This window comes from Mustela erminea, chromosome 8, assembly GCF_009829155.1.
Source record: "Mustela erminea isolate mMusErm1 chromosome 8, mMusErm1.Pri, whole genome shotgun sequence".
Classification (NCBI taxonomy): domain Eukaryota; kingdom Metazoa; phylum Chordata; class Mammalia; order Carnivora; family Mustelidae; genus Mustela; species Mustela erminea.
Window position 1 is genome coordinate 5841960 of NC_045621.1, and position 72089 is coordinate 5914048.

The following is a 72089-nucleotide window of genomic DNA, read 5'->3' on the forward strand; positions in this document are numbered from 1 at the left end:
GAATCCGGAAACAGAAAAAAATATATTATTGGAAAAGTCCTGAAATATCAAAAAGTCTGTAATTAGTGTAACATAACAATGTTCATTACTTAGTTTTGATAAATATAACATGCTTCTATTGATATGAACATTAGAGAAAGCTTGGCGAAAGCCGGAAGGGATCATTCTACACTCCGTAACATTTCATTAAGCCTAAATGATTTAAGTGTGTATATATATATATTTTAAAGTGAATAATACCATAGCTACAATTGGATAGTCTCAGAATTATAGAGAATTAATTTTTTACTAAGTAGGAATGTAAAAAAGTTGAATTTAAAATATACATATAACAGGATTTGTGGTAGAATTTGGAAAGTTAGTCATAAAAATTTTATGGAATAATAAATTCTAAGACTTTGTTGAAAAAAGGATAAATATAAATTTATAAGCATATCTTAATCTACTCATATATAATATATCTTTTATAATAATATATATAATTCTTAATTATACATTTAATAATCATATATAATTACACATATATATAATAATTCATACAATAATTAAGACAGTAAAGCCTAGTTACAGGAAGGATTTATTGTATGGATTTGATCCCTGCTGACTAATACAACTTCAGCTTGTGCCACTGTCCTCTTGATTTACTACTCTCCTGACCCATTGAGCTTAGAACTGGTCAATGTCTTCCTCATCAACCCTGTTTCTTATTCCTGAAATAATTTCTACTTCACCTTGTTAAATTCAACTCACTCTTCTGGCTTAAAGAAAATACCAATTTTGGTGGTCTTTTTCTAATATCTGGCTGGATAAGAACTTATATTTTGCAAACCTAATACTTTTCTTTTGTAACACTTGCAAAAAACTGTAATTTTGTCCTTCTCCATATAAGTATCTCCTAATGATACAACTTCCCAAGTTACTTTGTGAGGACTGCCACAATAAAATACCACAGACTGGATGACTTAAATGGAAGTTCATTTTCTCATAGTACTGGAGGCTAGAAGTCCAAGATCAAGGTGCTGTCATGTTTGATCTCTCTGTGGCTTTTTGGGCGGCTGCCTTCTTGCTATGTGCTTACATTTTCTTTCCAGTGCACACATCCCTGGTATTTCTTTCTCTTCTTCTTATATTTGATTAAGGCTCACCTTAATAGACTTGTTTTAAATTAATCACTTCTTATAAATATTTTACCTCCCAATATGGTAATATTCTGGAATACTGAAGGCTGAAATTACAACATATAAATTTTGGAGGGATATAATTCAGCTCATAACATTCCCTGTTTTATTGGGCTTTATGAGATGTGGTACATGTCTGTCTTGTCCATGTCTTTAGGTAGTTTTTGAGTGAATGAATGAATGAATGAATGAATGAATGGAAAATGTACACATGACCATTGCCGGATAGGTGGTAGTAAGTTATGACTTTACTTTTACTTACAATATAGTCTAAATCAAGCTGACTGCCTCAATCTATAAGCAATTGAACAGTTTAATCAGGTAGAAATATATTTACAATCTAAGACAATGATAGTTATTTTGAAGATAACTATAATATTAACGTCACTAAGGTGACCATTTTCTCTGTCATTTCCAATTTTCTCTACTTAGAGATTTTAAAAAGGAATGTTATCAAATAGAAAAATTCAATGTTATTATATTATGCCAACCCATATGTTTTTGAACTAGGTTTCTGAAGTTGGCTTCTTAAGAGATTTCAGTTTATGCTCTTCTTGAGCTGTCTCTGTTAACAGGCAATCATCTTCCTGATTGAAATTTTCACAAAAGCTCTCATGTAAAAATTGGCTCTTCAAAGGTTTTTATATTTGTGTCTTATTTTAAGATACAGAAAAGGAATTATATTTTAATAGCATATAGTCATGCTTTAAAAAAATCAAAAAGCCCCAGTTAAGTAATATATAAATTACATGAAATGTTCATCTGTAAATGTATTTTTGGTAAACGTTTTGTTAAAGTATAACATTGATAAAGAAAAGCGTTCAAGTGTTAAGCGCACAGCTCAATGCATTTTAATTAAGTAAATCACCAATGTAACTGGCACCCAAATAAAAAATAGAACCAGCTCTTTCTAATGTCTTCCTCAAGTTGATAACCTCACGGTAACACCTATCATAACTTCTGTATCCATAGTGGTTTTGTTTTTGTTTTGTTTCTTTTTGACACAAAGAGAGAGAGACAGTGAGAGAGAGAATATAAGCAGGGGGAGTGGGAGAAGGGCAAGCAGGGTTCCCGCCAAGCAGGGAGCCCAGAGCAGGGCTCTCTATTCCAGGACCACCTGATCAGAAGGCAGACCATTAAGGACTGAGCCATGCAGACACTCCTCCATAGGGTTTTCTTTAGAGCTTTCAAATTTAATACAAATTAAATTAAACATTATGTACTCTTTTAGGTCCAGTTTCATGCAAACTTTCACTTGGGAATATGCTTATGAATGAACCCATATTATTGCTCATAGAAATAGCTTCTACAGCATTCTGTTCACAAAACATATTTTATTTATTTAGCAAATAAATAAATAAATAAAGGAAGGAAGGAAGAGAGTTTTAATCAAGCCCAAGTGAGGGCAACTGGGAAAATATATTTTAGTTCATCTATCTTAGTTTTTTTTTAAGATTTTATTTATTTGACAGAGAGAGATCACAAGTAGGCAGAGAGGCAGGCAGATAGAGGGAAAAAAGAAGACTCCTCACTCAACAGAGAGCCCGATGTGAGGCTCGATCCCAGGACCTTGAGATCATGACCTGAGCCGAAGGCAGAGGCTTAACTCACCGAGCCACCCAGGCACCCCCCCCCACCCCCCCGTCTATCTTATTTTTGATGAATATTTGTGTTGTTTCCATTTTTTATTTTTCCTTACTGGACACAAGTGCTTCTGTTATAATTCTTACATATTTGTTTGGCATAAATATATATCTATGTTAAACTTACACTTATTAGTAGAATTTCCAGGTTATAAAATTTACATATATTCATTGTTGTAAAGTCTGACAATCATTTCCAAAATATGACAATGCAATTTCCATTTGTTTCTCTCTCTTTTGAGATAGTCACCCTTGAATCCCAGCCACCATACTTTGAGGTAGTTAAGAAGCTACAAGTTTAGCTGAGGTCTCACCTGGCGGCATGCGTCTATTAAGATGAGTGAGAAAACCCTCAGATGACTCCAACTCCCAACCTTCATGCTAGCCCAACTCATGTCAGGTGGAAAAGAGAAGAATGATCCCCACTGAACACGCTCAAATTTTAGATTAGCAAGCAAAAATATATGTTGCCATTGGTTTGATCCACTAGGTTTTAGAAGGATTTTTTATGCAATAATTGATCTTTGGAAAGGGAGAATCTCTTAGATGATATGAAGATAATTATATGATGATATTGAAAGATATGATATTTTTATCATCTGGGGCATGTCTAGATAGTCATATATTTGGTAATTATGTAACTATGACATATTCATATGTGTGTGTGTGTATATATATATATATATATATATATATAAATAAATTTTAAGCTTTATCCTGATATAGCATTTGATGTCAAACAATTAATTTCTCAAAGTAGAGTACCTTTATCAATCATAATTTTTACCAACAGATTGAAGGGGACTATATAATTTGAACTTTTTACTTACAGCATAAAGAAACAGAGTGAACATTTATATATTTTATATTTTTTAATGTTTTAAAATAAGACAATGATTATACTAAGTATTCATGTATGAAAACTAGCAATTGGCTTAGTCAAATACTTTTTGTATTTGCAAGAAACTGCCATACTGGTTTTCCAACGTGGTTTTAATCTTAGCATCCCTACCGGAAACATTACTCTTGCTCTACTTCTTTGTCACCACTTGGTACTGTCAATCCTTTTAATATCAGCCATTATAGTAAGTGTAGGGTGGTATGTCTTTGTGGTTTTAGTTAACATTTGCCTGATTATGAATGTTCAGCAGAGTTCATGTCTTTGTTGGCTATTTGGACATCTTATTTCATGAAGTATTTCTTCAAATATTTTGCACCTTTTTATTGGGTTGGTTATCTTTTTATTATTGAAGTCTTAGAGTTTTAGGTATTTTTAGATGTAGTTTTTCAGATACATGTATTATGAATATTTTCACCCTTTCATTCTGCTCTGAAGGTGCAAATATCTGCTCTGAAAGGTGCAAAAAATATTTGCACGTTTCAGAGCAGAATGGTTTAGTACCAGTGAACTCCAATTTTTTTTTCTTTTATGTTTTTCTTTTTATGTTTTGCTTCTTTTATGGTTTGCTTTGCTTTGTTTTGTATTGTTTTATTATTTTGCTCATACCACAGTTATGAAGAAATGTTCCTATGTTTTCCTCTAGAAAGTTAATAGTTTCAGTTTCTAACCCTTCATTTTGTTTTATTTTGAGTTTTTGTTAGAATATCAGATTTTTATTACTACTTATTAAAAACACTAACTTTTCAATTGCCTAACCCCTTTCTAAAATATCAATTCACATTATGGGTCTATATCAGATTCTATTCTGCTCGATCAATCTATGTTTACATCCTTAATACAACCAAACTGTATTGATTATTATAGGTTGATAATAAAACATTCAGAAAGATTTTCACTATTTAATGCCCTTTGCATTCCTATATCAATTTTGCTATGGATTTATTTTCTACATTAAACCTGGTGAGACTTTGGCCAAGATAGCATTAAATCTATACTTCAACTTGTTGTTATCTTAACAATATAATTTTTTTTGTTATATTTATTTATGTCTTCATTAATTTCTCTCAATGATGTTTAGTAGTTTTCAAGTTTGGATCTTGCATGTATTTTGTTAAAATTTTCTGTATTTGATTTTTGATAGTATTATAACTGAAACCTTTATACATCTTTTTCTGATAGTTGCTAATATATAGAAATATAATTGATATTTTATATTTGACTTGTGTCCTGTGGTTTTCTCATTCATTAACTCATTTCTAAAACTCTATGATTAAGTCTGGCAGTTTTTGTTGTTGATGTTATCGGTTTTTAGGAGTTTCTTCATACCCATTTCTGTCCCTTGGCATGTTTGGAAACTTTTTATACTCAAAACGGTAACTATTATGTTTTTAAATGTTTAAAACATTTTGCTATGTTTTCCACTATAAAAGGAAATTTGGGGCTTTTAAGGCAATTAAATTATTTGCAAATCATTTTGATTCCTTTGGGATCCTTTGTAAAATGTTGCTAACACAGGGCACCTGGGTGGCTCAGTGGGTTAAAGCCTTGGCCTTCAACTCAGGTCATGATCTCAGGGTCCTGGGATCAAGCCCCACATTGGGCTTTCTGCTCAGTGGGGAGCCTGCTTCCCCCTCTCTTTCTGCCTGCCTCTCTGCCTACTTGTGATCTCTGTCAAATAAATAAATAAAATCTTTAAAAAAAAAATAAAATGTTGCTAACACATGACTAAAATAGATGTTACTCCAGGGAGAGATATCTTAGCCCTTAAACTAAAGTGTGCCTCCTTGAAGCCATTACTGAATATCCCAGCTTATGTCAAGACAATCCAAACTGGCCAGTCGGAGCTTGAAATTCTCTCAAACCTATGTGAGCTCTGGGAATGACTCAGCTGAAAGCCTCCTATTTTTTGTGTGTGTCCATGTTGTGGGGTGAAAGGGGGAATTGCACTTAATGTACATGCAGTACAATATATAGCAAAAATTATCCGCATATCTCTGGGGCTCTTTTTCTGCGTATCTTCTTTCTAGAACTCTGCTCTATAATTCCAGCTGCCTCAGCCTCCCCAAATGCCAGTTATCTCTTAACTTAGTGAGAACGCCAGGCTCTTTTTGAGTACTTGCTCCTTGTCCTTGAATTTCTGAAACTGCCTTCAGGCATAAAGCCAAAGCTATTGGAGAGCGTACTTCCTTTGTTTCCATCTCTTAGGAATCACAATCTGGTGCTTTCTCTATCCAAAGTCTGCTAACAGTTGTTTCCTATGGCTTTCTAATTGTGTATGGTGAGAGTTCAAGTTGTAAACATTCTATTCCAGCATGGCAGCATGGCCAGGAAGTCAAGTTCCCAAATGTAGTTCATAGTAAAAAAAAAAAAAAAATATATATATATATATATATATATATATATATATATATAATATATATATATAAAATATATATGTGCAAGTTGTCTAATTTAATTGAATTACATCAAACTAATAAATACAAATTAATATTTCAATATCAGAAAAACATCACTTTAACTGAATATGTTTCTAAATTTTAAAATATTTGGTTGACCGTGCTATGTATCTATAGGTCGATAAAGACAGAGAAAGTGTGGAGATAGATATATATATGTTGCAATGGAAGGAGAATTTGGTGTTTTCTTATTTTCACCAATTATTGCCTACAAAAAAAAAGTTTAACACCATGATGATGACAATGAATATATTTTGAAAAAGTGTGGCGATTATAAAAATACAAAATGAAGGACTAATAATCATTCATATTGAATTTTGGAAAGAGGTTAAAAACTCTTCTTGCATTGAAATGATACTGAAATAAACCATGATCAAAGCAGTTTTTTTTTTTTTTTTTCAGACAATAGGCTCTCCATTTGCTGGAATTTGCTCAACAAATTTATTTGCTGATTTTTTTTTCCCATTATCTTCCTGTGACTATCCTTACTGGTACATTTATAATCAATTAGTGCTTAACTCTCTTATTTTAAACCAAGAGCATATACTGATTGTTCTGTAAGTAGAAGTAAGAATGTTCATGGTAGAAAAAAAAATGGGGCCAAATGAGCTATATTCTAATTACGTATAATGATATAATATATCTATTTGTCTAGATCAATAACTGTGAATTAGGCTAATATAAAAAAAACTATCTTTCTTCAAAGTAAAATTGAAAAATTTTCCTCTTGTTTGTGTGTACAATCACCAGCTGTAGAATAGTCCCCAGACTAATTCTCTCCTTTCTACAGACTTCACAATTTTTTATCCAAGAGAACAATTTTCAATAATCTCTTCTGTTAGAATGCCAGGGAGTATTATTTACTGTATTCACAATAGCAGTTAAGCCAGCACATGCAGGAGCAACAGCAACAACAAAAATGTACATTTCAATAGTCAGATATGGTGACAAGGTATAATTCTGGAGTTTTGATCTGACACTAAGCATTTAAATACGCATTATGGTTTAATTGCTGTATTGATAGGACTATAGGGAAATTAAGATATGAAAGTGGGGCAGTATGAGAAATGAAATGGAAAATATGAATAGGAAAAACATGAATTGATATAATAAAATAGAAGCCTATTTATGATATATTCATGCCACATCTTAATTCATTATATATCATTCAATTTTGATCTAACCAAAAGTATCTGAAATATTTTGGGGAAGTTGTATGTTATATATGAAAAGGTGTGTGTGTGCGCAAAAACATTAATACAATATGCAAAAGAGATAAAGATAGTGTATGCAACAGTAAGCAAATAGCATTACTCATTCTGAAGACTCTTTTTTTAAAGTTTTATTTTTAAGTAATCTCTATACCCAACATGGGGTTCAAATTTATAACCCCAAGATCAAAGTTTGCATGCTCTACTGACTAAAAACCAGCCAGGTACTCCTGAAGATTATTTTATAAAAGTATTTTAGATATTTTCCCCAAATACATTAGATTTTTTCACAATAATAATGTCCAACTGTATCCATATTTTTAATTGCATAAGAAAAGCAATAGAGATAGATATAAAATATGCTAATGTAGGTCATTAGTGACTGAACTGTATCCTCCCTAAATCCATATGTTGAAGTCCTAACCTCCAATGTGATCTGTATTTTGGAGACAGAGCCTTTAGAAAGATAATTAAGCTTAAATGAGATAATAAGGATGGGGACCTAATCCCATGGGGCTCTTGTCCTTACAAGAAGAGGAAGAGATACCAGAGCCCTCTCTCCCTCTCTCTCTCTCTTTTCTTTATTTTCTCTCTCTCACCACACATGAAAAGAAGAAACATTTGATGATGTATAGAGAATACAATGGTGTACAATCCAGGAAGAGATCTCACCAGAAAACAAACGTGCTGACATCTTGACTTTGGTCTTCTAAAGTCCAGAGCTATGAGAAAATAAATTTCTTTCACTTAAGTTACCCAGCTTGTGATATTATTTTATGGCAGCCTGAGCAGACTAACACACAAGTCAATGCTATCCTTACATTCAAAGCATTGGTAAATAAATCATCAATATTAAATGGATTGTCAAATGATTCTAATCCATGCAAAAGGAAGTCTAGGATATTTTCAAATATAAACTATAATAGTTCATTTATCGTTTAATTATAAAACTTAAGCACTCTCTTTTCTTTTTCTTTATTTCTTTCTTTCATTTCTATCCCTTGTGTCTTTAAGATTATCTGTTTATAAAAAATTACATCTGAAACCAGATTTTGCCACTGATAATGATCAATTATTTGAGGTAAGAATTTGCCACAGTAACCATTAAATGATCATCAAATTTCTGTAACCCAGCATCTTTTCTTCCAGAAAAAAGATGGGCCACATTTCATGAGATAGCAAGCCACCTATTTTTATAATTCTTATATGTGTCTGTATTACTTTAAAAGCATCATTTTAAATATTAATGAGTTCTATTACTATGTATGGCAGGGGACTGATAGATAACTATGCTCAATGATAGCTGTATTAAAAATTAGAAGTATTAAAACAAATGAAGAGACTTATTTTTAAACATATTAAGTAATGAATTTTACTCCCTGAGCTTTGTGAATGTTGGTAGTAAGTTAACAATTTTTGAAATAATCTTATTGGCCACCAAAGATTCATCTTAAGATAGTAAGTTTCTCAAAATTACCATATTGTGCAAAGTATATCTTTTAAAGAAGAAGAAGAGGAATTAAACATGAAACTGTTTCTGTAAAACACTTTTTCCAAAGAAATTCTTAAAGCTACATTAGGATTAATTCAGAGTAAAACTTGCCAGTCCTGTTGACCACTCACAGGCATTCAAGGTCCCATGGCACTCTTTGAAAGAGCAGAGGTATTAACCCTGCAGTTCTGGCGTTACTCCAAATCTATTAATTAAATCCCGCCCTTATATTCCCCACATATTTCCAATTAGGAAAATTATTCTTCATTTCTCTTTGATATTGCTATTGGGAAATGTTCTGGCACAAATCTCCTGTATCTGTTCTCCCTTGGAATTTAACTTCAACACAGCTTGAAATTTGGGATGAATGACATCTTTATATTTAAGGTATTCTGCCATCTAATAAACTGCGGCAACATGCACCATTGGACATTTCATAGAACATGCTGCTTAGATAAAACATGGCACCTTGCTTATATATTTTTTAAATTTCTTAATCATAAAACATCATAAGAGAATAAAAGTAAATGGCAACTTCCAGGATATTTTAATGTACAGGGAGGAATTTCCTGACAAGAAAGCAGAAGTTATGCTAATCAAAACAGAGCTAGGAATTGCCAAGCATTTTCTTTTTTTCACTTTTAAACCTCTACAGCTGGCTATGTGGGGGAAAGAACAGATGGGATGAATTATATATTTAAACAGCCTTTGACATCACGTCAAACACCTTGGCTTTTGCTCTGTAAATGGAACTTAACTATTTTTCTACTTATTGCAGTCATATCATTCATTGAATTTTATTAAAATGTTATAGATTAGACAAGCAATAAAATATATATTAAAGATTTTAAGTTGTGCATTGCAATGACAAAGTGATATTTAAACATAAAGAAAATACTAAACATCTATTTTAAATTAATAAAAAGCAATTCATTTTTTACAGTCTCTGAAAAATGTGTTATCTTATTGCACTAGTTGAAAATTACCCCTTTTCATCAACACTAGGACTATTTCTAAGCCAATGCTTATTTCAGGATTTTATTCACTATTTGAGTTGTGAGCATGGCATAGAAGCTGCTTCCAGCAAGAATCCTGTTGGATTTCTGACAGACCTAAGTGATTTGCAAGTGGAGTTTGATTGTGTATTGTAAAGAAAAAACTTGAGATGGACTTATCCATTCATTTATTAGCCCAACAAATATGATTTGAGTACCAGCCATGTAATAGTTATAGATCTAGGAATAAAATAAAGTACATAACCCCAAGTTTCCCACATTTTACTAGGTAAGAAAGACCATGGGGGCATCGGGGTGGCTCAGTCAGTTAAGAGTGATCTTCGGGTCAGGTAATGATCCCAGGGTCCTGGGATTGAGGCCCTGATCAGGCTCTCTGCTCAGCAGCAACTCTGTTTCTCCCTCTACCTCTGTAATTTCTCTCACTTTGACTCTCTCTCAAATAAAAATAAAAATAATAATAATAAATAAAGTCTTTAAAAAAAAGAAAGACCATAAATGTCTAAACAAATAAATATGTAAGATTATATTTGCTTAAGGTGGTCAGAGATAATCTATTTGAAAAGTTGCTATTTGAACAAAACATGAAAAAAGTGGAAAAGTGAGCAATGTAGAACATATGGAGGAAATTTCCAAACACTGAAGCAGTAAGTACAAAATACCCGAGATAGAAGAACGCTTTCTGTGTTCAAGGAATCGTGTGGAAATCACTGCCCCTGCATTAAAGTGGAGAAGGAAAGAGAAGAAATGTCCTATCAGCCATTTTTAAGGCATTAGCCTTCCTCCGCGTGTGTTCACCACAGAGTACGGGGCAAGGTGGACAAGGAGTTCCGTTAGTAGGCTGTTGCAATGGTTCCGGTTTGAAATGATGGTGGTCGGGGCCACAGTGAAGGGGTGGCAATGGTAAACAATGGTTAGAATCTGGAGGTAATTTGAAGGTAAAAATCCTAAGTGGTCTGAGGGATCAAATGTGTTTATCAGAGAACAAGAAGAGTGAATGATCACTGTGAGGATTTTGTCCTTTGCACCCAAAGAATAAAATTATAATTTAATAAATGGGTAAAGGAGGGTAGAGTAGTTTGAATAATCCTCCCTCCAAATACATGTCTACCTGGAATCTCAAGATGTGACCTTATCTGGAAACAGGACCTTTGCAGATTCTTCAGATAAATATTGAAATGAGTTAACACTGAATTAGATGAGCCCTGAACTTAATGACAGTGTCCTTAAAGAGATAAAGTACTGAGACACAAAGAGATGCAGGGAATGTAGATGGAGGCAGAGATTGGAGTGGTGTGTCCACAAGCCAAGGGATATCAAAGATTGCTGGCAACCAACCAAAGTTAGGAGAAATGCATGGAACAGATTAACCCTTAGAGCTTCTAAAAAGAAAACAACCTTGCCAACACCTAGGATTCAAACTTCTTTCTCCAGAACTGTGAAAGAACAAATTTCTCTTGTTTTCAGCCATCAAGTTCATGGTGATTTCTTATGGCAGTCCTAGGAAACAGATTCAGATGAGTAGGAGAAATGAGGGGTTTGTGGGAAATTAGGAGTTTGATTTTTTGTATACAATTTGAGATATTTATCATAGATCTCAGCAAATATGTCAAATTGGTGAAGGTGGTCATAAAAGTATAGAGTGCAGAGGTGAAATCAAGCCAGATATAATTACTTATGAGTCATTAGGGCACAGTTGATATTAACAGTTGTCAGCAAATGAAACCACCTGTGGGATGACTGTACCTGTGAAGAAAACTGATAAAATGATTGAGTTGTTGGATCTTTCAACATTTACAATTTGAAGAACTAAGGAACCAGCAAAAGAAAGTGAGAGGGTATAAAAGACAAGTGAAGAGTTTGAAAAAGATTCTTTGCCAAATGTTAGCAGGTCAAGTGAGATGAATGATGGGAATTGGATATTGAGTCTAGCAATGTGAAGATTGCTATTGACCTTTTCAACAACTATTTTAATGATGTGCTGGCAGGAAAGACCCTAATTGCTTTGGGTCCTGAAGGGAAAGACCAAGAGTGAATTCAAATTCCCAGTTTTCAAGCTTGGCAAATTGGGGAGTTTGAGAAAGACAGAACAGATGCCTGAGGTGGATGCAGGTTCATATATTTAAGGGTTAGGTATCCCAGCTTGCAATAATACAAATGAACATTTGTTCTATTAAAACTTTGAAGCCACGCTAATATGTACAGTGAACCATAGATTTCTTGGGCAATTTAAATGCTAACATAATTGTGATGAGAAAAATCTGTCTCATAACAGATTTTGTTACAAATGAATAATAATAATAATAATAATAATAATATAAAATAAGTGATAAATTGGTTACAAATTCATAATAAGTAAATGAAAAATTGTACGTAAAAATGAAAGCTATGAGGCAAATATTATAATTTCTCTAGTAGTACTTTAAGAAAGAAAAAAAATCCTCAAGTGTCCAAAATTTAATACAGAATTGTTATGAGAGCTAATTTATTAGCTTAATATTTTCAAATAAATGGAGTGTTTATTTTGTGTCAATTTCATATAATATTTATTTAAATCATATTCACTTATTCATTATTAGATTCTATTCTTATTAATTTTTTCTAGAAAGTATAATTTTTCTCAGTTCAATTTATTTTCCTTTTTAATACCAGTAGAAGGACTTTTGTATTTTGTCATTTTATTTATGAAAAAATGCTCTGTAAAATTTTAGCCAATATCAACTGTATTGCATTTAGGCTGTTTTTGTGATAGGGAAAAGTGTGAATGGAATGAAAAACAGTGGTAAACTTGTTCCTTGGAAAATACATAAGAAAGTCATAGTCTATGCTCTAAAATATTTTTAGTGCTACACTACTATTCAAGAGTAGATCAGTGTATTTGCTAACCAACTGTTTCACATCTTTAGTATTTTATGTACCATATAATTTCTGTGCTTGTTTTGACAGGGTCAAGAACAAGTAGAATACAAAAAGCAATGCAGTAAAATTTGTTAAATAAAAGTAGAGGAGAAAAAAAAGGGCATATATCATTTTGATTTTGGTAAAATAGACTTTCTTCAATTCCATATAATTACATTGTACAAGAACTTGAAACACTGGTATAACATTTACTGTTGGCTGCCAAGTAATTGAATCTCTAATTTTAAAAAACCATTAGTATAAGAGAAAGAATTTACATTACTTATGAAAAGCACAACTTCTTCCACTTTTAATTAAAGCTTTATTATTAAAATTCACTTGTTAATTTTTAGGTGGAGGAAATAAATTTACTTTCCTTCGCTGCACTTAAGTAAAAGAGAACAAAACATAAACCCCAAAAAGCCACAGAAATAAAATTTTTGTTGGCACAGGTCCCCCCTCGTTACTAATACGGCCTACTTACTTAAACAGTAGATCTCCGCAAATCTGGTGTTTGTCGCTGTAATCCCTGAAATCCTCATTGCCTGCTGGGTTTCCTCCTCCTCTGCCAGAGTTGGAAAGTACCTCCGGAGAGAAAGTGGGACTATTTCAGCGCTCACCTTATCTTCTGTTACGAATCACCATTCTATAATGACTATGGTCCCAATCTCTTATTTTTTTAAGATTTATTTATTTATTTATTTATTTTAGAGAGACGTGGGGGCAGCAGTAGGGGAAGAGGGCGTGAGAGAATCCCTAGCAAACTCCCTGCAAGGTGAGGAGCTGGATGGGGGGTTTAGCCCACGACACTCAGGTCATGACCTGAGCTGAAATCAAGAGTCAAATGCTTACCTGACTGAGCCAGATGTCCCCCATTTTCTAAATAAATTTTAATGTAAAAGTATAGAAAATACCCAAATCAGCAGGAATTATATATTGATTAATCTTCTTTATGCTCAGATATATACATGCCCCACATACCCTCTTCATATCTGCATCAAGATCCACTTATCACTTATATTATCAAAAGATCATCCTTAAAATGAATAGGGAATCAAATTATTTTAGCTTCTTTAATTATCATGCAAATTACCTTCTATATATTTTCAGATAGATTTTTGTGATGTGTAGGAGTAATTCTATGCCCTTCAGTTTTAGATAACTTGCCCATTTGTTTACCTATAATAGACTTACCATTATCCTATAATGAGATATTTTACAGATAGTTTAAATCATAACCTGTCTTTAACCCAAAAAAGAGAGAAAGGGAAATAATAAATTACCAAGAAAAATATTAATTTTATTAAAAATTAAAGATTTGAGAAAGAAACCAAACAAAGCAAAGAAATTTAAAAACAATTCCTGCACAAATGATTGTGTTATACTTGTGTTTCTTTCTCTGTATTGACTTTGTAGTACCTTTCTTCCTGAAAAGCCCTGCCCCCCTCCCTTATATCAATCTAAATCCGGGACTTCCTTTATGGGGACCTTTATTTCTTTCTCTGTATGAATAGTTCCTGAAATCATCAGTCACTGCGATCTCCCTTTTCTCAATGCTTATAGATCTCGAAGTTGTAGCAAACCATCTACCACCAGACTACATGTTGCCTTGTATTGTTCTTTAGTTCTTTGTATTGATTTTCAGTTGTTTCTTGAATGTCTACTGTTAAATTGTAAGTGCCTTCAAGTGTTAGGTACACAACAGGTGCTTAAAAAATTCTCAGTGATTCCAGAAGAGTCAAACACATAGAAAATTTAAAGAATGGTTTCAATCAACTGAGATTTTGGTGAACAGAATAACAGTCAATTTACTGTACTATAATAACATTCTTGAATCAAAATCAAAGGCTCAGTGTGAAACATGGGTAAGACCCTAAGAAAGCAAAATATTTTCTCTCTGGCTATACGTATACATAGACCACTCCTCTCTTACTTACTCCTGCAACCATGCAGAATTCTAGTGAAGGCTGTCTTTTCCCCAAATGTCTCCCTATTGAAGTGCAATCACACCTTACTTTTCAAACCTTCAAACACTGAACTTCCTCAGTAGAGACAGATTATTTTAGTCTCAGAGAAGAAAGTAAACATATGAAGAGGTTAAATGAATTCAGATAACAGGAGTTGTTAGGTTGTGTTCCTTCTAGTTGTGCCACTTGGAAGTGACATTTGCAATGGTGTCGTGTCACAGCAGAGTCATCTCAGCTGCATGTGTCTTCTGAGTACTCTGTGCTCTGTCCTCACCCCGGCTATTTCTGCTTTCCGTTCTTAAGGATTCGAATACTCTCCTTCCTTTCACCAAAGTCTTTTGATCAAATGAATGCATCTCTCTTGTTCTTTCTCTCTACATGCGCGCGCACACACACACACACACACACACACGAATATATATTTATATATATTAGTATATAGAGATGATAGGTTTACATAATGGCAAAGTTTAAGGTTAATTCTTAAATTCTGTGTTTAATTCTAAAATTCTGTAATAAAATAGCTATACTGGGGTGACTGCTTGCCATATTTCAGGAATTCTAAGTATTTATTATAGGCAAGTATTATTACATCTGTATGATGAAGAGCCTGAAATTCAGAAAATTAACTAGTGTAATATCAAATAGTCCACGGCTTGTGAGTTATCTTTTCACTAGATTGCATTGAATCCTTTTATCTTTCATACCATTCATATCTATCATCCAATCAAATACACAAATCCTGCATTTCCTCAGTTTGACTACAGGTGTGCATGTGTGTTTACGTGTGTGTAGGAAAAAAAAAAAAAAAAAAAAGCCTGACTGGACTGTAGCTAGTTCTGCTTTGCAGAAGGGTGGCATAAATTTTCAAGTGGACAAAAGAATTTCCAAGGTGCTTCCTCTACTCAGACGAGAAAAGAAGAAAAATTAACTGAAATTCTAAAGGTACTGTCACACTGCCAATTCCTTTTTTTTAATAGGATAGAGGTCTGAGTTATGGCCTTATTTTATGTGTGTATGGTTGTTTTTCATAGCTGTACAAATTAAATCAGGATTTAATAACATAAAGATAGAAAGAACCCAGGAAGTGAAGTAGAAATGGGATTACTTTATTCCACACCATAAGAATGATAAAAATACTGAATCTTCAGGACCCTGAAGTTGGGAAGAACGAACGAAGTCTTAAGCAAGTAAGGACATGAAACAACATGATTAGAGTTGGAGTTTGTTATTAGACCCAGTGCAAGGTAAGTGAAAGAATTTCAAGAACAAGGATATATACTATTCTTAATGTAGTATGTGTCATTTTGGGCTTGGGTCATAAAAACCCAGATAGTGAATGAAGCATACCACACACTTAATTGGGAACACTTTAAGGGAATCAAAGAAAAGTGACTGGTTCCCATATCGCAGGTCATGAAAGAGAAGAAAAAAATGCAATAAGTTGAAAGAAGGGCAGAGGTTGCAAGAATAGGATTTTTTTTTTCCATAGGTTATAGAGATAATTGGATTGGAGCTGTCCGAACAAAACTGTCTCAGAAAATGATAGAAGGTATAAGGAAGTTGAGAGAGCATAGCCAGTATTTCCATCCTGAAACAACCATTCATACAGATGTAATTTCTGACTACTGTATATTTGTATATTTGGCAGGCTCTTCTCTTTATTTTATCCTTACCATTTTCTGTTGAAATAAGTTCAAATAGATATATTTAACTTTACATATGCATATCTATCTATCTATCTATGATATAACATTTTATATTTTATATATTAAACTTTATAAATATATATAATATATAATTTACCTACTTAACTTTATCCCAGAAATATGTGTGTGTGTGTGTGTATAATATCGTGTTAGACTTTGTATATATTCACTATTTATAATATGGTATATATACTACATATTATATGTCACATACATAGTCACACATCCATGCACATATACTCATATCCCAGTGGACAGAAAAACAAAGCAAATGATTTCATATTTTAGTTAATATAAGATTTATCTTGGAAGCTAGTCAAAAATTTATGTTCCACGACCACTGATTAAATTCTGATTAAGAAGGGAGGGGCAAGATGGTGGAGGAGTGGGGAACTCCATTTCAACCCTTCCCCTGAATTTAGCTGGAAATCTATCAAGCCAGTGTGAACACCAAGAAAATCAGCTTGAGGTGTAACATTACACATCTGGATCTCTACAGGAGCAGAGAATCTTCAGTCAAGAGGTACAAAGGACAGAATTGTGATTGAATGGACAGATAGCTGAGGATAAACAGAAGGAGAAGGTGGCCACCTGAAGCTACCCACTGGAAAGTAAAATAATACCCCAATGCAAAAGCGTCCTGTACCTGGGGACCAGTAATAGCTTGCAGCATGGTGGTGGTGGGATGAGAAGTGCCTGATAATGGCACTCAAACAGGATCCAGGAACTTAAGGGGCAAATGCCAGTAGCCAGGACTGGGGTGGCCACTGGTGTAGACCTATGTCTGTGTCTGTGGACCTGGGGGGCTGGCCCTGCAGCCACCACTGTCACCGCTGCCACCACCCACTGCCACTGCCCCACTGCCTTCTGTATCTGCCCAGCCTCGGATCCCTTGTGGTTTTGGAGGCACAGGGTGCAGAGATAAGTGAAGGCTTGGGTAGACCATTGAGAAGATTGCTGGGGGTATGCACTGCCTGTGGGAGGCTGTGGTTTTCAGCAGAGGTTACAGAAGGGGACTGTGTGTCCTGGAGGGTTCAGAGAGGAGCAGGTGTAGCTTCTCTCTTCTGAAGCAGAGGTCTGGGTGTGGACAGTTTACTTTGTTCTGACTCTTCAAAAAGGTGAGAAAAGCTACCAGAGAACAAAAGCCCCAAAACCAGTTTCCATGGAGCCCAGCCCCTTGATAGGGAACAGAGCAACTCCACCTAAGCAGGGCTGCCCAAAAAACAAGACGGCAGACCCGTAGCCCAGAAAAGAAGCTAGAAGAACAAGAGGATGGCAACCCAAGGGTCCCCATAAAACTGTAAAACTCCAATACCAGCAGGAAAATAGTATACGGAACTCCTGGTGTTACTTCACAGCCTGTGTATCTCTTAGATACAACTTTTTTTTTTAAATATTTCTTCTCTGTTTTATGTTTTCTACCTACTTAGCATTTTAAGTAGATGCTTAACACATTTTCCATAGTAACTTTTAACTTGAACTTTTTCACATATATACCTTTTTCTCTTTTATTTTTTATTTTATATAGATAGATAGATATCAAATAGATAGAGAGAGAGATAGAGAGACAGATAAATATAAGCTTCGGTATAGTCCTTTTTTTTCCCTATTCAATACTACCTTTATATATACACCAGTTTCAATTTCTCTGTAATTCCGGGAGTAGTGTTCTCTAACAAAGAGAACAAAATACATCTACGAAGAACTGAAACACCCTACCTTGCCCACATGAAGAGATTATGGCCTTCCCCTCACCTCAGCCCCCCTTTCATCTTTCTTTTCTTTTCTTTTCTTTTTTCAACTTTATAAATCTTTTTCTTTGGTTTCATGTTGGCTGGGTTTCCTTGGTGATGGCTTCCAATTGCTCCAAACTTTCCCAGGGTGTACCTTGCCTGGACTGTGATTGCTATTTTTGAATCTGTACATTCTCTCAATCATCCCTCAACAGAATGACTAGGAGGAGGAACTCCCAGCAAAGAAAATAACCAGAGACAATGGCCTCTCCTGTAGAACTAATGGATATGAATATAAGTAAGATGTCAGAAATAGACTTCATGGTAACAGTTATGAAGACAATAGCTAGACTAGAGAAAAGCATTAACAGCAACATAGATTCTTTAAAGGCATAATTGAGAGATAGTCAGGCTGAATTTAAAAATGCTATAAATTAGGGGTATTAAGGTGGCTTAGTTATTAACCATCTGCCTTTGGCTCAGGTCATGATCCCAGGTCCTGGGATTGAACCCCACATCAGGCTCCCTGCTGGGCAGGAAGCCTGTTTCTCCCTCTCCCGGTCTCCCTGCTTGTAGTCCCTCTCTTACTGTGTCTTGCTCTGATAAATAAATAAATAAATAAATATCCTTGAAAATAAGTAAATAAATTGATTGATTATTTTTTTAAAATGCCATAAATGAGATGCAATCTAAACTAGATACTCTAACAGCTAGGGTAAATGAGTCAAAAGAACAAATTAGTGATCTAGAAGACAAACCGATAGAAAAGAAAGAATAGGAGGAGACCTGGAACAAACACCTTAAAATCCATGAAAACAGAATTAGAGAATTAAATGATGTCATGAAATATTCCAATATCAGAATTATTGGGATCCCTGAGGGGGTGGAGAGAGAGGACTAGAAGATATATTTGAGTATATTATAGCTGAGAGCTTCCCTAGTCTGGGAACTGAAATAAGCATTCATATTCATGTTCAAGAAGAACAGACCAATGCCCCAGGATATAATAGTAAAACTCACAAATCTTAGAACCAAGGAAACCATCTTAAGGGCAGTTACAGGGAAGAAATTCCTTTCATACAGGGGGAGGAACATCAGAATAATGTCAGACCTGTCCACAGAGACCTGACAAGCCAGAAATGGCTGGAAAGACATATTCAGGGCATGAAATGAGAAGAACATGCAGCTAAGAATACTTTATCTTGAAAGACTTTCATTCAGAACAGATAGAGAGATAAAGAGCTTCCAGAATCACATAAACTGAAAGAATATGTGACCTCTAAGGGACCCAACCATATGCTGTCTACAAGAGACTCATTTTGAACCTAAAGCTACATCCAGACTGAAAGTGAAGGGATGGAGAACCTTTTTTTTTTTTTTTTATGCCAATGGACTTCAAAATAAAGATGGGGTAGTAATTCTTATATCAGACAAATTAGATATGAAGCTAAAGACTCTAGTTAGAGATATGGAAGGACACTATATCATTCTTAAAGGGTCTATCCAACAAGAGGATCTAATAATTGAAAATATTTATGTCCCCAACATGGGAGCAGCCAACTACATAAGCCAACTGTTAACCAAAATAGACATATTGATAATAATGTGTTAATAGTAGGAGACCTCAACACTCCATTCTCAACAATAGACAGATCATCTAAGCAGAAAATCAACAAAGAAACAAGAGCTTTGAATTTGGAGATGGACCTCATAGATATATACAGAAAAACATTTCACCCTAAAACAACAGAATACTCATTCTTCCTGAGTGCACATGGAAATTTCTCCAGAATAGACCACATATTGTATCACAAATCAGATCTCAACTGATACCAAAAGACAGATTATTCCCTGCATATTCTCAAATCACAATACTTAGAAACTGGAACTCAATCAGAAGGGGGGAAAAAAGGAATAAATTAAAACACTTGGAAACTAAAGACCATCCTGATTAACAACATTTGGGTCAACCAGGAAATCAAAGAAGAACTTAAACAATTCTTGGAAACCAATAAAATAAAAACACATTGAATAGGATAGAATAGAATAGAATAAATTCTATTCAAGGGCATTCTATTCTATTCTATTCTATTCTATTCTATTCTTCTATTCAATAGAATAAAAACACATTGGTCCAAAACCTATGGGATACTGCAAAGGCAGTTCTAAGGGAGAGATACATAGCCATCCAAGACTCACTCACTCAAAAAAACAAACAAAACAAAACAAAAACATCCAATAACAAAATCCAGAACTCACCAGTAAGCTTTATACCTTAAAGAATTGGAAAAAAAAAAAAAAAAACAACAAATGAAGCCCAAGCCATGCTCTAGAAAAGAAATAATTTAGACTAGAGCAGATCAACAAGAAATACAGTAGAGAAGATCAACAAAACTAGAAGCTGTTTCTTTGAAAGAATTAATAAGATCAATAAACCACTGGCCAGACTTGTCCAAAAGAAAAGAGAAAGAACCCACATTAATAAAATTATGAATGAAAGGGGAGAGATCACAACTAGTACCAACAAAATAGAAACAATTATCAGAAATTATTATCAACAACTATATGCCAATAAATTAAGCAACCTGGAAGAAATGTACGCCTTCCTGGAAACCTATAAACTACCAAGACTGAAAGAGGAAGAAATTGACAACCTGAATAGATCAATAAACAGTAATGATATTGAAAAGCAGTGGTCAAAAACTTGCCAAAAAACAAGAGCCCAGGACCTGATGGATTCTCTGGGGAATTCTACCAAACATCCAAAGAAGAAACAATACCTTTCTCCTGAAGCTGTTTCAGAAAATAGAAACAGAAGGAAAACTTCCAGACTCATTCTATGAGGCCAGCATAATCTTGATCCCAAAACCAGACAAAAACCCCATCAAAAAGGAGAATTTCAGACCAATATCCCTGATGAATACAGATGCCAAGATTCTCAAGAAGATCCTAACTAATAGGATCCAAGAGTACATTAAAAGGATTGCACATCATAGCCAGGTAGGATTTATCCCTGGGATGCAAGGGTGGTCCAACACTCACAAATCAATCAATGTGATGGAACGCATTAATAAGAGGAGAGAGAAGAACCATATGGTCCTCTTCATTGGTGCAGAAAAAAACATTTGACAAAATACAGCATCCTTTCCTGATTAAAACTCTTGGAGTGTAGGGACAGAGTAAACATTCCTCAATTTCATAAAAACCATCTTGAAAAGCCCACAGAAAATATTCTCAATGGGAAAATGCTGAGAGAATTTCCCTTAAGGTCAGGAACACAATAAGGATGCCCACTCTTGCCACTATTGTTCAACATAGCTAGAAGTCCTGGCAACAGCAATCAGACAACAAAAAGAAATAAAACGTATTCAAACTGACAAAGAAGAGGTGAAACTCTCTCTTCACAGATAACATGATACTTTATATGGAAAACCCAAAAGACTCCACCCCTGAACTAATAGAACTCACACAGCAATTCAGTAATGTGGCAAGATACAAAATCAATGCACAGAAATCAGTTGCTTTCCTATACACTAAAAATGTAACTATAGAAAGACAAATTACTGAATTGATTCCATTTATAGTAGCATCAAAAACTATAAGATACCTTGGAATAAACCTAACCAAAGAGGTGAAGGATCTATACTCAAGAAACTACAGAACACTTAAAGAAATTGAAGAAGACACAAAAAGATGGAAACACATTCCATTTTCAGGGATCAGAAGAATAAACATTGTTAAAATGTGCTGTCCAGAGAAATCCATACTTTCAATGCCATCCTTATCAAAATATCAATGCCATTTTTCAAAGTGCTGGAACAAACAATCCTAAAATTTGTATGGAATCAGAAAAGACCTGAATCACCAAGGAAGTGTTGATAAAGAAAAACACAGCTGGGGCATGATGTTGCTTGATTTCAGGTTATATTGCAAATCTGTGATCACCAAGACAGCATGGTATTGGCACAAAAACAGACACATAGATCAACAGAACAGAATAGAGAGCCCAGATATGGACTCTCAACTCTATGGTCAACTAATCTTCGATAAAGCAGGAAAAAATATTCAGTGAAAAAAAGTCTCTTCAATAAATGGGGCTGGAAAAAATGGATAGCTATGCACAGAAGAATGAAACTTGACCATTCACTTACACTATACACAAAGTTAAACTCTAAATGGATGAAAAACCTCAGTGTGAGACAGGAATCCATCAAAATCCTAGAGTCCTAAGAAGAACATAAGCAGTAACTTCTTAAATAATGGCCACAACAACTTCTCTCAAGACACTCTCCAAAGCCAAGGGAAACAAAAGCAAAAATAAACTTTTGGGACTTCATCAAAATAAAAAGCTTCTGCTCAGCAAAGGAAACAATCAACAAGCAAAGAGGCAACCCATGGAATGGGAGAAGATATTTGCAACTGACACTACAGATGATATCCAAGATCTATTAAAAACAAACAAACAACAACAACAACAAAACAACTTCTCAAACTTAATACCCATAAAACAAATAAGTCAAAAAATGAGCAGAAGACATGAACAGACACTTCTCCAAAGAAGATATATAAATGGCCAACAGACACATGAAAAAATGTTCCTCATCATTAGCCATCAGGGAAATTCAAATCAAACCACATTGAGATATCACCTTACACCAGTTAAAATGGCAAAAATTGACAAAGCAAGAAACAAGTGTTGGAGAAGTTGTGGAGAAAGGGGAACCCTCTCACACTGTTGGTGGGAAAGCAAGCTGGTATAGTCACTCTGGAAAACAGTGTTGAGTGTCCTCAAAAGTTTAAAAATAGAGCTACCCTATGACCTAGTAATTGCACTACCAGGTATTTACTCCAAAGATACAGATATAGAGAAAAGAAGCACTACATGCACTCCCGTGTTCATAACAGCAATGTCCACAATAGCCAAGCTATGGAAGAGCCAAGATGCCCTTCAAAAGATGAATGGATAAAGATGTGGTTCATATATACAATGGAATATTACTCAGTCTTCAGAAAGGATGAATACCTAACTTTTGTATCAACATGGATGGAACTGAAGGAGATTATGCTGAGTGAAATCAGACAAAAAGAGAAAGTCAATTATCATTTGGTTTCACTTATTTGTTGAGCATAAGGAGTAGGATGGAGCTCATTAGGAGAAGGAAAGGAAAAATAAAGGGTGGAATCAGAAGGGGAAAAGAATGATGAGAAACTATGGACTCTGGGATACAGAGGGTTTTAGAGGGGAGGATGGTAGGGGATAAGTTAACCCAGGGATTGGTATTAAGGAGGACACATATTGCATAGTGCACTGGGTGTCATATGCAAACAATGAATCATGGAACATTACATCCAAAACTAATGATGTACCTTACGGTGACTAACATAACATAATAGAAAAAACAAATAAATAAATTCTAAATTAATCTAAATTAAGTAAAGTCTGGACTGATTTTAGGTTCCAGAATCTGTGTTGGAAGAATAAACAGGTTTCAAGTAAAATTGGAAATAATGCTTCTTTACAATTATTAGAGACAAATATCCAACTAGAATCATATTTGCATGACTATTTTTCATAATTTTCTTAGTAACTTTTGTTTAATTTGTTTTATCTACTCTTTATTATATAATTGTGTTATTAACAAATAATCGCATTGACTCATGCTTTTCAATTTCTTAGTATCTTGAGAATTAAAGCAATTTTGATTCTGAGACTTAGATTTATTTATGTAATTTAGAACACCAGTTTGTTGGCAATTTATTGTACCTTTCAGAGAATGAGTTTAAAAATATTTCTGAATATTGTATTTCTCATTATTATCACTAGTATATTAAAACATTTATTATTTATTTATGCACATGGTGCTAAACACCATGTTAGAAACTTTATGCTATTTTTAAACTTTTCCCCAAATATTTTCCAAGATTCAGAATTCTGACTCTAAATTCATGCTTATTTTTTCTAGTCTTTTAAAAATTAGTTTTAGATATCCATCAACTATTTATATGATATGTCCTCTTATCTACTGGTTTTGTTATATAATTGTCTGATATTAAAGAACGCAGTTGGTAGAAAAAATAAATGATAAATATCAATAAAATTTAATTATAATCATGTTAAATTGTTTTTTTTTAAATGTTGAAAGCTCATTCTGTGAAAATAAACAGAATTATTTTGTGTTACACTTATAATTCACTACCTGGAATCACTTGACAAAACAGCTTTAATCTCTTGATAATCTCTTGATTTATTTATAATTAAGGTTTACATTTACTAATTATGAATGAATCTAAGTCCCCAAACTTTATAAGAGTTTGATGCCATTCCACAATGTTCCCATAAAGCTTTCCTGTTAAAGGCTACAAAGATATCAACTATTACAAGTATTATCTAAGTCAACCGAAATCATTTGCTTCAAAACCAGTAAATGTTAATAATGTATATTTTTAAATTAGTTTAAAAGCATTTATATGCCTCTCAGTTTATTCTACTTGTGTATAGTAACTGTCTGGGGTCTCTGTTGTACAATTATAGGCTGCAGCATATGTTTTGTCCTCTCCAGTCTTAAAAGTACAATAATTGGTAGTAAAAGACATCTTAATTCAATAGGATATACCATATGATCCTTGGGCAATTATTAAAAGACACCCGATATTGAAGTGTTTGAGTGTTGAAATAAGATAGTGTATATCTATTCTTTATCATAGTATACTGTTATAGAAAAGAAAGTTTCACTGTTGAAATAATATAGCATATCTCTATTCTGTTCCATACACTACTGTTAAATAGAAGCAAATTTTACTACACAGAATCCTGGAGGCATTAAAAGAGCTTTATACCTATGGAATAGCCAGGTATATTGCATTAATATTCTTCATCTTCTACGATTTGTTCTAAAAACAAGTTTGAGAGTAAGAGGAGAAAAAATATTATAAATTTATTATAATATCAAGTTATTTGGAATTGGCATAATGGTCTTTATAAGCAGCACCATATTTGTTTTTTCATAAAGGAAAACAAAGGAAAATAGAAAACAATGGGAAAGAAGGTACATATATCTTAGAGATGGAACAGTCTAGGGGACTCAGATGGGCAAAGCAGAAGTATTGTTTCATAAGGTGTTTTGTTGCTTGTTTTTTTTTAAGATTTTATTTATTTATTTGACAGAGATCACAAGTAGGCAGAGAGGCAAGCAAAGAGAGAGGAGGAAGCAGGCTCCCTGCTGAGCAGAGAGCCAGATACAGGGCTAGATCCCAAGACCCTGGGATCATGACCTGAGCTGAAGGCAGAGGCTTTAACCCACTGAGCCACCGCAGCACCCCTCAGGAGGTGGTTTTAAAAGTGTCCTATTCAGTTCACCTGAGGAATTCACAGCTAAATATGGGACACACTCTATAATCTAAAGTACCCTAAATACTAGTAATAATATGACGGCATTTAACATGCAACATTTTATTTATAAAATTTATTGAAGACAATGGTATTTTCAAATCAAAATTTAGATGGAAATCTTTTATCCAAATTTGAGTATTTCTATAATAGCTTACTCCCATATATCTATTTTACTTTTTTTCTAAAATAAAATCACTCTTTGCACTTAAAATAATAGGTTAGTTTATGTTTTTGTTTGTAATACAAGTTAATCTCACTTTGTTTTGGAAAAGAAGATACACAAGTATAAAGTAGAAAAGTTTGTTCCTGAGTTTTGGAAGTTCTACTTAAAGCTCTTTTTCCTTTTGTGAGTGACATGCCTATAACTCTTACTATCAAATAGTAATGTCAGTGTCACTCAGAATTGAGAGCTGATAGAAGGCATTTCTCAGGTGATATGAAATCATGGCTATAGTTCACACAATACTTGTTATAGCCACAGTTAAAAAGACTTTACGAGACTATCTGAAAATAGTTTAAAGATTAGAAAACTCTGATTTGGAGTGAGCTCTGATGTTGAATGTTTATATGACCAAAATAAAATGTGTCTTATACCACTGACATCAAATTTATGAATAAAAAAAGTAAATGGTATATACATGTTGAACATTCACATAAGTATTCAGATTTGAATGCTCTAGCCAAGAGTTTAAAATTTACATAGGCTTTGTACTTACTATACTGTTTTCCCCAAATGTATTATTGTCCTGAGTTTCAGGAACATTGTATACTGACTAGAGTTCATGGGCAGTTTTGGGCAGTCCCTCTTACACCCATGGAGTCCTTTAGAATTTTTCTGTTCTATTCTGATGTTTAAAAGGAGAAATATGTAAAAATGCTCCCAGTGTTGGAAATAAACTTAACAGGACAGCCTAAAATCTGACCCAAACCTCTCCGATAATTCAAAGCATCCAATAGCCTTCACATACTTAATACAATTGCAAACTATGATAAACTCAGCTCTTTTCAGTGAGATATTTTAGAGCCAAAAAGAATGGTCAACTGAACTGAAAAAAGAAAAAATAAATAAAAAACAAAAATAACCTCTTTTGAAACTACTGTCTTAATTTATTCTTTTCTATCAATTCAATTTCCTATTTGTCCTCGAAGGTATTATCTCTCTGTCAGAGAAAGGCATTTTCATTCTTTTAGTTTAATCTAACTTTTAATACATTTGAAAGCAATCTGCCTTTAGAAAGAATATATATGTGAATAGAGAAATAGAGACAGAGAAAGAGACTTCAGAGATGCTAAGAGCTTAAAGAAGCCTGACACTTTCAGTTAGAGACTATAGCAATAACTTTTTACTTTCTAAAGCCATGGTACTTGTGGTGGCATATAGTTTGCTTTCTGCAAAACAAGACAAAATAAAAAGAAAACAGATTCTAAATTATTTTAAAATGCTATTATGTGCATAAACATGTTTAAAAATATTTATGTGCAAAATTTGAAAACAATATGTTTTTATTTATGGACTGTAATTTCATTTTACAAATGAAATCTTCAAGCAGTAAAGGACTTCTCAGTATGGTTCCTCTGAATAATAAATTTCCCAGTTTATTTAAAATATCCTTTAAATACATGTACACATGTATACATTGGTAGATGTATATGTAGTGATGTAAAAAAACAAATATATATATATATTTTTTTTTAAAAATTTTATTTATTAATTTGACAGAGAGACACAGAGAGGGAGGGAACATAAGCAGGGGGAGTGGGAGAGGGAGAAGCAGGTTTCCCGCTGAGCAGGGAGCCCAATGTGGGGCTTGATGCCAGGACCCTGGGATCATGACCTGAGCTGAAGGCAGATGCCTAACAACAGAGCCACCCAGGCACCCAAAAAAAAAAAAACCCAAATATTTTTAAAGGATATTTTAAATGAGCTGTAAAAATTTATAGACATAGTGATATATATATATATATACATATATATATATATATATATACATACACACACACACACATTTGCTCACTATCTTATAATCACATCCAATCATCAATGCTGATTCTCATAATAGACAAAGAAGATAAAGAGATGAACAAAACAAAGACCCTTTTCTTGATTGGTTTACAATCTGTTGCTAGAAAGAATCACATATCCATATCATTTCAATGCAGTACACTGCAAATAAGCATCCAGAAAATAAATTAAGCCAGGAAAGAAGGGACTGTTTCTAGCAATATTTAGCCTTATTGAGTTTATATAGGAGGTGGAGTATATATGACTTTATAACTGTTCTAGTTTGGAAATGTTGTTACAAATGAATATTATAACCTGTAACAATTTTTCTTTATGTTTAACACTGTATTATGCTGACTCTACTTTGCCGTAGGCTAGTTTAAGCTGCTAGTTGTTCTTTGTAGTAGAATAATTTAAAATAATAGTACAGGGAAATGGAAATCATGAGAGAAAGGGAGGTAATGAGATTAATTTGTCAGACTGTGTGCTTGAGGTCATGGACTAGAACTTCAGCTTCTTACATACTGGATATAGAAAGTGTCAAAAATTCTTATTCTGATCTAAGAATGAGAACACTCATGTTAACTGCAAAAATAATGCTTTTAAGCCAATCAGAGAGCTACACATCAGCTACAAACTGATGAGGTCCTCCCAGGAGAGAAGGACCGTTAGGTTCCAGGCAGTTCAGCGGGGGAAAAGGAAAGATGGTACAGATCAAGGCAAGTAAATAAAACATTTCCACTTTTTAAAGAAAAATGTGAGCTGGTATGAAGTTTTGTCATACCTCAGAGCCCAGTTATCCCAGACACAGAGTCAAAATCCACACATGGATTCTCTCGCACAGGGAGTTCCTCTGGGTGCAGACACCGCCAGGCACATGATCTGTGCAGGAGAGCTGAGGAGGAGAACCTTTGGGTTGCCCCAGACATCATAATTTAAGACAATGCTTACTACAGACAGCGGAGGGCAGGAAAATACGAGAACTCACCGATATTAGTAAAATATCTAACATTCTAAATTGCAGAAAATACGAGAACTCACTGATATTAGTAAAATATCTAACATTCTAAATTGCAGAAAGCAAACATATACCTGCAATGTACATCAGTATAGACATATCTTATTACATCCAGGCTATAAATTATTGTGTGTTTTTTTAAATTTAATTTAGTTTTATTTTATTAAGATTTTATTTGTAGGGCTTGATCCCAGAACCCTGGGAACATGACCTGAGCCAAAGGCAGACATTTAAACAACTGAGCCACCCAGGTGCCTCATATTGTGTGCTTTTAAAAAGAAATTAAGAAGTTCTGTATGTTTGACCTGGACAATCTCCCATGCTGTATTGTTGCCATAGCTAGAACTGATTGTATGCATTTCCTGCCAATTCTGAATTCTGTGACATTACCTTGGAAGCTTGCAATTAACTATTTTAGGAGTATTTACACTAGAAAAATCAACAGTCATTATAATTGGCTATGACATACCCCTACACTCCACCTGAGGAGTCAGTGATTATTGTAGCATATTATATATGAAACAAGACTACATTTTTGTTTAAAACTACAAGATATTTATATTTTTCTATTTAGTTTAATTGACAACAACAAAAATACTGAAGAGAGCAAGACAAGAGCATTAACAGGGACAACATCAGATGTGGTGTTGGAAAATACTGAATACTTTTTGGATAAATTATTCTGATAAACAATTTAGTCTTGTTTAATTATAAGACTGAGAACATTTTATTTTGTAATTTCAGCAAGATTTTTAAATGTTCCTTATTATATAAAACATTTGTGTATTTCAAAAGAATGTATCAATTTCTAACTCATGTAATTATATACATATTTATATTTAAATATTTATATAGATGTGTTCAGTACAATGAACATATGGTGACCCACTAGACATTATCAGTAACTTGCATCCTCCTACATACTCTCCTTTATTCCATTTTCCTTTACCTATACAGTAGGCATTGTTCAGAATTCTAATTATGTATTATGTAATACATTGTTTAATTATGCATTATGAAATATAATATTATATCATACATTGTTGTTTAAATTTTAATTTAAAAACTAAATTTAATTTTTAATTTATTAAAATTTAATTAAGAATTAATTTTAATAAATTAAAAATTAAATTTTTAATTTAAATTTTAATTTAAAATTTTTAATTCCAGTGTTATATAGTTTCAGGTATACAATATAGTGATTCAACTCTTCTGGACATCATCCAGCGCTCATCACAACAAGCAGAACCCTTACTCCGCCGTCACCTATTTAATCCATCCCACCTCCTCCCCTCTAGTAACCATCAGTTTGTTCTCTATAGTTATAAGTCTCTTTCTTCATTCTGTTTTCTTGACTATTAATGAAACTAAGAATCTTTTAAAAAGCATATTGGCCATATGTACCTCTTCCATTGTTAAGTGTCTTTCTGAATTTTCCCATTTTAATTTGATTTTTGTCTTAATGATCTGTAGGAGTTCTTTTAGATTTTATACTAAAACTTTGTCATCTCCATTAAAACTTTCATCTCTATTTTGAAAATCATAGTTTCATTTTTTTTAAAGATTTTATTTATTTATTTGACAGAGATCACAAGTAGGCAGAGAGGCAGGCAGAGAGAGAGAGAGGGAAGCAGGCTCCCCACTGAGCAGAGAGCCTGACTTGGGGCTCAATCCCAGGACCCTGGGATCATGACCTGAACTGAAGGCAGAGGCTTAACCCACTGAGTCACCCAGGCACCCCCATAGTTGCATTTTTTATTTTTATTATCTTTGTTTCTAATATCTCTATTTAAATAAAGCTCTTAATTTTAATGTAGTAAAATTTATTGACACTTTGTTGTAAGGTCAACATTTTTTATTTCATGTAGGAAATCTACCTGCCACAATATCAGAAAATTATTTTCATGGTTTCTATATTTTCTTCTAAAATTTGAAAGTTTTTTTTTTTTTAATTTAATAATGCATCTGGAATTCCTATTTATATATGGGCTACAATAGGTAATTATAGTAGGTAAGTGACATAGTAGGGAATTGCCTAGCCTCATTTTGGTGAATAATCTTTACCTTGCCTGCCACTTTGTTTTAGTCAAACAATCCCATATAATCATATCCTAGTTTTGTGTTTTCTATTCCATCCAGTTGGTTAATTTGTCCCTCTCAGTTTCAGTACCATAATTTTATTTATCATAACTCCATTTAAAAGCCCTCAATTTTTTTCAGAAATTTTTTGCCTTTTTTTTTGTAAATTGATTTTCCATGTAAGTTTAAAAACCATTTGCCTATGTTTCATAAAAAAAAAACCCTCCTGCATCTTCATTAAAATTGCATTTAATTGGGTGGAACTAAGTGGGGATGTATGCTTTCTAATTAAAGAAAGCATAAGTCACAAGAATAAGAGGGATAACATAAGAAATATGTTATTTCTTATGAATAATATTATAATAGTGATATATCAACTATACCCAAATTTTTAAAAAATGCATTGAATCTTTTGCTCAGTCTAAAAAGAATTGACCCATATACAATGCTAATCTTCTTTCCCAAGAATGTGTACTAAGTTTCTCATTTTTAAGGCTCTCTAAAGATCTTTAATATTTAATAATATTTATTAGTTATATTTATTTTTATATTACTGATATCTAATAGTGTATGTAGTTTTAAATATTACATTTAAAATTTTTCTCACTTTTATTGCTTCAATACAAAAATGCAACTCTTTATACAATACTGCTATAAATAGTCACATAAACAAATTTTCATTATTCAAATAATGAGCATGCATCTTTTCAATTTTTCTTTTAGAATTATAGGTTTATTTCTCCCCCTATGATGCTTTGCTTTTGATTTGTTTTTGTTGTCATGTTCCTTTGGCTAGAACTTGAGTATAATGTGGAATAGCACCTGTGATGTTACCTGAATCATATTCATTGTTTTATTTTTTTTTTTAAGATTTTATTTATTTGACAGAGAGAAACACAGCAAGAGAGGAAACACAGGTGGGGAGTGGGAGAGGAAGAAGCAGACTTCCCACTGAGCAGGGAGCCTGATGCAGGGCTCCCTCCCAGGACTCTGGGATCCTGACCTGAGACAAAGGCAGACATTTAAACATCTGAGCCACCCAGGTGCCCCATATTCCTTGTTTTAAAATGAATTCTTTCCATCAGTTTTCAATGAATAATGATGTTCACTATCAGTGTTTAGTAATTACTATTTATCACATTCCCCAAAGGTTTACTTTATTATCATGAAATGAGTTGAATTTTAACAACCAATTTCCTGTGTCTTTGAAGGGATCATATTTTTTTTTTCTCCTAAAATTACTGCAGTGAATGACATTTGTAAATTTCTGTTACAGCACTCTTGCATTTTTTTAATAATTTGAATTACTAATTTTGTAGTCACCATTTAAAAATATTTAAAATTTTGTTTTGAAAATATTGCTAGATTCTGGTTATTAATATTTTTTGAGGATCATGGATTTTGCAATTATTATTATTACTGAGGTAGAGTTGAAATTTTCCTTCAACAAAACTGACCAAATTTATACTAAATCCTATCAGTTTCTTTCATGAGGTTAAAATGACTTCCTTAGATGAATTTGATAATATACATCTTTTTATCAGTTGCATAGACGAGTTGATATAACAATAGAATTGGCTATTCCTTGAAATTTTGTAGTATATAGTCATCTATATACTACATCTATCTATGTAGTATACTACTATGTATATACTATGTATATACTACTATCATCTATGTAGTATATAGTATTTCATTTAGTATCTCTTAACTATTGCTTTAATTTCTTTAATTTCTTTTTTCATGAGCCCATTTTAGATTTTATTAGTCTAGGCATTGAAGAGTTCATTTATACTTTCATGTGTTTGGTATAAAAGTTTCCATGAGATTCTTTTATGCTTTTATCACTGCTCTTTTTATAAATATTTTCATTTATATTTAAAATTTTTATCTTTTCTCATTCCTCCTAATCTTGTTAAGAATTTATTATTTTACTTACATTTTTCAGATAAGCAACAATTAGCTCTGTTTAACATCTCTATTGTGTTCTTTCTTGTCCATTCCACTGGTGTCTGTTCTTATTCATGACCTTTATCCATCTGTTGCCTCTCAACTCCCAGTCCACTCTTCACTGTGCTGCTTGTGATACTGGACTTTCTTCTTCCAGCTGGCTCAGTGTTAAGCTCTGTGAGCAGAAGATACAGGATGGACACTTCAGATGGAAAAGAGCCCTCCTGCAGATTCTCTGGGATTTTCTTTCTTCTGGTTTTTGTAGGTTGCTTGGTTGGTGTACAGGATGCCCAGTTAGTCTCATAGTCAGCAGCACCCTTCTGGGTGGTTTCAGTACAAGTTCCATGGGTGTCCCAGTTGGCTTCCCAGGGAGTTCATCTGCACTCTCCCTACTGACCTCATCCCACCTCTTGCCTTACACTGGTGGATTTCCAACAATTTCAAAAACATTCTTTTTAAAAAAATATATTTTACTTACTTATTTGACAGAGAGAAATCACAAGTAGGCAGAGAGGGGGAAGCAGGCTCACTGCTGAGCAGAGAGCCCAATGCGGGACTCGATCCCAGGACCCTGAGATCATGACCTGAGCCAAAGGCAGTGGCTTAACCCACTGAGCCACCCAGACACTCATCAAAAACATCCTTTACCTCCAGTTTCCTGATGGGTTTCACTTATACCCAGTGAGAAGCCGCAGCCCATTGCACCCTGACTGCAAGTATAGGTCCATAGTCAGTAGGCCAATTCTGGCTGGGGACAACCTGTCAAACTTCTCTGCCCTTCATGGATGGCTCCAACCACACGTTCTCCAACAAAAGTCTGAATTCTAATTCAGAGGGATAATTTTTCAAGAATGTTCTTTCCTTGGGTATACCCCCACAGTCTTAGAGTTTCCTCATTGTTTTTTTTCTTCCTAAGATTATCTAATTTCTTATAAATAGTTAATAACTCACTATAGTATAACTTATAATACTTTCTGTGTGTTTCCCATCTCCTAATAATTATCTTTACTATGTACTTACTGTTTTCTCTGGGTTTTTGTAAGTACCTTTTTAACCTCTAAATTTGGATATTTAACTCATTAATATTTAGTGTTTTTGTCCTTTGTACTCATTTAACATTACAACAGTCCCTTTAAATATCAGTTCACTATTTATCAAATATTTTGAAAACAAATGTATGTGTATCTAATGTAAACAGACTAGATGATTTCAGTTACTGATAAGGGCTGAGATGGAATTAAAACTATCTAATACTTTAGACAGTTATGGAGAGGGATTTTAGCATGGGTGGTCAAGGAGGGTGTCTCTTATGTGTTGATATTTGAACTTGTCAAGGATATATTGAATTTTGACTCCAGTGTTAGTGGAAGAAGGCTGAATTGCTGGGTGTCATGAACTGGTTAATCTGCTTAAACTTCAATCTTTGAACATGTTGTGGAGGCTGAGAAAAATTAAGGCCATCCCGCCTCAGGTTTAGTCTTAGCATAAGTACGGCCATCTTAGCTCCGGCAGACATCTCAGACCCCTGGGCCCAAGGACTGAACTTTCCCCTACTTTGCTTTAGTTCCAGAGACCCCCACCCTGCTTTAGTAATAGGAAGCCCCACCCTGCTTTAGTAACAGGAACCCATAAATACCCTTGCCTTAACTAAGTTTGGGGTCCAAGTCCCTACTCCGCTGTGTTGGGTATACTTGGGCCCAAGCTTAAGCTTGTTGAATAAACCCTCGTGTGATTGAATCGGTGTTGGCTCCTTGGTGGTCTCTCAGATGCAAAAACTCAGGTACAACATTTGGAGGTTCCACCAAGATCTGGGATCCCAACCTGGAGGGTCTTGCACCGACTGGTGAGTGCACTCGTTGTCATCTGTTTGTGCGCATACTTTGGGAGCTCCACTCTGCACTTTTATCTGTAGAAATTCCAATCTGAGTATCTGAGTATCTGAAATCGACATTGGCTCAAGCGGATGCATGGTGGGCTGTCAACTGGGGGTCTTGGGAGATGTCCCTTCGCCCCCATCTAGAGGCTCGGCTGCTGTTGCGGTTGGGCCTGGAGGAGGAGATCGTCATCTGTGAGGAGAGCCGACTGCCGTTATGGCCAGATTCTCCCTTAACTTCCTTCCAGTTTTGTCTTCACAGCTACGCCAGATCATTTGTCTTTGTATGTTCTTGTTAATTGTCATAAGTGTATTTGTCTTGTGGACTGCGGATGTGATGAGACGGATGCAGACAACTCCTCTGTCTCTGATGACTGACCACTTCTTGGATGTTAGGGAAAGAGCTCATAACCTCAGCACGGATGTATGAAAGGGAAAGTTTCGGACTTTCTGCATGTCTGAATGGCTATCCTTTAATGTTGGATGGCCCCAGGAAGGTCGCTGGGTCTGCGGTTGTCTTTGTCTATCTTTTTGTTGTCTGTTGCATTGTTATTGTGTTTGAAGAAATGGGGCAAGCAGAGAGTAAGGGAACTCTGACTTTCGTCTCTCTGTTCCTCCTAATAGATGTGGGGTTTCTCCCTTACTCATTTTTTGTGTTAATGGCTGGCTATAACTGGAGACAACTGTGGTTGGTCTAACTCAAGACAGAGACTTTAGGGAATAATCCCAAGCAGCTGCTGAAACTCCCCTTTGTTTTGGGGAAATTCCCTGTTTTGTCTGGCCTGACATGGACTACCTAACCCCTTCCCCCTTGCTGGTGGGAAAGCATGGCATCTGCTCCTCTGTTGGAGTTGATGAGCTCTAAAACTGGGAATCCTTTCTCTGCCTTCTGGTAACACTTTGTTTCTTCTGTCTCCCCTTCTCATGTTTCTGTACCAACATGTGTGCAGCCTGCATGACTGGCCTCTAGATTATGCACCACAGCTCCTTCCCTCTTCACTCTCAAGGAACAAGAAGAGCAGCCCCTGGACCTAACACCCCCCACTACGGACTTCCCCTCCCATGTCTCAGGTAAACATTCAAAGTGGAGTGGGCCCAGGTGGAACATAAATCAGTACTTGAACTAAGTTAAGTTTGTTGGTTTAATTAAAATATACATGTCTTTTAAGCTATTAGCAGTAAACATGAAAATTCAATCAAAGTTTACTGAAGGTCAGTTAAGCTCCTGTTATTTGTAAAAATCTGTGTTAAAATCTGTTGAAATCTTTTAGCAAAGAGATAACTAAACTGATGGTTAGTTGTCTGTCTCAAAGTTTTAATGGGTAATTATTAAATTAGCTTTCAAAGTCTTTGGTAACCTGAAACTTTAAAGTTTTGGTTGGGTGACAAATGGAATTAAATTATGGACATCTAGGTCTTAACCAAATGGGGTAAAATGCTAAGTCATTAATCACTGGATATAGGTTTGTGCTTTTGACTTCTTACAGCAAAGAAAATAAGAATATTTAAATCTGTTGGTAAGCATGGTTTGTGCCTAACTGATTCATAAATTGGCATCTAAAGAATTCTATTATAACCATTCACAATTGGTTAAGCCTGAAATTCTCTCTGTTCAAAAGGACAAAGTTTTCTTAGATTAATTGATCTGCTGTTAAGAAAATGTAAATGGTTTTCTCTTTGCCCACCCAAAATTGTAAATGAGATCTCTTTGACTCATAAGGCTTTTCCTTGTTATGCTAAGTTACTCAGGGGGAGTACTGCTAAACGAATGAATGATAAACCTTGGGTCACATTTGGGTAAATGCTATAACTACTCTAGAGGTTCTATACATTTCCTAAAGTTTTAATGTTTTGATAAGGGTCATCACTTGATATTTAACCATATCTATTCTGAGTTTTTGTCATTTGTAATTGTTTTAATTCTCTTGTAAGATGAATTCCGCCCTAAAGGAAACTCATATGGGAGACTTTCAGGACAAATACAGGTCTTTTATATGTTAAAATCCTGGAAATGAAATGGGTAAGAATTTCCAGAAGTAAAGATTGCATTTGGACTAGACTAGAATTAGCAACATGGGACTAGATGAACTGAAGGAAATTTTAATGTTGTGTCTCTTAATGTTTTGTCTTATTTTAAATATGACTGGTTTGTAGTGTTTGCTCTTCCAGACTAGAGAAACTTTTTCTTAAGTTATCTGTAACTTACAGAACTGTAAAAGTATTCATTTGTAAATGAATCAAGGCATTCAACTTTTCTCTCTATCTGAACCTTTGAAACCAAAAGATCTCAGCAAGTATTCCTCCTTTCATGGCAATCAGTCATTTGCATAAATTCAATAAGAATCTGTTCTCCTTGTAACAGGACACCATTGGAAATACTTGTTATTTTACCAAGGCTTTGACTGGAATGTCATATTTGAAAAGACCCAGATATGACCAGACAGCTTAAAAGAACTAAGGTTGACTTTATAAAACCTGGAGTCATAAAGCCCTTTGGAACTGTTGGCCTGATACCTTGCTTACAGAGTTCCCAGCAGCCTCACCAGGTGAGTAAAGAATGTCACTTTCTGACAGGATACTTTGGGAACCTCAGGAAGAGGAATTCAACCAAATTGACAGTATTGCAGGCATGTCTGATGGCAAGTACGTGGCTTGGCTTCTGGCCTGGAGAGGCTACTGAAAGTTCAACCTAGAGATTCCTTATAAGCAGAGCAGATTCTAAAAGATCTATTTGATCAGACTCACTGTTCTTGCTGAGCTTATGTAAATAATTAGGCCAAGTTTGTTAAAACTGGGCTTGTTTATCAGATAAATTAGTCCTGATTTGACTATCTCTGAAAATGAGGGTTATTCTAGAGAGAAAAATTATGTTTTAATAAAACACTTTTATGGATGTTAAATTCTAGATTTAATTGTTTTTAAATACTTGTTTACCTAAACTAGACAACTTGAGGTAAACTTCAGAGAAGTTGCATGATAGCTCGCTTAGACGATCTTGCTTTTGCCAGTCAGACAGCCCCAGATATAAGGAGCATTTTGGGAATTACAAACAGCCTTACTGAGTGCCCCAGCACTGGCCATCCCAGATGTTACCAAGCCCTTCCTCTTGTTTGTGGATAAAGAGGCAGGGGTGGCCAAAGGAGTTGTGACTCAGACTCTGGGACCTTGGCAAAGGCCAGTAGCCTATCTTAGCAAGAAACTAGATCCAGTAGTGGCTGGGTTCCCCCTTGTCTCCACATAATTGCTGCCACAGCCTTCCTGGTCAAGGGTGCGAGTAAATTGACTTTGGGTCAAAATCTCATCTTGACCATCACTCATGCTATCAAGGGCCTTCTCTGGACTCCACCAGACTGGTGGGTGACAAACATAGAGTGACGGGGTATCAGGCCCTCCTCCTCAACAATGACTGATTAGTCTGTACTCCAGTCACTGTGGCATTACAGTCTCTCTAGCCCACACAGGGATCCTAACTGCCCACACTGAGACTGAGATGGGGCTGGAACCACATCCTTACCAACCTGGGGACTTGGTTTGGATGGGCTTCCACTGAGTGGAAAACTTGGAGCCTCGCTGGAAGGGACCCTACATTGTGATCCTGACCACTCCCACCACTCTCAAGGTCGACAGGATTACCCCCTGGGTCCACTATACTTATGTCCAGCCAGCTGACCCACACGCCATTCTCAAGGACTTTGTTCCAGAGTGAAAGAGCCAGCTGGACAAGGACAATCCCCTAAAGCTAACACTGTGCCGTTCTCACTTACCCTACTTATGTTGTTTACTTTTGTCAAAGACAGAGTCAGTACAGCTCAGCTCATGGTACTCAGACAGCAATACCAACCAATGGACCTTATTGCTGAGACCAGCCTGGACCCATGATTGGGTCCTTCCTTAGGTTCCTCTGAGAGGGGGAAATGTGGAGGCTGAGAAAAATTAAGGCCATCCTGCCTCAGGTTTAGTCTTAGCATAAGTACAGCCATCTTAGCTCCGGCAGCCCTCTGAGACCCCTGTGCCCAAGGGCTGAACTTTCCCCTACTTTGCTTTAGTTCCAGAAACCCCAACCCAGCTTTAGTAACAGGAAGCCCCACCCTGCTTTGGTTCCAGGAACCCATAAATACCCCTGCCTTAACTAAGCTTGGGGTCCAAGTCCCTCCTCCGCTGTGTTGGGTATACTTGGGCCCAAGCTTAAGCTTGTTGAATAAACCCTCGTGTGTGATTGCATCAGTTTCGGTTCCTTGGTAGTCTCTCGGACGTGAAAACTCGCGCATAACAATGTCTTTTCTCCTCTTGGAGCACCATCATCCTCATTCTGTAGTTGCCCATTTTCCTGTTGCTTAGCGTCCCTCCCTCCTTGGTTATAGCCATATGCTTATTTTTGCATTTCAACTGCCATACTCATGGCCTCATCTGGAGAAGAGAAAGGTCTCTTTGTTCTGTATTACCCATGTGGAACAGATATGATGAGTAAAAATAAGTAAAATGATCAGAAAGATATGATAGATGTAAAAATGTGAAATCATAACAAATTCTTTTTTTAAAATGATGTCCAGTTAGCCAGCATATAGTACATCATTAGTTTTTAACATAGTGCTCAACGATTCATTAGCTGTGTATAACATCCAGTATTTATCACCATATGTGCCTTCCTAAATACCCAACACGTGATGACCCCATCCTCCCAACAACGCCCCTCTGAAATCCTCATTTTGTTTCCCAGTTGTCCATAGTCTCTCATTGTTTGTCTCTCTCTCTGATTTCTTCCCCTTCTGTTTTCCTTCCCTTCCCCTGTGGCCCTCTATGCTTTTCCCTATATTCCACAAATTCTCATTAACACTCCTTTTATCAATCAGTACCTGTCACCTACCTCTGTGACCCTAGATTATGCCTTTTTTTTTCTCAAATCTTTCATCCATGTCTGTACACATTTAAGGCTCTGATTTATTCTTAATCTATTCTTAATCTTTTCTGACTGCCATCTTTCATGGAATAACCATAGTTTTTTTAACCAAGAGTGGAGGGAATTTTTTGAGCATTCTGTTTTTTCAGGTCTTTAAAATGGAAGTTGTTGGGGAGCAGCTGCATGTGTTCAGTGTGCCCTATCTACTTACTCTTTCTTTAAATGTACATTTTAGTCCTTTAAACTAATATTAATTTAATTCATTTTCTGGTCAAGAGATGACCCCAATAGAAAATAGACTCTAAATAAGTTTTGTTTTACTTTGAATTACAGGACCAAGTTTATTCAGATTTTTGTGGGTTTTTTTAAATTTTTTAAAGATTTTACTTATTTGTCAGAGAAAGAGCACAACCAGGGGAACAGCAGGCAAAGGGAGAAACAGCCTCCCTGCTGAGCAAGGAGCCTGATGCAGGACTTGATCCCAGGATGGTGGGATCATGACCTGAGCTAAATGAAGGCAGACACTTAACCAAATAAGCCACCCAGGCATCCAGGATTTTTGTGTTTTTAGTCACCTTAATAGACTCTTCACTGAACTCATGATGTATTTCTTTCCTTTTGGAAACCAACGACTTTCCTTCTTGATTTTAGTAGATTGTTTCTTCTCCACAAGTGTTATTGAAATGAGCTTTACCCTGTTAGTTATATCTTCCTTCTTTATACTTTGAATTCTAATGATCTTATCCAAGGTGAAAACTGGCCTCCCTAATGTAGTATGGTCTACAAAGAGAATTTTTATACTTTCCATTCCATCATTTTGGACAGTGATGAAATCATAAAACCCTGAGTTTAAGATTAATCCTGTAGGACACAAGTTGTTATATCCCCTGCCTCCAATCTGACCCCTGTTTATTGCTTTCTGATTATAATTTAGTCAGTTGCCTGCTGACATAATAGCTATATAATCTAAACTATATTTTCCAAGTACATTGATAAGGATATTAAGCTCAATATACTACGCACTAAGGACTCCAAATCTTGCTAATGCTACATTAATGTGAGTGCATCACAACCACTGTAAATACCAATTTATGAATATCCCAAATCCCTTGGAGTTATACTTGGCAGTAACTCAAGGTATAATGGTAAGGATGTTACCAACCATCTGTCAGTACAGCTGGGTAAGGGTAACAAGTTCATATCAATGGGAAAACAAATTTAAAGCAATGGGTCATCATTGGTGACATTTCAAGAAAGGGTTTGGTTATAATGTACCATTTTAAAAAACCTAAACATTTGTTCTGCAGTACTCAGAAATATCCATTTTTTCTCTGTTGCCAGTTAATGGTCTCAGGGAATAACCCTAGATTATTACTATTGTGGCAAATGTTTTGCTTTCCTTACCTTTTCAAGGCAAAAGAAAAATCTTAATATTCAGTAGGCATTCTGGTCATCTCATAAGTATTGATAAGTAAGGAATTTCCTCATCTGTGTACACACAGTAATATTTGAAAATGTAGTATAAAAGTACCTTCCTGGTTATAATTTCCTGACTAAATGAGTTGGTGTTGATTAAAATGATTGATAAGCAAAGAGTTAAGAAATAAGCTGTAAAATTCCCCAGATCTACTGGTAAACACCAGTAGATTTTGTATACCTCTAAACCACTCAAAAAAAAATTTTGTATGTTAGCTTAGATAAATTAGAATCATCAGGATTCCTAATTATATCAGATTACATTGCAGGAAAAGACATAATGAAAATACTAGCAGAAAAAGATATAATAAAAATAATTTGTACTTCACAAATCATCAGAAGAACTATAGTAAATGATCCCTGAATATTAATTTCAAGATCACACCATCATGACTGTGCATTAAGATCAGGAATCTGCTTCTGTTCTCTGAATTGCACCACAAATGTCTTTCACTTTCACATAGCTGGTATAGTTGGTACTATCAACCAGGAGCTTAAATATATGCCCCCCTAGAAGTGCTAATGTATTATGTCTTAGGTATGTAGCATTGGGAAAGAAACTTACCAAAAAATGCTGCTCTTATCTACAAAAATAGTTAACATTCTGAGTTGTCAGTAAGTATTCAATAAATATTGTGTGATAAGTTTAAGTTGGTAAATATTAGTGAAATTGGATGGCATATTTACTTATGAAGGATAATTATAATGTTCTAAGCTTATTTTACATAGTTGTGATGAAACGTACATCTTAAGTATATGTTAAGGGAAGAAAATAACTTCAAATCAATATATATTATCTGTAGTATATGCTTACAAGAGAAGCACATTTTATTTTTGTAAGAAAGCATCTTTTAAATCTCCTTTTGATTTTAATTCTAAAAATTGATTTGAACTTAAACAGTCATTAAAATAAAATTTATTCAAACATTTCTTTCACATTTATAAAACCCTTTGATATATGCTGAGAGCATCTTGAGGATGGCATCTCTCGGACAGCAAGAGTACTGAAAGGTAAAGAGAAGATTAACTTATTAACAGAAGCTCGGCCTGAAGACAAGATAAGACAGAGTTGAAGAATGATTTTGCTTTATCTCATACCCTACACAACTGACTAAATTTGCGAGTCATAGAGCAAGGTGCATCTCAGCCATTAAGTGAGTGATTGCATTTACGGTGATGGCACATCCTTCAGGAGAAAGGAGATAGGAGAAAGTCTACATGTAGAAGAGTCTCGTCACTCAGAACCCCCATGTGAGTTTCTGCTTTTCAGTTTTTAAATTGACTGGAAGGATTTTGTGGGCAAAACGAGTCAACAATCTAGTCATGAGGACAGAATAGGAAGAACAGTTTGTTTAAACTGAGATTTTTTTTTTAATTTATTTTTTATTTTCAGCATAACAGTATTCATTATTTTTTCACCACACCCAGTGCTCCACGCAATCCGTGCCCTCTATAATACCCACCACCTGGTACCCCGACCTCCCACCCCCCGCCCCTTCGAAACCCTCAGATTGTTTTTCAGAGTCCATAGTCTCTCATGGTTCACCTCCCCTTCCAATTTCCCCCAACTCCCTTCTCCTCTCCATCTCTCCATGTCCTCCATGCTATTTGTTATGCTCCACAAATAAGTGAAACCATATGATAATTGACTCTCTCTGCTTGACTTACTTCACTCAGCATAAGGATAAAATCTTTTGGAAAATTTGAAAGCTTTAAAAAATGTATAAACTTCTCTTTAAACTATTAGTATTGATTCTCTCCATGTGTTATTAAATTTTTCTGACTTTAAAGGATATGGGTTTGAGATAAGTCTTTTATTAGTGAAGCCATAAGCATATAGGCATTGCTATTTCAAAATAAGTGGATTTTGTTCTATTGAAAAAGTATCAAATATTTTCTGATCCCCACAGATAAACACTTTCATTCTTTTTCTACATCAACCAAACTTACATACTAACTCCTACTACTCTCCTCTTATTATTTCTTTTTATGTACCTTGTATCTTATCTGCTGGTCCAGAATCATTAATGGCACTGAGTCTACTAGGCTGGGCAAAACTACTGGTATAATCATTAATTCCACAGAATCAAACATCATGAAAGTGTAATGCTAAAAACAATCTAGTTGAGGTCCTTTATTTTAGGATAGAGAAATTGAGATTTGCTTATACTATCTTCTTAATTTTTTCATGACTCATATTTTGATGGGAATTACTTTTTGAGGCCCCTGTCAATGCTCTTGCAATCAGCTTCATTTATATAAAACATGAACGAAGAACAGTGACTTGGTGATGTATTACTTATATTATTTGTCGCTCATGAGTCTCATTTTCCTTATTTTTTTGGTAAGTCTTGTAGTAGTCTATCAGTTTCACATTCTGAGTGATACATCCGAAAGTATGGATTATGTCTTCTTCTCTTGAAGGGTATTGACTTATATAATGGTAGGCATTTAAAATAACTGAGGATCATCTTGCTTCACTCAGACTTGGTTTAATGCCTTGTTAGGGCTGCTTTATTACAGTGTGGTCTCTTTAGTGCTAGGAAATAGCCTCATTCTAGAATTTACTCTTTATTTCTAATATCTGACCTTGCTGGATTCCCAGCTGGAAGCCTCAAGGGCTCAGCACGGTCTCTATTCTGAATTGGAAGAAACTTCAACATAGTTCCCCACGGAAATACCCACTATTTTTGCTAATCTATAACCCTTATATCAAACATTCCTGCTAGACTGGCAGGACCTTGCTGTTGCTTGACATGGCAGCTGAGCCATTGTCAAGGACCCAAAGAAACCCCAAGCAAACTTCTGAAGATGTCCCCATTGGTGTTCTCTCTTCAGTCATACGGCCCACAGCCCAACGCCCACATATTCTAACCACTTCAACAAGACTGCCTATTATCTCTGCCTTCTCAGCAAGACCATAGCTCACTGCTTGAGTTCAGTCTTCCTACGCCAGGTTTGGAAAGTGTTTCCAGGCAGACTGCCAAGGTAAAAGTCTTCATTCATTCACTTTCTTATATTCAATGACCGCAGTCCTATTCTATTGTCCAGTGACTTTATTTCAGTTATTTTCCCTCATGAAGAGAAGTCCATAATATTTATATGAGAGTTTGTTTGCGAGTGAATTTAGCAAAGGCGATAAATCTTTGCAATGATAGAGTATTTCCTAAAGAGAATTATTTCAAATATATTTTCATTTCAAATTAAAAAAAGAGAAATATTGACCATTGTATTTCTTATTCCCCCTTTACAACAAGAAAAAGCCTTGAATAATTTTGACTTATACTACATTTCCAGTCTCTATCACATTCATGTAGTTTTATAATTATATTGTACCACATTATTAGAAAAAAATGAAAGCATACCTTTGTGAATAAGTTAAATATAAAGTCACTTGTTCTATGATCAAAATGGAATTAAGGGTACTATTTTTATCCTTCTGTTAGCAAAACTTAATATTATTTTCATATTCTTTGTGATGTTAGTAAGATTATACGTATATCATATACCACAAATTTATTTGATTTAGATGAAAATGGAAATATATTTTCAAGTCACAATAAATTTTTACAGCTCTTTTCCTCACTTATTCTTGTCTTTGACACTTCATACAAAAGTTTTAGCAAAATATCTGTATCTCACACACCCTAGTAAGAATGAGTATCTCCAGATCTCTAAAGATGTCTCAGTCCTCAGGAACAAACTCATGCCCACAGTATTTCTGCTATGCCTTGAGGTGTCACGATTACTCCACATAGCTCCATCTTACTTCACCATCCCAGTCTGGTACATTTACCATGATTTTGCCCATGTGTCAGGTTTTGATACTGTTTTACCTAGTACAAATTCAAGTAAGAGGGCAAGTTCTACTCAGAATCACTCTTCCCTCAGTTAACTATAATAGTCCTCATGAATCAAGCTCCATGAGACTAGATCTCTTTCCATTAGGAAAACTTGAGTATCTTTTCTCCTAACACAAACAGACTTTGCTTACTTCTTCATTTTTACTGACCATGTCAGTGAAGGACTATGTCAAAACTTCCCATGTATGGATCGTGTTCATCCCCAGAAATAGTCATGAATAGGTTATTAAATAGACTTCTCTTAAGGCCAATGAAACCACTTTGTTGAACAACTTTGGATTTGTTGAACTCTGCAGGAGAATGTGCGGAAATTAAGGCTTAAATTGAGTTTATGCAACGCTATTTTAAATTACCACTTATAAAATGAATCTGATGTGTTTATATGTACTGGGGCTAATACAAGAAATAGAGCAATATATCATAAAGTTTTAGGAGCAAGCATTTGACTTGAGAGAAAACACAATACAATGTCTGACTTGTTCTTTTACTATAAATCCTTTGGCAAATTTTTTCCTCTTAGAAGTCTGTGATATTGTGACATAATGAAAAATATATATTTTGGTCTTCATCTTTGAATTTTGGATTTCCTAAAACCTTAGGAATTTCCTAGGCAATAAAGGTACTAGGAGGATATTTTGTGCTAACTTTGGTCTCTGACCCTGGTTCCAGACTTAGAGCTTCTAAACCCCTTAGAATTTCTTAAATGATAGAAGCATCTTTTATTCTATGAAGTTACTCTTTGTGGGCTGCGGGATAGTGTCAGGATAGGGACTGGTCACCAGAAAGATCACATCATATTCAGAAGTTTGGAAACTTCTCCACAACTCGGAGTAGAGGACCTAGAGATTGAGTTAGTCAATCATGTTTCCAGAAAAATCTCTAAAGCACAACATTCAGAGAGCTTTCCGGTTGGTGAGCACATTCACATGCTGGCACAGTGGTGTACCCCAACTACATGGAAACAGAAGCTCCTATGCTCAAGACCCTTCCGGTCCTCACATATGTACGTCTTTGTCCGGTTGTGCATGTCCTTCATTATTTTCTTTATTATATAAAAACTGGTAAACAAAAGTAAGTGCCTTCCTGAGTCCTGTGTTTCTAAAATATTATTGAACCTGAGAAGGACATTTTAAAGAATCATACTTTAAAAACAGTCTCTCAGAAGTACAGGAGAGTAATGAATAACTATATTAAATAAAGGTACAATAATTTGCCTTTTAATTTATGTCTATGATATGACCCAAGTAAATTCTACAAGTGCCACTGAAAACTTGATTGATATTTGACTCCTGTGTGCAGTGATAATGGTATCATTTCACAGCCAATAAACTGTTTAACTGCTGGGAAAAAACAAAAACAAAAACAAAAAACAACTAATGATGTATTGTATGGTAACTAACATAACACAATTAAAAAAAAAAAAAAAGAAGAAAGAAAGAAAGAAAAGAAAAAGGGGGGGGGGGAGGAAGTACAGGAGACAACCTGGAACTTGCAATTGGAATCTGAAGTGGGGGCAGTCTTGTGGGATGGAACCCTTAAAGTGTGGTTTCTGATGCTAACTCCAAGTAGACAGTGACAGGACTGAATTGAATTTCAGGACACCCAGCTGGTTTTGGAGAAATGATTTGTGTGGAAAAAAATGGACACATTAGTTTGCAAAAATGTTTTGTGTAAAGTGAAGAAACAGTTCTCTTCCTTAGAGTCCTAGTCACTTCATCTGTAAAATATCTTACAGAATTCCCATAAGCAATATATAAAGTAACGTCAAAGTGGAGTCAATAAACAGGTATTAGAGGTGGTGGAAATAGTGATGTTAGCACAGAAATAGCAATAGCAATAGTAATAGTAATAATAACAGTTGTGTAATAATAACAGTAGTGATACATGTATTTTCTTGATATCACAAGTATACAGGGATTGTCTACAGCTCAATACCAAATGCTGAGAAATTAGAAGTATTTCTCCATCACATGATATATGCATTCTCTAAATTCTGACATTAATCACAATGTAATTATGAGAAAACACACTCAAAGAAACTGCAACTTTGTAACTAAAACTATAAAAAAAATTTAAAGTTTTTAAATTGGTAATAGGTAATTAAAGATACTAAAGTAAGCATAGGATTTTATCTTTAATTTTTAAAAAGATTTTATTTATTTATTTGACAGACAGAGATCACAAGTAGGCAGAGGCAGACAGAGAGAGAGAGAAGAGGAAGCAGGCTCCCTGCCAGCAGAGAGCCCGATGTGGGCCTTGATCCCAGGACTCTGGGATCATGACCTGAGCTGAAGGCAGAGGCTTTAACCCACTGAGCCACCCAGGTGTTCCAGGATTTTATTTTAAAAAAAAATAATTAAATGTGTCCTGATAGTAAAAAGTTTGGGAAGGATGAGGGTTACTGTAAATAGTAGAGGTAAAAGCAAAATTCACAATATTGAACTAGAGGACATTGGAAGTGTGGTATTCTACACAGCCTTATAGCTCTTAGCACCTTGCTCTCTCCCATTTCACTAAGGCACTTTGCATTTAGCTACTATTACTTGGTGACCCAAAATATTAACAGGCTAGAAAATGCTATGTGAGGGAAAAGGTGGGGGTAGTAATACAATCCTGTGTTAATAAAACCATATAAACTGCTATACAAATACACCTTCAAGTATGTAATGGCTCAAATACACAAGAAGTATATTTCTTATTATTGTATAGGGGAAAAAATGGGAGTTCTCCTAAGAACCTGTGATCTATTTATCCAGTAATTTGGCTATTTTCCTAATTTGTTTTCTAAGAACATCATACTCATCTACAACCAGATGGCAGAAGATGAAAGTACACAACCACAGGAAGCATGCATGAGGGAGTTCTATAAATGTATAAAGAGCTTCCACTCCTGATCCATTGCCTAGAATTCCATCACATGATTGCATAAAAATTAAAAGGATTGGGAATCTTATCCAGATGTGTTCTCAGAATGAAGTAGAACATATTTTGTGAATATCTTACAAGTCTGCCACCAGACCTAGTCAAGTAGGAAGCCAAGAAGCCTCTCTAAAACTAAAGGAAAGAAAATTAAGGTTTGATTGTATCATTTAGAAGTACAATGATAACCAAAAGAAATTCAATCAGATAAATGAAAATTAAAACTGAAGAAGAGTGGCGTTGGATAGTGTAACGAAGCTACAACTGCTTATTTCACTGGAGGTGGGTGGGGGCCAGTGAAATAGATAAAGGAGAATAAGAAGTACAAAGTTCAGTAATAAAATAAGTAAGTCATGGAAATGAAAAGTACAGCATAGGAAATACAGTCAATAATATTGTAATAACATTGTACAGTGACAGATGGTGACTACTTATCACAGTGAACGATGAGTAGTGCATAGAATTGTTGAATCAATGTGTTGTACACCTGAAACTAATATAACATTGTATGTTAATTATACTTCAATAGAAAGATGTACCAAAAAAAATCTCAACTTGAGTTATAACCACTCCCTTAAAAAAACAAAACTAATTTGCTGTACTCATTTGGAGGAAATAAATCAGAAAATGTAAAAAGAAGTTTCCCCTCGGGAATTGGGACCAAATATTGTGAGAAATATACTGGGAAATGAGGGTTTGGATTTTTTTCATTATAAGTCTCTTTGTCTTATTTTATTTTTTATTATGTATATGATGAAAATAAAAATGAAATATTAAGAGAGTTCATTAGTTTTCTACTGCCACCGTAAGAAATCACCGGAGACTCAATGGCTCGAAATGCCACAAATTTATTACTTTACATTTCTTTAGGACAGAAAAACCAATACAGGTCTCAACAAGCTAAAAATCAGAGTGCCGGCCAGCTGCATTCCTTTCTGGAGATTCAAAGGAGGATTCACTTTCTTCCTTATTTGAGCTGTGGACAGAATTTGCATCCTCACTGTCCTAAGACAGAGATCCCTGTAACTTTCCTGGCTACCAATGAAAGCTGTTCTCAGCCATGGAGGCCACTCTCATTCCCTGGCTATTTCCCTCCTTCCGTGATAAATCCGGCAAACACAGATCCAGCCCTTCTGGTGCTTCTGTTCTCGCTTCTTTTCTTTTCTTTTCTTTTCACTTCTCTCTCTCTCTCTCTCTCTCTCTCCTTTTCTTTTTCTGTGTTCCTGCTTTCCTCTACCATTTTTAAGGAGTCCTGTGATTACGTGTGCCTACCTGGATAACCTAGGATATTTTAAAGCCTGTAATCAATCTCTCTCTCTCTCTCTTCAGATGTATTTATTGATTTGAGAGAGAGAGATAGGAAGAGAGCGAGCACACGCAGGGGATTGGGAGAGAGAAAAGCAGGTTCCCCACAAAGTACGGGGCCCAACACGGGGCTCCATCCCAGGATCCGGGGGTCATGACATGAGCCAAAGTTGAACTTAACCAGCTGAGCCACTGGGTGCCCTGACTTATTTCTTTATTTGAAAGAGAGAGCACCCAAGCTGGAGGGACAGAGGGAAAACCTCAAGCCGACTCTGTGCTGAGTGTGGAGCCTGACCCTGAGCGGAAACCAAGAATCAGAAAATTCGTGGACTCTGCCTCCCAGGTGCTCCTTCAGGCCCACAAACATAATCACATCTGATTCTCTTTGCCATAAAGCAACACTATTCAATGTTTGGCTTCCAAGCTTAGGTTATGGATATCTCAAAGAGAGTATTAGCCTACTACAGAGAGAGAAATCTTTTTATACATTGGGACGTAACTCATTAAGATAGACATTTACTTTTGAAAATAAATGAAAAACTAACCAAAATTCATAAGGAGAAATTTTCTGATTTGAAAGAAAACAAGTTCACAAAATACAAAATATATGAAATTAAATTAAATTATTAAGACATATTAAAGAAACTAAATGATCAGGATAAAGAATCAACAATCACAAAAACAGACTATGAAAAAATTTCAGACAAAAAATTAATCAGTAGCAAAAGAACTAATGGCATAGTACATGCTAAGTAGAATAAAAATAAAATTGTATAAAGTAATTAACCCATAAAGATGAGAAAAAATCAAATACTATAATCATAACAATTATAATCATAAACATTTCTCAATGATGAATTTGTGACAAATATCAATATAAACCTTTATTCTCTTATACTCATCAAGGCTTCTCAAAACAGACAGACAGTCTTTTTTGAGGCACTTCCCTAATAATTATAAAAGATGACTTAAACCCAAGATTGTTTATAGTCTTACAAAATGAAAGCTACCTTGAACAAAAATTTAGCTTGTATAATTGAGTACCCTCTACTTTAATCCCAAACAAAAGTTTTGAAGCATCTCTGCTTTATCCCTGTTATGCTTACATTATCTTATAATTGCAGGTAATTTTATCAGCTGTGTTCTGAAGGAAAAAACAAAACAAAAAAACCAAAACAAAACACATCTGGGTTATTTAATTAAGATACTTTAGTTAACTAAGAGGCTACTTACAGAGATGAAATCAGGGTTAAATGACAGAACATGGAAACTGTCGCACCCAGAGATTGTACGGCTGGAAGCCTGCACCACTCCCACAGTGGAAGGGACGAGGGAAGGAAGTGGTGATTACGGCAGCCCATTAGAAGCTGGCAGGTGTGAGGAATGGGCTTCACTGTGGCGGTGCTGCCGTGGAGAGGACATCTGGGCACATCTTTACGTCCTCACACCCCGAAATGGGCAAAGTGTAACTCCTCATGTAGCCCTGCTTCCCATTAGTGTATACAAGCACTAAAGGTTGAAATTTGGGCACCAGAACTATACTGTATTCAACTATATCAACTTTTAATATCATAAATATGAACTATAATAGAATGCATACCTATTTAAATTTTGAACCATTTAACTGGGGCTAAAATTATGTTCCTCATCTTTTATGACCACCTGTTTTGCACTGATCATCTATTTTTATTCTCGGAGTCATTCTATTAAATCTTTGGGCCCCTTGGTTTCATATAACTCTCACCGTGGAATCTGGACTCTTTGCTTTTTGTAAATTCTCACAGATTTGGGAAATGCATTTGGGGATTAAGTGTGGCCTTGAGTCTCTGGACCATGAGCTCAAAGCAGCACTGGGAATTGTTTGGCTGAGATTCTTTTCGTCTTTTAGTAACAGTTTGATCTGATTATTGAACTGTCACCCTGTAATCGATTGAATGGTTGCTCCTACAAAAATGTATCCAGTCTTATATACAGAAATTGTGGATAAACTTATTTGAAAATACATTTGCAGATGTAATTAAGAGTCTCTAGATGAGACCATTCCCAGACCATTTGGGTAGAGCCCAAATCCAAAGATAAAGATCCTTATACATAAGTGATGTAATATTGATTCCATTGAATTGAAAGTTAAGACTGCCACCTGACTCTCTGGGTTCCTCACACTTTGAATCAAGAGACAGAAAAGGAGGCAACAAAAGAGAGAAGGTCATGTGAAAACAGAGGTGGGGATTGGAGTAGGACAGACAGAGAATGCTGACAGCCACAGGAACCTGGGGAAACAAGAAAAGGTTCTATGATGTGGCACCACAGAAACATTGATTTCAGACTGCTGGCTGCCAAAATTGTAGCATAATAAATTTCTGTAGTACAAGCTACCCAATCTGTGGCAATTTATTTTGGCAGCTCTTGGAAATTTGGTACACATCCTGTTTAAATTCTGCATTTGGAGCCCAATCTTATCTTCCTAAGCTCACTGACATTATTAAGTTGAGGAACCCCAAATCTTACATGTTTCAATTTTGCCTGTTGAACTAGAAACAGAATTTTCTCTAGTCAACATGAGCGTTCTCAATAGATCCAAACCTTCTCTTATTCAACAAACACAAATTGTACTGCTAGTTGAAAATACTCCATGGTTTCCTGACTACGTGGTGTTCCTTTTATACAAAATGCTCATTATTTTAGATCCATCTCTGAGTATTGATATTCTATCCATTCTTCAAAATATTTTCTGTTTTTGTTTTTTTAAAGGTGTATTTATTTATTTTAGAGATGGGGGAAGGGGCAGAGAAAAAGAGAATATCCAAGTGACTCCTGCTGAGCACAGAGCCCAACATGGGGTTTGATCTTACCAATCATGAGATCATGAGCTGAGCCAAAACCAACAGTCATACACTCAACTGAGCCACCCAGGCACTCCCCCATTCTTCAAAATCTTAAGAACCATCTTTTATAATTTAGATGCAAAGCAGAACCTAAAACAAGGATAGATGTGTACATGATATATTAAGAAAGTTTTCTCAAGATAAACCAGTGAGGAAATGGAAGAAGCAAGTTAAGGAGGAAGAAGACACCTGAAGAGTATGATTTAATTCCCAAGTCCTATAGAGGAAAGGCTTCGGGATAGGAGAATATAGTGCTGTGTCAGTTAACCTTAGGATTGTCCTGTGGAGAAAATGGACCCAAACTCACCTATTCTCACAAGTATCAATTACGGGGGCATCAGCAGGCAAAGAGGTTACACTAGCCATTCTTCAGGCTGAGGGAGTCCTGAGAAGAAAAGCTGTAGTGACCCCAATGGAAGGAACCACGCATCAAAACAGGGCAACCACTTCAAGCACCACACTGTCCATCAGCTGTCGCCCAACTCCTGCCCTGAACGTATCCTCACCAAGTGGTAAGAAGTCATGAAAGTTATGTATTACAATTGACCCTTGAACAATACAGGTTTGAACAATGTGGGTGCACTTATACATGGACTTTTTCAATGCATATATACATATATTACATACATATGTATTGTACATATGCATGTTATGTATGTAGGTTACTTTAAGTGTATTTACTCTTACTTATGATTTTTTTTAATTTCTTTTCAGCGTAACAGAATTCATTGTTTTTGCACCACACCCAGTGCTCCATGCAATGCGTGCCCTCCATAATACCCAGCACCTGGTTCCCCCAATCTCCCACCGCCCGCCCCTTCAAAACCCTCAGGTTGTTTTTCAGAGTCCATAGTCTCTCATGGTTCATCTCCCTCTCCAATTTCCCTCAACTCCCTTCTCCTCGCCATCTCCCCATGTCTTCCATATTATTTGTTATGCTCCACAAACCTTATGATACTCTTAACATTTTCTTTTCTCTAGCCTATCCTATTGTATTGACAATATATAATACATGCAACATTTAAAGTATATATTAATTGACTGTTTATATTATCAGTATGACTTTTAGTCAACAGCAGGTTATTAGTAGTTATGTTTTTGGGGGGTCAAATTATACATGGATTTTTGACTGTACAGGGGTCAATGTCTCTATCTTCTGCATTGTTCAAAGGTCAATTGAATGGTAAGTGTTATTAAAAGCTTCCAAACTCAGCATCTTCTCTCTCCACTTCAACAAGAATTTCTTTGTAAGGGGAGGAAAACTGGGCTCTAATCTGATGAATTTTTCTATGTTCAGTCATAAAAGATTTCTTTCCTTTTCTCTTCATTATGCATCATATGTACTTTCTCAATTATACATTTTCCCCCATTAAAGTATATTTATTTTTATGTGTACCTTATCTGCTTCTTGTTCATCCCTTAAATTAAACCCTTGTGTGAAGGAGTTTTTTCTTATAATTTCTCTTTATATATTTTCAAGGAACTAAAAATGCCTTGTAAGTTTTCAAAAATATTCATGATTTTTATTTAATTAAATTAAGATATTGTTCTTTCTCCCAGGTATCCTCATATGATTTCCAGTTTTACTTCTAAGAAATATTGTTACTTTTAACTCTAACAAGAATAGTTCTAAAAAAATAGTTCTTTTGTTTGCAAATATATCAGTTTTAGCCCATTTGTTATAACTATATAACTATATATATATATAACTATATATAAATATATAACTATAGTTATATAACTATATCAGCCCACTTGTTATATAACTATAATATGAAATATTTGATAACTAGTCTTTGTCAGATGCTTCTGGATTCTAAACAAAGAGATTATATTATAAAACATTGTTTGTAGGATATATATGATCCAGCATCAACTGAATCATGAAAAGTGATACTTTAGGACTCTATGCAAAGTACATTTTACTGGAATTATATTCAATATTTTCCTAGAACATGAATATACATTCTCACATGTACTTAATAAATTTTAATTGGTTTCCCTTCTGTTGTTGAGGTTTTTAAATAAGTGATAATATCTATAATAGATTTATCATCCAGTGTTGTTATATAATAGCTATTAGTCCTACAGTATGGGAGAAAAATTAGTATAGTGAACTTATTTGTACACAAATCCTAGACATATTAGCTGCATGTCTTTGAGAAAGTTACTTAACACCTCTTAGTTTCCTGACTTGTGAAAAGGAGAAATAAATGCCCCACAAGATTGTATTATATTTGTGTTTATTTACAAATAAAGCACTAGGACAGAGTCTGGTACTTAGCATGTAATAAGAGTTAGTTATTCTTTGGATTACAGACTGAAATTTGAGACCTGGAACCATAAAAATCCTAGAAGAGAGCATAGGCAGTAATTTCTCTGACATTGGCCATAGCAACATTTTTCCAGAAATGTCTCCTGAGACAAGGGGAATAAAAGCAAAAATAAACTGTTGGGACAACAACAAAATAAAAAAAAAAAAAACTTCTGCACAGTAAAGGAAACAATTGACAAAACTAAAAGACAACCTACTGAATGACAGAAGAGATTTTCAAATGCCATAATAGATAAAGGGTTTGTATCCAGAATGTATAAAAAATTTTCGTACATCAAAACCCAAAAAACAAACAAACAAACAAATAACCAAACTGAGGAGAAGACATGGACAGATAATTATCCAATAAAGACATACTGATCACCAACAGACACATGAAGATGCTTAATGTCACTGATCATCAGAGAGATGCAAATGAAAGCTATAATGAGGTATCACCTCACACCTGTCAACATGGCTAAAACCAAAACACACAGAACAGGGGTTCAGTTAGTAGAACATGAGATTCTTATTTACAGGGTTATGAGTTCAAGCCCTGTGTTGGACATGGAGCCTGCTTTAAAATGATTTAAAAATAAAAAAAATAAATAACTACAAGAAATTCATGTTAGTGAGGATGTGGAGAAAAAGGAACCTTTGTGCACTGTTGGTGAGAATGTGAACTGGTGCCGCCAGGGTGGCAAACAGTATGAAAGTTCCTCAAAAAATTAAAAATAAAAATATGATCCAGTAATTGCATTATTGGGTATTTACCCAAAGAATACAAAAACACCAACTCAAAAAGATACATGCACCCTATGTTTATTGGAACATTATTTACAATAGCCAAATTATGAAAGCAGCCCAAGTGTCCATCGATAGATGAGTGGATAAATATATGGTGTATATACATACAATGGAATATTTTCAGCCAAAAAAAGAATAAAATCTTGCCTTTTGTAACAACATGGATGGAGCTAGAGAATATAATGCTAAGCAAAGTAAATCAGTCAGAAAAAGACAAATACCATATGCTTTCACTCATACGTGGAATTTAAGAAACAACAACAAAAAAATGATCAAAGTGAAAGAGAGGGGGTGGGGAGAGAGAGAGAAGCCAAGGAACAGAGTCTTACACACAGAGAAGTGACTGTTACCAAAGGGAGGTGGGTGGGCAGAGATATGGAAAAGGTTTTGGGAGTTAAAGGATGAGCACCCAGTAATGTATAGAATTGTTGAATCACTATATTGTACACCTACAACTAATATAACACTATATGTGAACGATAGTGGGATTAAAATAAAAATAAAAACTTAATATAAACATTAGCTCTTCTTAGTTTTTATATTAAAATAATAACAGAGGGGAAGATTGGATTATTTTCATTGTTTAGATTAGAAGACATTAACCAAGTGTATGATACACTATTTTACGCTTGTATTAAATGACTTTTCTTTTTTTTTTTTGTATTAAATGACTTTTCCATACAAAACATGGAGGGATATAATTTTTGTACTATCATATTTCCTTTCTTTTCTCACTTTTTCCCTTATTTAATCTCTTAATTAAACTTTTGAGATTCTTGTAGAATGACAACCAGGATATAGACACTGATGCAGCCAGGAAAGCAAGCATTTCTATCACCACAGGACTTCTTCAGGCTACTGCCCTCTTGTAGTCACTCACCTTCCTCCGACTCTTTCCCTCTCCAGTCTTAATGCCTGGAACTAATAATCTCTACTTTATTCACATAATTTTGTCATTAAAAAAACTCTGTGTAAATAGAATCACAGTTTGTAACCTTGGAAGGTGGCTTTCTTTTCCCCCCACCTAGTATCTTTGGAGACACATCAAAGTTTTTACATTTATCAATAATTTGCTTCTATTTATATTCTATTTATATTATATATTATAATATATTTATATTATATTATATTAATTTACATTATTCTACAAATTTTGTGTTTTTGTATTCTCTACAATTTTCCACTGGTTTATATGTCTGCCCCTCTGCAAATGCCTCACTGTCTGGATTGCTGTCACTATGTAACAAGTCCTGAAATAGGGTAGACATACCCTCATACCCACTTTATTCTTTTTCAAAGTTCTTTTATCTATTCTAGTTTCTTTACCTTTCCATATAAATTTTAGAATCATCTTTTCTATATCTACAAAGCATCTTCCTGCTATATAGCTAGAAACTGCGTTAAACCTATGTATCAACTTGTGGAGATGATACATGGTGTTGAGTCTTCTAATCCATGAGACAGTGTATCTCCATTTCTTTTGAAATTCTTTGGTTTCATCAGCATTTTGTAGTTTTCAGCATGTAAATTCTGAATATGTTTTGTTAGATTTGAACCTAAATATTTTACTTATTTAGAACAATTTTAATGGCTTGTATTTTTTTTTTAATTTGCTATGTGCCCATTGCCAGTATGGAAAATATAATTAATTTGTTGTTTATCTTGTCTATTCTGGCATTCCTAAACTCACTTATTAGGTTTAGGAGTTTTAATTTTTTATAGACTCCTTGGAATTTTCTGCCTAGTTATTCATAGTATCTTGCAAATAGGGGTATTAACATTTCTAACTTTATAATCTCTATTGTTTTTTAATTTCTCTTATTTCCCCATTGCACAGGCTACAATTTCTAGCATTGCACTGAATAAGAGTGGTGAGATAAGACATACTCACCATGTTTGTGCTCTTAGGGAGAAAGCATCAGTCTTTCACCATTATTATGTTAGCTGTAGATTTGTTATACACATCTTTTTTTTTTTTTAATATTTAATTTATTTTTTTTTTTATTTATTTTTTTTTTATTTCCAGCATAACAGTATTCATTATTTTTGCACCACACCCTGTGCTCCATGCAATCCGTGCCCTCTATAATACCCACCACCTGGTACCCCAACCTCCCACCCCCCGTCCCTTCAAAACCCTCAGATTGTTTTTCAGAGTCCATAGTCTCTCATGGTTCACCTCCCCTTCCAATTTCCCCCAACTCCCTTCTCCACTCTAAGTCCCCATGTCCTCCATGCTATTTGTTATGCTCCACAAATACCCAACTTTTGTAGCAACATGGACGGGACTGGAAGAGATTATACTGAGTGTTATACACATCTTTATCAAGTTAAGAAAGTTACCCTCTATTTCTACCTTCCTGAGAGATCTCATCATGAATAGATGTTGGATTTTGTGAACTGTTTTTTGACTTTGATTTTTTTTTTTAAAGATTTTATTTATTTATTTGAGAGAGAGACAGTGAGAGAGAGCATGAGTGAGGAGACAGTCAGAGAGTGAAGCAGACTCCCCATGGAGCTGGGAGCCCAATGCGGGAGTCGATCCCAGGACTCCGGGATCATGACCTGAGCCAAAGGCAGACCAACTGAGCCACCCAGGCGTCCTTTGACATTGATTTTTATGATCATGTGATTTTTCTTGTTTTGCCTAGAATTGTGGTGGATTATATTGATGAATTTTCAAATATCACACTAGCCTTACATTCCTGGAATAAACTATATTTGGTTATGTTTTGTATACACTAATGAATTTTATTTGCTAATACTTTCTCAAGAATTGTTTGCCTCTATATTCATGAGGAATAATTGATCTGTAGTTACCTCTTTCATATTTTGTAGTCTAGTTTTCATAACAGGATAACACTAGTTCTATGAAATAAAATAGAAAATGTTCCCTGTACTATAAATGACATTTTATAGAATCAGCATTAGTTCTTATTTAAACATTTGGCAGAATTCTCCAAACAATTTGGATCTTCTATTTCTATTTTAGCAATTTTGTAATACAAATTCAATGTACTTAATAGTTATAGGGCTATCCAAACCTCTTACTATTGGGTGGGTTGTGGTAGTTTGTATTTTTTGAGGAATTGACCCATTTCTACTAAGTGATAAAATGTATGTAGTTTTTAAGAATGTTTGAGTGTTCTTTTGGTATCTGTAAGATCAATAGTATTGGTAATTTGTGTCTTGTCTCCTCCTTTCTCTGCCAAATCTTGCAGACGTTTATTGATTTTATTGATTTAAAAAAAAAAAGCAACTTTAATCTTATGGATTTTCTCTATTGTTTTTCTGTTTTCAACTTCATTGATTTTGCTATTTTTATTATTTATTTTCTCAGCCGATTTTTGTATGTGCTTATTTTGTTTTTGTTTTTGTTTTTTAATTCTGGAGGTAGAAACTGATAATTTACTTGAGTAATTTTAAATTTTATAATGCAAGCATTATAAAATGCAATAAATTTCCCTCTCAGTATTATTAATTGTGTCCATAGATTCTGACATATTATGTTGTCATTTTCATTCAATTTTTTTTTTCCTCAAAAACTCCTCAGTGACTCATCGTTTATTTAGAAGTGTGTCCTTTCAAATGTTAGGAAACTTTCCTGTTTTTCTCTTACTGATTATAGTTTGAGTCTGCACTTCTATAATATCAATTCTTTTAAATTTGTTGAGGTTTGTTTTAACTCAAGATATAATCATTTTTTGTTATAGATCTGTGTGCTTGAAAAGAATGCATATTCTACTGTTTTGAGGTGGAACATAATATAAATGCTGATAATATAGCATTATTAAGTTCTTCATGTTGAATTCATGTCTAGTTGTTTTGTCAGTTGTAGAGAAAAGGGCATTGATATTTTCAAATTAATTGTGGATTTTTTATTTCTCCTTTCAGATTTGTTAGTTTTTACCAGTTATAGTTTGCAGTTCTGTTGTTTGGTGCTATGTTTTCTTAGAGGATTGATTTTTTTTTAATCATCATGTAGTCAATCTCCTTTTTACTGAAAATATTCTTTGCTGTGAAGTCTACTTTATCGTGCATTGATATGCCGCACCTACTTCTTTGTTTGCATGATACAGCTTTTCTATCCTTTTTCTTTCAGTTTGACTGAATTATATTTGAAGTGAGTTTCTTGTAGACAGCATATATTTGGGTTACATTTTTAATCCGTTCTGCCTGTCTGCCTTTTAATTATTGTATTCAGAACAAGTGCATTTAACTTAATTATTGTTGTGTTTGGGCTAAGCCTTCTATTTTTATCTCCTAGTTTTTTTGTTTGTTTGTTTTTCATTTTTTTCTTTTTTTCCCCATTTTCCTGCCTTTCTATGGGTCATTTGAATTTTTTCTAGAGTTTAATTTTTATCTATCTATAGTATTTTTTTGAGTATCCCCATATATGTATTTTAGCATTTGTTCTAGATAGTACATTCTACCTACCTACCTACCTATATCTCTATAGATATTCATAGACAAATTTTAACAATTTATCAGTGTCATCATTTTACTACTATGGACAAAGTATAGAATTCTTACCTCCCTTTGTGCACCTCTACTCTCTCCCATTTGTATTATAATTATCTTAACCTTTCCTGTATGTAAGTTTAGAACCACCATATTCAGTCGTTGTTATAATTGCATTATCTGGGGATTTTTCTAGTTATTTCTGTGAGTACTGTTTCAGGTCTGAATACTTTTCCCTCTTCTTCCAAGGCACCAATGACAAAAATGTTAGACATTTCTTATAGTCCCACAGGCTCCTGAGGTTGTTTATTTTCCTGTAATCTACTTTTTCTCTGTTGTTTACATTGAGTACTTTTAATGGTTTATTTGCAGTTCACTATTCTTTTTTCTATTAGCTCTGTTACTGAGCTTATCAGCTAAGCTTCTCCCCCTGCCCAGTTATTTTATTCATTAAAATGTGCAGTTTGGGGGCACCTGGGTGTCTCAGTGGATTAAATCCTCTGCCTTGGGCTCAGGTCATAATCCCAGAGTCCTGGGATCCAGTCCCACATTGGGCTCTCTGCTCAGTGGGGAGCCTGCTTCCCTTCCTGAACTCTCTCTGCCTGTCTCTCTGCCTACTTATGATCTCTGTCTGTCAAATAAATAAATAAAATATTTTTTTAATGTGCAGTTTGTCCCTTTTTATATCTCTTATTTCTTTGTCAAGTCTTTTTTTTTCTATTTATTTCTAGCATGTTTGTTATTGTTCATTAAAACATTTCTGTAACAGATAATTTCAAATTTTTGTTGGATAATTCTAGCATGTCTTTTATCTACTGCTGGTGTCTTTTTTCATTCAGTTTGAGCTTACCTTGTTTTTGGTATGATATATAACTTGATTAAAACCTACACATTTTGAATATTATATTTTGAAACTGGAGTCTATTTGAACTTCTGTTTTGCTGGCTTTTTTTTTTTTTTTTTTTTGACGTGGCTATAAAAGGAGAAATACAGTTATCAACTTCTCATTACCAGGTGGGATTAAAAATCCTGATTTCCCACTTGGCTACTGTTGACACCCAAGGTTTGGAGGTGTGCTTCTGATTACTGCTGTGTTGGGATGAGAGTTTGAGGGCTCAATCTCCCCCAAAGTCTTCCATTAGTATTTCCTTTGTGAGGGGTCAGAGTAACTCATTGTTGCTTCCTACATGGCTTTCACGGACACTACACAACAGGTGTCACTTTATTACTTCTAAATGGTGGTAAATGTCATCACTCACTACTAGGCCTCTAAGAAGATGAAAAAAAAAAAAGGAATTTTCCTTATTCTTTCCATTAAGTACAAATAAAAACCCTGGATAGTATAGACAAACCTAAGAAAAACTATGGAATGACAAAATAGTTCCCTTTTTTTTCTTTGTTGTTGTTGTTGTCTCATGTATGACAGTCTTAGAGTTAAAGCCACCTAACCAGACACATCACAGGCAGACAGCAAAATATCCCAACAAAAGCTTGTTCTTTGAACCAAAGTACCAGGAAAAGAGTAGCTCAGAAATGTGGACAACTTTTAGAAAATTATGCTCTACTTCAGAAAAACACCACACACAAACACACAGAACAATGGATTTACTCTGCCTAAGCCAACAGGGGAGCCTAGCATCTACTCGTCGAAGGCTGTAGAGAGGATCTCCCCATCACCTTCGTCCTTCCATCATCCTAATTCCCAACACCAGCCATTTTCATGGTGTCAGTGAAGTGGACCTCCATGCAGAAACACGGGGAGATCCATCCCTTCTCTTCATACTGGAAATTTTTATTTTGAATATATATGAAAAGCACCTTAATTAATAGCATATAAAATGAGAGAATTTTAAAATGTCTTAATTTCAAGTTTCCTGGAAAGTGAATTATAATGAGAAAAGGGATGGATAGCTATCTGAGAAAAGAAAATATAGCAGCTCTTCAGGAAAAAAAAAAAAAAATATATATATATATATGTGTATATATATAAACTCATCTCGCTTTAAATAAGTATTTCATTATGTGTTCTGTGAAATATTATAATATTACCATCACTCTGTAAAGCAAAATGGACTGGGAACTATTTAAATAACCATTAAATATTAAATATTAATATTTTAAAATACCAATTTATTGTTTAATTTTAAATATTTTATGATTACTATATTACTATAATTATATATTATTATATATGATTATTATATATTTATATTAATCATTGATTTATTATTTAATATTAATATTAAATAAATTATTTAAATAAATGTAGGAACATCAAATATATTTAGCAAAAATGATATTTTATCAGTAATACCTGGTGTTTCTTGTTATATTTCTGATTTACTTTATATTTCTAAGAAATAGAAGAACAAACTTAGAAAAGCAAGACTTTGATATTGTCTGCACATTTCTCTATGATCTCATATTCATTATACGCAGATGTGTTAGCTATCCATCATTCTCCTAAGATGTGCACACATTTAAATCATGGCAGCTTTAATTTTACTACTGTGAATTCAAAAATATCCTTTGAATGCTACTCATGTTCAGAGAACCATTCTTAGCAAGAAAAGAGGTTTTTTAAAATTAAATGACATATTCATGGGCCAGCATGATGATTTCTTCCAAATACAATAATGTCTGTGCAAATAGACTGAAATTACTTGAACTATGGACATAACACATTCATTTGTTTCTCTTTACATAAAAACTTTTAATCATCCCATTCAATACATTTGAAAATTTTATTTGTAGCATGAAAATCATACTTTTTAAGCAAAATTTTATACAAAGTAACTGAAAAATAATAATTCTTCTACTTTTTCACTACTATTGATAACTATTGCATTGGTCAATGATATATGAAATGAATATCTTACAGAATTGAGATATCTGCTTTTTTAATGTTTGTGTTGTTTTTCCAGTGTATATAATTTGTCAGTTTTAAAAAATCATAACCCTTTCATCTAATCATTTCCTAGCATCTAACAGGCAAGTGGAGCAGAAAAAAAAAAATATGTCAAATATAATTACTTTTTTGAGAAGCTACATATTCCCTTTGTGCATTTTAAGAAATTAGGACATGAAAAACATAATTTAAACTATCTCTAATAGATAAGATTTTCTATTCAAGGAGCCCTGATTAACTGAAGCCTGGAGTGATATTTTTTAAGATACAGAACAAGTCTTTAAGTTCCTAAAGACTTATATTTTCCATACACTTTACTAGATGCGCAGATGTTAATAGTAGATTTTCCAAGCAATATATGATTGTTGTGTTTTTAGTACATGTTTTGAAAGAAGTATTCAGAGGAATAAATTCATATCCGAATAAAAGCACATTTTCTCCATGGCAAATATATCATTGAAATGAATCAACCACAGTAGAATCATAAAAGCCTCTAGAAGGGCGTGGGTTATGACCATGAATATCTACTATATGAGGATTATCTTGAGAAAATAAATATGGGCAATTTTGGATACCAGTGACCAAAATCAGGACAGAGACCAGACATCAATTTATAAATATTTTTAAAGCACTTATATATACTAAACCTATAATGTTGTTATTGTCATAAATGTAAGAAAAGATAATGTCAATAAGTTTCTCAAGGATCACATTTTAAGGAAAGGCCAAGGAAGTTTGAAATCCATTACTCACTGAGGTGATACAGGAGGCTAAAGATAAAGACATTAGTTTGAGAAAGGTATGTGTATTTCCACAATTAATAATACTCATGATAATCAGCTAAAGTAAGCCAATGAGAATTTATCAGAATAAGCTATAAATGACATACACACACGTATATAACAAATACTAGTTTTTTAATTCATTTTTCCCAAGAAATATCATTTTATAACTTGAAATTCATAAGAAAATAGGTGAACCTGTTTTCTCTATTTATGTAATAAATATCTTTAAATGATTGTTCACCATAGATTCCAGTGCTTGACTACAAGTATTGCTTTAAGATTTTATTTATTCACTTGGCAGAGGGACAGAGCACACAAGCAGACAGAGCAGCAGGTGGAGAGCGAGGGAGAAGCAGGCTCCCCGTTGAGCAGATTCCCAACAAGGGGCTGATCCCAGGACCCTGGGTCATGACCTGAGCTGAAGGCAGAGGCTGAACTGACTGAGCCACCCAGGCGTCCCGACTCCAGATATTGCATGTGCTTGTATGTGTGTACTACTTTACATGTAGTGATTCTTTCATTGGAAAATGTTTTGAAAGTAATAAAAAAATTGGATTATTTAATTCACATTATGTTGAAATTATACACTAATTTTCATTGTTATTTTACTTATTCTTTTCCTTCATCTAATAAAGAAATATTGATATAGTAGTACAATGTGCCTAATACTGGTCAAATGCTTTACGAACATTAGTTCACATCTCCTTCACAACAAACCTGTGAAGCATTATAATTAACCCTATTAAAAGTAAAAAAAAAAAAAAAAAAAAACAAAGAAATTTAAGAAATGGAGCCAGTCCATGACTTGTGGACAGCTCAGGTACCTTGTCCTAGAGAAAAGTGTCTGTTGTAGTTATGTTTTGGTGGTTGTTATTTGACTGTTGTCAAACTTTCTCAATGGACTTCAACACCATGAGGCCAGGACTACATTTATCTGTATTGATGACTGCATGCACAGTATATAGTGCAGGATGTGTAGGCTAGCAAATGAGCAAGATAATCATTCAGTAAATGAAGAAGATAATATTGCATATAATGTAAGCTACACATAATACTTTTGGTATTGGAAGAATTCCTCTGTATTTTCACGTAACAATTCTTTGGGTGAAAGTGGTTTTAAGTGTTCTAATAAAAAGCATCATTTAAAATGCCAAACTAGTTTCTTTAAGGTGGCAGTAAGTTTGGAATGGGTGATTTAATCAACTTTATTGAAGACTGCATGCCCACATGTACAACACTTTGTTAGAAGACAAGGAGGAGAAAGTGAGTGCATTTGCTGGTAGAGGTGGGGTGGGCAGTACCTAAAGAAAGAACATTATGAACAAAATCTGTTCACTTTGGATGTAATTAACCTCGTGTGCGTTCTGCATTACTAATGTGGTGGGATCATTATACTGTCCTAATGTATCTGAATTTCTATTCATGTTTTCTCCACTAAATAAATAAAAGTGGTTGAGTAAGAGATGACATTTGCTTTAACTGTTCATTATGGAATTTTTTTCTAAAGCTGTGGTAGTCTGTTAAATACAAACTGTTTAAATGGATGGTATTTCATGAGAGGTTTTGAACCTAATTATACCAAATGTCATCGTTTTATTTATTAAAAGGAATTGCAAAATTGCTCAGGAAAAAAAAAAAGAAAGAAAGAAAGAGAAAGAAAAAAAAGTGAATTCCTAGATTCTTATGATATTTAAACTATTCCATTAATTAAAAATAATTTTTATACAGCAAGTTGGATTGACACTACACTCACCTTATATTTATAATCAGTTTATATTATTTATGGATAATTTGGAATCCTGTGGTATTTATTCCTACGTAGCACTTTGTGATTATCTTGTTTAAATAGATGGTTATGGCAAATGATGTTGGTTAAATTAGAAGGCAATTTCAATTGGAACATCTACATTGGATAATCTAACCTTAAATATTTAACAAAATGCGCTTCTTAAAAATAGATTGTCTGGTGTTTTAACACATAAGATATACAATCATTTTAGATCAATAAGTCTTTGTATTGATTTTCAAAGAGGTTGATACACATGCAAACTAATTTTAAATTCAAAATGAGTGTTGAAATGTTTCCACCACTTTTAAAAAATATGTTCTATGTTAAATATCCAGTTATTGTTCCATTTTGAGAAGTAGATTGGCTGACTTCTATGGTAGCATTTTAAAGATTTGTGTCAGAATTGATACTCATAAATGTCCCTATGTAGAAAAATACACAGTATTTCCCAAATCACAAAATCATTATCTATCTATATATCTATTATCTGTCATCTACTACCTCTTCAGTTTGTAAAATTTACCTTAAATTTATATTATTTTCTCCTTTGGTTTTAGGCATAATATGATCATAAATCCAAAAAAATTTTTACCGTATAATTATAAACACAGTTTTTGAAATACAGTTGTATACTTTCTGAAAATATATTGAATCAATAACATTATGGACTAGATGACAAAGGAAAATAGATGCCACAATAAAGTAGAAAATTATATCTCTGAAGTTTATAATTGGTATATTACCAAGAATTAAGAGAAATGATTATAAGCAAAAAAAATGAGCACTTATCCTATATCCATATCACATTAAAGAAATCCATGAATATTGCAAAGAATGTTTAAGCCTTTAAATCTCTTGACATAGTTCCTAACTAGCTCTACGATTTTCTTTTTTCCAACCCAAACCAGCAAAAGTTATATCCTAACATCACTCTGAAATCAAAACAAATAAAATAACAATTTGTATTCTTCTGAATCCAGAAACATATATTTTCTGGTTATTTTAATGAAAAAAGAAATCCATTCTATTTTATGAAAATGTTCTACACCTTGCCATATAGATACAATAAACATAAACACATACAGAATAGGTTTAAGTCTTACAGAGTTTAAGGAAGCATCTATTTGAAAAATGTTTTCCTGAATATTCAAAAGTATCTTGTTCCCATGAAAACTTTTGTAAGCTAAAATGGCATAAGGGAAATCGGAGCGTGAGACTAACCATGAGAGACCATGGACTCTGGAAAACAAACTGAGAGTTTAGAAGGGAGGGGCGGGGGGGCAGATGAGCCTGGTGATGGGTACTAAGGAGGGCACGCATTGCATGGAGCACTGGGTGCTATATGCAAACAATGAATCATGGAACACTGCATAAAAAACTAACAATGTACTGGGACGCCTGGGTGGCTCGGTTGGTTAAGCAGCTGCCTTCGGCTCAGGTCATGATCCCAGCGGCCCGGGATCGAGTCCCGCATCGGGCTCCTTGCCCCGCAGGGAGCCTGCTTCTCCCTCTGCCTCTGCCTGCCATTCTGCCTGCCTGTGCTCGCTCTCTCTCCCTCTCTCTCTCTGATAAATAAATAAAATCTTAAAAAAAAAAAAAAAACTAGCATGGCGACTAACATAACACAATAAAAAAAATAGGAAAAAACAAATCAGTAAAAAAAAAAAGAAAATTTCACTGTTATATGAAATAAAGCTGGAAAACAATGTGAAAAAAATCACTATTAATTCCACTATGCAGAGATAAATATTGTTAACAATTTGGCACACACACATACATAAAATAAAAAATAAAATGGCATAAGCAAAGAAATAATTATCATTAGTTTATACTGAAAATTTTCTTAGCATTCACAGATTCCAAAAATAAACTCTCTTAGGCATTTCTGATACCTTAAGACATATCTCATTAACAGATTACACAAAATAAATCAAGAAAAGCACAGATGCTCACAGACATATTTCAAAGCTAGGTATGATAGCCTCATTGCCAAGATGCTGGGGGTAGTTCCCAGAAGAGGATCTTGGTGGCATCGCTTGTGCTGCTGGAGAGACATACTGCCTCTATAATAGTGTGCTTGCAAAACAAAGGCTGAACACTATTATCACCTCTCTTTTTTTTTTTTTTTTTTTTTTTGTAAAAGCAAAGTTGTTCTGCAGATTTATTTTGGTTACTGAAAGAGACACAGGGTTCCTTTCCCCTTATCTGTGGTGGATACATTCCAAGAACAACAGTGGGTGTCTAAAACTAAGGACAGTACCAAAATTCATATATATTATATTTCTTCCTCTATAAACATACCTACATTGATGTTTAAATTATAAATTAGGCACAGTAAGAAATTAACAATGACAAGTAATAATAAAATAGAACAATTATAATAGGTGCAAGTATCCCTTCGGACACTATGTTTGTATCCTTTGGGTAAATACCTAGTAGTGCAATTGCTTGGTCATAGGGCATCTCTATTTTTAACTTTTTGAGGAAGCTTTATACTGTTTTCCAGAGTAGGTGTACTAGCTTGTATTCCCACCAACTGCGCATCAGTGTTTATAGCAGCAATGTCCACAGTAGCCCAACTAGAAAGAGCCCAGCAGTCCCTCAACAGATGAATGGATAAAGAAGATATGGTATATATACACATGGAATACTACTCCGCCAACAAAAAATGAAATCTTTCCATTTGCAACAATGCAGATGAAACTAAAGGTTATTATGGTACACAAGATAAGTCAATCAGAGAAAGAAAATTACCATATGATTTCATTCATATGTGCAAATTAAGAAACAAAACAGAAGATCATTGGGGAAGGGAAGGAAAAATTGAGTCCAAATCAGAGAGGGAGACAAACCGTAAGAGATTCTTTACTACAGGAAAAAAAACCCTGAGGGTTGCTGGAGGGGAGGTGGCTGGAAGAAAGGGGTAACGGCGTGATGGGCATTAAGGAGGACACATGACGTAATGAGCACTGGGTATTACATGGAACTGACAAATCACTAAATTCTACCTCTGAAACTATATACTACTTGTTAATTAATTGAATGTAAATATAACAAAATTTTTAAAAGAACAATTATAACAATATACTGTAATAAAAATTATACACATATAACCTCTCTCCAAACATCTTATTGTACTGTACTCACCCTTCTTGTGAGGCTGTAAGATGATAAAATGCCTACATGATGAGATGGAGCCAATTAATGTAGGGTCAGAATGAGGTTCATCTACTTCCCAACGGTGGCTGACACCTTTAACTGAACCTACAGAAAGAGAAACCACAGGTTAGGGGACTACTGTTCTAAGGCCACTGTTTGTAAAACAATGTGGCATAAGGCAAATTTTACTAAAGTGGGAAATATCTGTATTTTTGGAGTTGTTTTCCTTGGGGACACACACACACAATCCCAACTGAAGCATTTATATACTTTGGGTCAAATTTGTATTATGGACATATTCAGCTCTCGAGTTGGTTCTTACTCTTACTTTGGCTTCTTTAAGAAAGCCTTCAAGAAAGGAGCCTGTGAGATGTGTTTGAACAGACAGTACTCACACCCCATTTATCTGTCCTTCATCATCTATACATGCTACTGACCAATGTAAATTAGACGTTTCTGGCACTTAGACTATTTCATGGGTATTCTGTTGTTACTCAAGCTTCCAGCTTAGGATTTAGTCTCTCATTCTCATGCAGAGCTTGTGGATATAATTACAGATCATACCTTCAGTTTTCATAAACACAAGACATACCTGCCCATTCCCCACCTAGCCTTTCTGATCATGGCAGTTTTTAATTTAAGACATAGGTTATGGATAATGTTTTTGTAACTCGGGAAATACTACTCTTCCCACAAAATTTGGAAATAAACTTAAAAAAGCGAAAATCATAGCTTGTTGTTTTTATAACATTCTTGTAAGGGCAGTCATAAAAATAAAAGATATTTTTGGCTCATTTTTTATTATAATCAACAAAATTAATCTAACAAAAGTTAGATATTTTGGCTCATTTTTAATTATAATCAACAAAATTGATTTTTATTTTAATCAACAAAAATTAATTTATAACAGAAATATTAATCTGCTACCCCTAAACTGCATTTAAGTGTATCTGAATTCAACTTACTGTGGGTCTTAATAGAAATCATTTAAGACCATCAATGATACGTGTCAATAATCACACATCATTAATATGTTCATATCTCTATTTTCAAGTTAGCATTTGAAAAATGCCTCAAACCATGGCTTTTCTTTTGTAAATGATGTACTTACTGATACTGAGCTTTCTACACTTTGAAAGTGTCAATGTTTGTTTCTTCCTTGGATTTCAAGATTAATTATTGGTTTGCTTGAAACAAAACAATATCGTTGTCTGATTGCTAAAAGCCTGTAGGAAGGAAATCAGAGTGAACGAGGAAGTACAATATAATCCCTTAGTTTACAATCTTTAAGAGAGGTCAGTTAATGTAAGTATTGTAGCTGTAAAATTCCTGCCAATTCCTATAATTCTGAGTATAAGAATGAAATGAAGTCTAGCTATATTTACCGCTTTTCTACTGCACTGCAGCATGATGTCATATGGCTCCCGAAAATATGACATTCCAGGAGTCTTAAATACATTTGGCTTTACGTGATGATAAAATTTTGACTCATTCAATTGTGATGGGTCCCATCTGTATAAAAACGATTACCTATAAACTAAGATTTAAAATGAACTGTGATGGGGCTCCTGGGTGGCTCAGTCATAAAGCGTCTGCCTTCAGGTCAGGTCATGATCCCAAGGACCTGGATGGAGCCCTGTGTCAGGCTCCCTGCTCAGCAGGAGGCCTGCTTCTCCCTCTTCCACTCCCCCTGCTTGTGTTCTTTCTCTCACTGTCTCTCTCTCTGTGTCAAATAAATAAATAAAATCTTTAAGGGGTGTCTGGGTGGCTCAGCGGGTTAAGCCTCTGCCTTCAGCTCAGGTCATGGTCTCAGGGTCCTGGGATGGAGCCCCGCATCAGGCTCTCTGCTCAGGGGGAGCCTGCTTCCCCCCACCCCCCACCTGCCTCTCTGCCTACTTGTGATCTCTCTCTCTGTCACAAATAAATAAAATCTTAAAAAAAATTAAATAAATTTTTGAAATGAACTATGGAGATCGCTCATCTTATTTAAATTTGGTGGGGGTGTTTAAATGGTGGGATGCTCTCAAATTATGAAGTCAGGGTTAATTATTTTTCTATCTTTAATTGTTTATTATAAAATTAATATCATTTTTATCTACTTTCCTGATTATATGTGCTTATTGTGTATGATTACACATTTTTATAAACATTTGCGTATTCAATGTTACTAATTCTGATGTCTGATTATTCAACCTATAACAGTTCTACAAATAATATTCTGTGAACAATGGAAAATATGAAAGAAATAAAGCCATGATCCCTTGTGAAAATCCATTTTTATTGGAGGAAAGTCACATTTTTGCCTGGACATGTATACTAATGCCTACATTTATTTATGCCAAAAATATGAAAAATTAGATTAGGGCAAAAAAATATTCTATAAAATACCTGTACATGTTCTGAGAAATAAAATTATATATTCAGTTTTTTAAATTGGATGATATGATGGAGATCTACCAAAAAAAAAAAAAACTTAGAATGCATATCCCTTAAATTTTCCTAAGCAAAATAATGTAGAATTTAAATAATATATTAACAGTTAACCAAAGAATAAAAGTATATATGCTACTTGCATGTAACATTGAGTCTTTATCATCACCAGTTAATTCTCAATCTCCAAAGGTGTTAATGAATTTCTTATGGTACCTAGTACATACCTCAAAGAACTTGTATAGTCATTATTGGGTCATAATTGTGATCATGATCAAGCTTACTAAAGTTGTTACTTTATAATACCTTAGTTACATGAAAGAATAAGAATCAAAGTAATACTTCTTAACATATTGACACATTTCCAAAGTGCCTAACTTATACCTAGGGAGTAGTTCACAAATAGTGAGCATCTGGATGGGTACATATTAAGCTCCCTCAGATGGATGATTTTATGCTTAGTATTACTCAGAAACACTTTTAAAGAGATGACACCTGCTCTATAACAGTTTGCAAAACTGAAGACAAACACACTGATTGACATAATCTGTTATAATGAAGCATAAATAAATTAGAGAATCTGGCAATTTCAAATTAGGAAATAAAGACATCATAGAAGAGCAATCACATTTTTATGCTACCATTTTTGTTTATACACACATTCATCTGAACATATTTTATTATAAATAAAGTATTTTCTACTTTTTTAAAGAAAATATTATATTGTTCATTATAAGGTAGGGATATTAAGGAGTTGTGAGGGCTGTATAACAGCACTTTCTGGTCTCTGGAGATAATTTTTTCTTCCTGATTTCATGTTTATTTGACACAATGATGAATCTCATGCCTGTAATGTAATGAAATTATCCAATTTTCCTACAAAATGGCAATAATTCCTTATATGTCCTTAAAACAGCTATCAGGAGCCACACATTAGGATATTCCCCAAATTTTCTCTTCCAATATATGCATCAATCCAATATACACATTTATCCAATATTCCAATTTGGAAAATAATTTTCTTTTGTATTTTTTTAAAAATTTCTTTTGTCTTTCCTTTCCTTTGCTCTCATCCAACTGATGCCCGAATGTAACTTCAATACCTCTGTTAGTTATAAGAAACAAATTATCTTTGTCTTCTTACAAAAATCTTTATTATTTCGCTCTTGCAAACTAACCCAGTCTCACCCCTGTGACATTTCTCATTCCTGCACTGTCACCTTCTTGTGATTCCACAATTCACCTTTTTTTTTTTTTTTTACCTTCGCACATTACAGTTCATTCTCTTTGGACGAGCATACTGTTATTTCCTTCTGTCAAACTCTCTTTCCTTTAAAATATTATTTCATTATTTCCTTTTCTGTAAAATCCTCCTTGATCTCTCCAAGTTTAGTCTATTGCACATTCTCTACGCTCTCTTAGCTCTTATATTATTTAATATGGACACATTATTCTAAATACCAATTATTTTCCTGCATATTATCTTCTGTATTATCTTGTGTGTTCCTTGAAGTAGGTTAAATGCCTTGTTTACTTTTAAGATCCTCTATTCCTTGGGTCATAATTGAATATTTAATT